Here is a 69,625-nt window from a genome sequence, read left to right on the forward strand (position 1 = left end):
TTTAAAAAATATTTTATTTATTTATCTGACAGAGAGACACAGCGAGAGAGGGAACACAAGCAGGGGGAGTGGGAGAGGGAGAAGCAGGCTTCCCGCTGAGCAGGAAGCCCGATGTGGGGCTTGATCCCAGGGCCCTGGGATCATGACCTGAGCCGAAGGCAGACGCTTAACGACTGAGCCACCCAGGCACCCCCTTTACTGTCATTTTAGAGGAGTTTAGGGACTTAATAGTGATAATGCGTGGATTGAATCCACCATGTTTAACATAAAATCATATTTTCTAATTGGTTATTGTTAGTATATAGAAACTAGTGATATCAAAGTCCTGCCATTCCATTCACTGAGCAGCGAGTGCTTAGGCTCAGTTCTCAACTAAGGACTGTCAACATTTTTGTCCTCACACCGACTTGGCACACAGCTTCTGATAAAATTATAAACCCAAGCAGAAGGTTGGCAATAGTTGTGTTCAGCTTGCATGTAAGGGTGGGACTGTCCTTTGTTTCAAGCTGAAAACCTGTCCCAGATCCTCCACCTCCTGGGACGCACTTATATCTCCATACACAGGAGTGAAATCTCTAACTGCTACCCTTACTTCTAGACTTATTTCAAAACCTAGGGGGTCTGTGAGATTTGCGCATATTCATAGGGGAGCTTTATCTGGCTTTAAAGCCTAGGTCTCTTTTCCCTTTTCAAAGGTTTAAAAATTATTTATTTATTTATTTGAGAGAGAGATTGGGGGGAGGGGCAAAGAGAGAGGGAGAGAGAGAATCTTAAGCAGACTCCACACTGAGCACAGAGCCCCATGTGGGGCTCGATCTCACAACCTTGAGATCATGACCTGATCTCTTGGAAACCAAGTGTTGGACACTTAACTGACTGAGCCAACCAGGTGCCCCTTCCCTTTTCAAATTTTATCTGTCATTGCTATTTGTCCCCTAGTGTGTGTGTGTGTGTGTGTGTAAACCCATCTCACTATTTTCTTTTTTTTTTTTTTTTTTTTTTTTTAAAGATTTTTTATTTATTTATTTGACAGAGAGAAACACAGCGAGAGAGGGAACACAAGCAGGGGGAGTGGGAGAGGGAGAAGCAGGCTTCCTGCAGAGCAGGGAGCCCGATGCGGGGCTCGATCCCAGGACCCTGGGATCATGACCTGAGCCGAAGGCAGACGCTTAACGACTGAGCCACCCAGGCGCCCCACCATCTCACTATTTTCATCAGAAGTAAAGTTAGAGGGGGCACCTGGGTGGCTCAGTTGGTTAAGCATCTGACTCTTGGTCTGGCTCAATTCTTGATCTCAGGGTCATGAGTTCAAGCCCCACTTTGGGCTCCATGCTGGGCATGGAGCCTACTTAAAAACAAAAAAACAAAAAAAAAACCAGACATCTAGTAAGAGTTTCTTGAATTGATGACAGACAACAGTTGTGACAGGATGTTAATTAGATTCTTCCTGTTGTCTTTGGAGTTTCAGCAAAGGCCTCAAAAGCAGAAAGCAACACAATAGATCCCAGGTACCCCTGCCCCCACCACCACCTCAAAGGGAGATGAGAAGAGATTGTGACCAAGTCTGCCAGCTTTACTAATGTTCTACAGTTTGTATAAGAGAAAGAGGATTGTGTTGGAGAGTTACCTATGGGTTCTGAGTTTTCTTTTCTGCCACTCTGGGGAGGGAGAGGGGTTGTCCCCTTTGCCTAAAGCCAGGTGAGTTGGAGGCTCCATTAGCACCTCTCAGAATGTTTGGCTTATATCTCCTGGTGTGGGGTATGGCAGTCCATAGGGAGTGATATCCTAACTCTCACCTGATGAAGTCCAAAAGCAAGATGCGGGCTGACTGGCTTCCCTGGGATGGCAAGTAAGGTATGTGGCATGGAGAATGAGCGGCCCTGCCCTTGCCAGCAGGGCAAGATGCATAAGTTGTCCTGTGGGCCAAGTGCACTTAGAGGGAAACCAACCTGGAATCATTTTAAAAGGATCCTGTCAGACTGGCTAAGGTCAACAACACAAGAAACAACAGGTGTTGGTGAGGATGTGGAGAAAGGGGAACCCTCTTGCACTGTTGGTGGGAATGTGAACTGGTGCAGCCACTGTGGAAAACAGCATGGAGTTTCCTCAGAAAGTAAAAAATAGAACTACCCTATGACCCAGCAATTGCACTACTAAGTATTTACCCTAAAGAATACAAAACACTAATTCAAAGGGATACATGCACCCCAATGTTTATAGCAGCATTGTGTATAATAGCCAAATTATGGAAACAGCCCAAATGTCCATTGGCTGATGAAGGGATAAAGAAGATGTGGTGTGCGTGTGTGTGTGTGTGTGTGTGTGTGTGTGTGTGTATACATATATATATATTACTCAGCCATAAAAGAATGAAATCTTGCCATTCGCAACGAGGTGGATGGAGTTAGACAGTATTATGCTAAGTGAAATAAGTCAGAGAAAGACAAATACCATATGATCTCATTCATATGTGGAATTTAAGAAACAAAACAAACAATCATAGGGAAAAAAAAGAGTGAGAGAAGCAAACCAAGAAACAGACTCTTGACAGACTATATAACAAACTGACGGTTACCAGAGGGGAGGTGGGTGATGTGATGGGGAAAATAGGTGATGGGGATTAAGGAGGGCACGTGTTGTGCTGAGCACCAGGTGTTGTATGTAAATGTTGAAGCACTAAATTGTACACCTGAAACTAATATTACACTGTATGTTACCTAACTGGAATTTAAATAAAAACTTAAAATCGATCAATCAATCAATCAATCCTTCCCATGATATGTGCCAGGAGAGGAAAGAGATGCAGGCGAGTGAGTTTTATGTGGGATGAAGCTCTATAGGGCCAGGGGCTGGGGGGAGAAAAGTAATAGGCAGTCAACCAGAGAAGAGGCATTACCTAGGTCCCAGCAGGAGAGTCAGAAAAAAGCCTACGAAGGTGACACAGGAGAGAAAGAGCCAACATTTGTGAATCCTCCATGCCCACAGGGAACGAACTTTGGAAGATGACAGTATCCTGCACCATCCAGGAAAGACTGCCCTTTCCCCCTAATCCCTTCTTTTCCTGCACCAAATGCTGGGGGAGGGCAGTTCAGAAATAGCAGCTGGCCAGTGAGAGAGGACAAATATACACTGAGGAGTAAAGGCAGGGATGTGGAGAAGCCTGGCACACCTCCCTTCAGCACAGTAAGTATCACGTCTGTAGCCGCCAAGAGCTGGGGAAGGGGAGAACCGTTAGCTTGAATGAGGTTTAGAGCTGTACTTGTTACCCTGGACAAGGTATTTTCACTACTGCAGTAAGACTACTCTTGTGACTGAAAAATACTTAACAAGTGAAGGGATCTGCAAGAGCTTTCATGCAGGGCATGGAAAAAACCATGCGGAAGGAAGATATGAAGGGGAAGCAGAAGTGTTTTCCAATTTTATCCCATGGAGGCCAAATCCCTTGATAAAAATAGTTATTCAGTATTAGAGAAGGATTAAAGAGGAGAGATTTTTTTTGTTAAGATTTTATTTATTTGACAGAGAGAGAGAGAGAGAGCAAAGCAAGGGAAGTGGCAGGCAGAGGGAGAGGGAGAAAGGGAGAAGCCCCACAGAGCAGGGAGCCCAACCCTGGGATCATGACCCGAGCCGAAGGCAGACACTTAACCAACTGAGCCAACCAGGCACCCCGAGTATGCAACTCTTGATCTCGGGGTTGTGAGTTTGAGCCCCACATTGGATATAGAGATTACTAAAAAGATAAATAAACGTTTAAAAATTTTATTTATTTTATTTTATTATTATTTTTTAAACATTTTATTTATTTATTTGACAGAGAGAGAGACAGCGAGAGAGAGAACACAAGCAGGGGGGAGTGGGAGAGGGAGAAGCAGGCTTCCCCCTGAGCAGGGAGCCCGATGCGGGGCTCGATCCCAGGACCCTGGGATCATGACCTGAGCCGAAGGCAGGCGCTTAACGACTGAGCCACCCAGGTGCCCCAACGTTTAAAAATTTAAAAAAAATATATTGACTCCAAGTATCTGTAAACACCTATTAACATTTTCTTCAGCATGGGTAACCAAAATTCATATATAGGCTAATAAAGGCAGGGCATAGCCCTCTGGCAGATTTTTTATTTTTATTTTATTTTATTTTATTTTATTTTATTTATTTTTTTTTTTTTTAAAGATTTTATTTATTTGACAGAGGGAGACACAGTGAGAGAGGGAACACAAGCAGGGGGAGTGGGAGAGGGAGAAGCAGGCCTCCCGCCGAGCAGGGAGCCTGATGTGGGGCTTGATCCCAGGACTCTGGGATCATGACCTGAGCCGAAGGCAGACGCTTAATGACTGAGCCACCCAGGTGCCCCGATTTTTATTTTATTTTTAAAGATTTTATTTTTAAGTAATCTCTACACCCAACGTGGGACTTGAACTCATGAAGTGTGATCAAGGGTTGCATGCTCTACCTGAGTCAGCCAGGTGCCACATATTTTAAATTATTTTTTCATCAAAGTAATTTAATGGGTTTTTAAATTTTATATAAGTTATATAAATAACCCAAAAGTCAGAAAATACAAATGAGAAGAAAACAAAACCACCAAAAAACACCTTCATAATAGTCACATTCAGGAGGTTATACTGTGGTAGCAAATTATCCTTCAAAATCTCAGTGTTTTACACAACGAAGCTTTATTTCATGCTCATGGTATATGTTCAGCTCAGGGTAGGGTGTGGTATTCTGCTCTACACAGTCACTCAGGGACCCAGGCTGACAGGCCGTACCATCTGGAACATGTGGCTTTCTCAGTTGCCACAGCAAGGGAGGAGAGAGCATGGAAATCTTACAGCTATTCTTTCCTGATTGGGCCCGGAAGTGCTTCCATTCACAGTCTATAGTGGTTAGAAATAGTAACATGGCCCCCTTTCTGAAAGAAGGAAGGGAGTATCCTTCTTTGTGCCCCAAATGAAAGGGAACACAGGTATCAATGCACCCTGCTAAGGTCTGCCAGATTCCCAGATCTCCTGATGTCACGAAGCCAGAGATGACTAAAATCATCTTCTCTGGACTATCTTATTTTATTTTATTTTTTAAGATTTATTTATTTATTTGAGAGAGAGAGAGCAGGGGGAGGGGCCGAGGGAGAGGGAGAAAGAGTCTTAGGCAGACTCTGGGGCTCTGAGCAGAGAGCCCCAGGCTGGGCTGGATTTCACCATCCTGAGCTAAAAAAGTCAGACGCTCAACCAACTGCACCACGCAGGCGCCCCTGGACTATTTTATATGGCAGCTCAACTTACATACACTGTCACCCTTCAGTTGTTACCTAACCAGGTTCAGTTTGCCCCATGCGCAGCAAGCCAATCACTGAGACTTGCAGATAGGTGGCAGAGAAAGGAATTTATTTGCAAGGCAGCCAAGTGTGGAGATGGGAGAACAAGTCTCAAAGCTCCCTTCCTGTGAGAAGGGGTCTTGAACATTTATGGGATTTTAGGGAGAGCATGGGTGAATGGGATTGGAAGCTAGAAAGAGTGACTAAAGGTCAAGGAATTGTTGATCTACGCAGGCGCAGTCCATCGTCATGCTTTTTCCTATGTCGCCCGTTCAAAGATGGGGTATTGACATGATCAGGGGGTGGAGATTTCAGTCTCCTCCATGTCAAAAGGTCACCTGTGGACATTTGCGCAAGCCCAGTAAGAAGGTCTTGACCCATCTGAACTGGGTGGCAGTGGGCCTCTTAGTTTCTGGAAAACAACTAAAGCAAGTATCATGTGACTTGTACCTCCGGGAGCTTTCATCTATAGAAGCTGTTATCCATCCTTATGATGTGCTCCATGGGCTGCCTCTGCTTGGAAGCAGACAATTAGAAAGTTTATTGTTTAAAAAAACGGACTCTAGGTTATATTTTGAGCAGGAGTTTTCCCCATTTTCACTCTGACAGGCCTTTTATGCTATTTAGCTGGTGTAATCAAATCTCTGAGTGGAGGTCTCTGTTGCATAGGACGCATTATGAAATGTTTTAAACTGTACAGAAACCTTACATATAACTCATATGTTCTGGTTAAGAGCCATCACTTTCTCAGTGATCAATATTTCCATCGATACTGGTATTTTGTTTTCTTTTCACAAAGAAATCCCATTAACAAAATCTCTTCACTGTTAAATTACACAACTAAAAGAAAACAGCAGAAGTGGACTAAGATGTGGATGATGAGCATTTGGCAAGTTTCATTCATTCCCTCACTGTTACTTCCCACTATACAGGTAATACCAATTCATGTTTGAACAAAATTGACTATCCATCCATGAAAAGTAATTTTAGATGTTAACTTAATAGATTGATTATGTAAGGATTCACACATAAAATTCCAGATAAACTAACTTTGGAAAACAGAATCATTCAAGTGTTAAAAAAATATATGGAATATACTAATAACCTTGACATGATGAAGACCTTAAGCCGTGAAACCCAAAAGTCAGGAATCAAAAATTCAAATGCCTGGGGTGCCTGAGTGGTTCAGTCCGTTCAGTTTCTGCCTTCTGCTCAGGTCATGATCCCAGGGTCCTGGGATCAAGTCCTGCCTTGGGCTCCTTGCTCAGCAGGGAGCCTGCCTCTCTCTCTGCCTGCTGCTCCCCCTGCTTGTGCTCTCTCTCTCTCTCTGGCAAATAAATAAATAAAATATTAAAAAAAAAAATTAAAGAAAAATATTTTTAAAAAAAGAAATAAAATATTTTAAAAAAGAATTTATTCTTACTGAGCTATGTTATAAGCAGATGCCATTATACAAACACGTGAAATTAGATATATTTTAAATTTAATATGGAAACATAAATTAAAAAATGGGAATTTCATGGTTTAAAATTTTTTTGTTCTGCCTGTGCTTTGGAATCAGAAACCTGATTTTCATACCAATTTCAGATTTTGTGTTTCTAGTTGATAGATGAAAACCGTCAAGGCACTGTTTTGTTTGGAAGAGTTTGGTTAGGGTCAACTTTTTTTTTCATGTTTTGACCACTGTTTTTCTTCTTTTACGTGTTAACATTTTCTTGACTTTTGCATTTAGTTTGCAGGCTGAAACTGGGGACTACTGCAGCAAAGCGTCCAGGAAAATGGGGGTTCTGAATCGCTCACAAAAACTCTCCAGGCCTCCTGTCATGATACGGACCCTTTGGCAGTGAGTGACTTTCCCCACGACCAGAAGTATTCTGGTTGAGAGAGCAAACAGATTACTCTGATGTCTGCTTTGGGTTTGACTCTTCGTCCCCCAACCCATCCCCATTCTGCATTATCCCATCCCCAATTTCTATTGCCAGAGTTCAGGCAAAATGGAAAGTAAAACGATGGCTGTGGCTTCTGTGGGGGCCGGGGAGTTGGTGGTCATTCTTGCCATACCTTCGCCATACCTAACGTTTTGGGGTTATTTGTATTCCCATAACTTATAACCATTTATTGTCCCTACGTAAATGAACAGGTTTGGGGGACAGGGACAGGGCTAAGATGCTCCCGCCACGTCCCCAGGCTTCGAGCATCCCCGAAAAGGCCAGTTTAGCTCCCGCTAATCCCTTCTCTTCCGCCAGGGCCTACCCGCGCGGAGCCCTCGGGGTCACGTGGCCGCCGGGGGAGGGGAAGTGGGCGGCTCACCCGCCGCCATCTTGCCGGTTTGGGGCGGAGCGTGCGGGGCGCAGGTCGCGCGCTCCGCTTCCCCGCCCCTCGCCCTGCCTGGCTCCGGCTTCTGCGCTCCTCCCCACTTCTGGCTTCTGTGGCCGCTCCCTGAGTGGAGGAGCGGGGAGCCCCGGAGGGCGGGGGGGTGTGTCGGACGCGTGCTCGCGCGTCCAACCGCCAGCCGCGGCCGCGCGCTTGGCCGGGCCCCAGGAGCGGCGCGGGGCCGAGGGGAGGGGGCGGCTCCGGCTGCGGGGGCGGCGCGTGGCGGCCGTGGCGGCCGAGACTGCAGCTGCAGCGGCGCGCTGGGGCCCCGCGTCCAGGGCGCCGCCGGGTCGGAGCTGCCGCCGTGGCCGCTGCTGCCAGAGCCATGTACCGCAGCGGCGCCCGCTCCTCCGTCTCTTCGCACCGGCCTAAAGAGAGCGGCGGGGGCGGCCCGCGAACCGGCCGCAGCTCCGGCTCCTCCTCAGGCCCGGCTCGCCGCACCTCGCCGCCGCCCTCCGGCTCCTCCTCGTCGCGGAACCCCGCTCGCCGGCCCCGCTCGCCCTCAGGGCACCGCGGCCGCCGGGCCTCGCCGTCCTCGCCGCGGGGTCGCCGCGGCTCCCCGTCCCCGCCCCGCGGCCGCCGGGCCTCACCGTCCCCGCCGCGGGGTCGTCGCGTTTCCCCCTCCCCGCCGCGGGCCCGTCGTGGCTCCCCGTCGCCGCCGCGGGGCCGACGACTCTTCCCGCCGGGCCCGGCCGGTTTCCGAGGCAGCAGCCGAGGGGAGTCCCGCGCCGACTTCGCCCGGGACGGCCGCGGAGACCATCCAGGCGACAGCGGCAGCCGGGTAATCCCACCCCTCGACCGGGACTCCCTCTATACCCTAGCCCCCTCACCCGGGCTTCCCGCTTCCAGAAACTCCCGCAGCACGGGCGCCCCGAGGCCTCCAGGCCAGAGTCCCAGGATCGAGGGCCCTCCACCCCCCACGGGCTCCCTCAGCGGCGCCCGAACCTGGAGGTTCCCTGTCAGCCCCGGGATCCTCTTTTGCACAATAACGGACTCGGGACCCGTACGGGCGCCTGGTCGGGAGGCAGTGCACCATTTCAGGAATAGGCTGTTTCTCTCACTCTGGGTGAGATGCGGAAAAGTTTGCCAGGGCGAGGGGAATGCCCTCCAAACCGTGTGCCTGGTACTTGTTCAGTAGTCGATGTTGCCTCAGAGTTCCGTGGTTTGGTATCCCCTTAGACCTGAGCTGCCCCTCGGATCTTAGAAAAGAAGCTGAAATGTCTTTGTGGCCAGTTAGGGTTGCCTAAACCCCATCAGCGTAGACACCTTGAGTGTAAACTGTTAGCAAATAGGAGCTGCTTCTCCGAAATGAGCTGTGCGTATCCAGTCATTGTAATAACTGCCACCACTTACTGAGTTATGTGGCAGGATTATGCCTAGCCCTTCACTTCACACATTCTCTTTGAACACTCACAACCTTTTGAGGAGAGGCAGTGAAAATTGTTCCTTATTGAATAGCTGAGGTATCCAGAGAGGTTTGAGCAACTTAATGTCACATAGCTAAGAAGTGGTGTAGCTGTGATTCAGTCCATATCTACGGTTTTGTTTCCCTGCTAAAGGGACAGAACATGAGGTTAAGAAGTTTAGTTTAGAGGTGCCTGGCTGGCTCAGTTGGTAGAGGGTGCGACTCTTGATCTCAGGGTTTTGAGTTCAAGCCCCAGGTTGGGTGGAGAGATTATTTAAAACAAAATCTTTCTTTCTTTCTGTGTTTCTGTGTGTCTGTCTGCCTGTCTGCCTGCCTTCCATCCTTCCTTCCTTCCTTCCTTCCATCCTCACTTCCCTCCATCCTTCCTTCCTTCCCTTTTTAGAAGTAGGCTCCATGCCCACTGTGGGGCTTGAATTCATGACTGAGATCAAGAGTCACATGCTCTACCAACTGAGCCATCCAGGTGCCCCCCCAAAATAAAATCTTAAAAAAAAAAAATTTAGATGTAATATTGACCTTTCACAGTAACCACCTCTGGCCTGGCGCTGGTGTTTTGGAATTGGTTTTTATTTTCAGTTCACCAATTTTTTTTTTTAAACCCCATGATAAAGTTTCTGTTTTCTCAGGTGGGATGGGTGGGGTGGCTTTCTAAAAGTATTGGAGTGAGAGTACTCTACGTACTCTGGTCATAGGTGAATTGACTTGTCACTATGTTGTAAGATTTTCATAGCTGAGCAGCTATAGCCTGAAGAAGCAAGCACTTCTACAGAGGAAGCAAAGAAAGTTGAATACTAGTTTCCATAACCTCCCTTTTCTCCAGTGCTCCAGGCTTTTCTGTCTCAGTAAATGACATCACCCATTGCTCAGCCAGAAACAGTGATCATCTCCCTTTTCCCAAGTCCAGGCTGTCAGTCACTTCATCCAACTTGTCAGCTCTACCTCCAGGATACATCCCCTAACTGTCCTCCTACCATCTCCCTAGTCTAAGTCCTATTACTTCCTGTCTGTTAGGATCCTTTACACTCTTGTTACCACCCAGTTTATTCTGTACCCAGCAATCAAGATAATTTTTTTAAATCTTCATTTTATACATTTGAGAAGTATTTATTAAACGTCTAGCATGTATTAGGCTCTGTTCTGGGCACTGGGGATACAACATGAACAGTCAAAAACCCCTGCCCTCGTAGAGCTTATATTCTGCGAGAGGGAGTCAGATAATAAGTAAGATAGAGAAGTAAATTATTTTGACATGTTAAATAGAATTAAGTACTAAGAACAAACAAAAACAGAGAAAGGAGTTAATACTTTTTAATAGGGTTAGCCAGGGATGGCCTGGGAAGGTGACTTTTAATAAAGACCTGAAGGAGATGAGAGTATGAGCAATGCAAGCATCTGGAGGAAGAACGTAGTCAGATCATATCACTGTTGTGCTGGAAATCTTCCTGTGGCTTCTTACTACACTAAGAATAAAATCCAAATTTCCTAACTGGCTTCTGCCTGTCTTCTGTCACTTTGCTGCAGTCACACTGGCTGCCTTTCTGTTACCCAAAACATGCTAAGCTCATTACAGAGCTTGTTCTTTTTGCCTGAAACATCCTTCCATCTGTTTGCAAGGCTGACATCTCATCATTTAAGCGTCAGGTTAAATAGTATCACCTCAGAAAAGCCTTCTTTAACCATTCTATCTGAAGTAGCTCCTTTTCCTTAATCTCTTCCATGTTATCATGTTTTAATGATTTTATAGCACTTACTGCTATCAGAAGTACTTAAAAAAAACCCATTTTTTGATTGCTTGCTTGCTTCACTAGAAATGTATACATTCTGAGAACAGACTCAGTTTACTCTTCTCGTCCCATGCCCAGTACTAGGAAATGAAAGACTAAAAGGTCTCTGGTGGGGAGGGTTGGAAGTATGGTCTTTCATCTAAGAAGATGACTTTTTATTTTTTTTATTTATTTTTTTTTTTTTTAAAGATTTTATTTATTTATTTGAGAGAGAGAGAGAGTGAGAGAGAGAGCGCAAGAGGGGGTAGGGTTAGAGGGAGAAGCAGACTCCCCGCCGAGCAGGGAGCCCGATGTGGGACTCGATCCCGGGACTCCGGGATCATGACCTGAGCCGAAGGCAGTCGCTTAACCAACTGAGCCACCCAGGCGCCCCAGAAGATGACTTTTTAAATGTGCTTTATTTTGGGGGTAGTAGCTTACCATAGCCATTTCTCTCCTTGTTGGGTGACAACTTTATAACTAAGGAGGAGTACATTTTTGGGCTGTCTTCACCCTATAGACTATTAACATTATCTTTTACTTTTGTAGAGGCGCTCTCCTGGTCTGCGTTCTGACTCTTCTTTGGAACAGAGCTTAAGGATCACTGTTGGTAATGACCATTTCTGTGTTGGCATACCAGAACGGCGGCGGCTTAGTGATCGACTGGGGTCACCAGTGGATAATCTGGAAGACGTGGACAGGTAGGCTTCATTTGAGGCAGGGCACACTATAATAGTGCTTGAAGGTAGAAAAGTTGCTCTTTTCTGAATAATGTATTTGAAAGAGTGGTGCCAGCACTGAAGTTATGCCCTCTGTCCAGTACAAGGTATAACATTGGAAAAGGCTTTCTAGTGGGGAGAGTATATTGATATAGACTCTGTTGCTGAAAGAATTATGTAGAAGAAAAGACTTTAGAATGTCATCCTGGTCCACCTGGAAAGCTGAAGGGACATAAACAGAGTTCCCCAGATTAAAAACAGTTGAGATGATAAGGATTCTAAAATACTGGAACTAGGATCCTTTCTACAAAGGAAAGTTCTGGACAAAATAGGAAATCTTGTTTTAGTGGTGTTATTTTTCAGCTTGATCAGGTTGAAATAGAGGTTCAGAAAGGGCTTAGATAAATTCGTGTCTAATATATGTATCTATATTAAATATATAAGCATTAATAGAAAGTTAAAGCTCTTTAAAAATGTTTAATTTCAGTTACTACTTTACAATTGTTGGAGTGCTGAGGAAGGACAAATACGCTCCACAGAGTGTTAAATATAGGTCCCAGGTGTTAGGAACTTAACTATATATGGGAAGAAATCACATTAGGTGTGTCTCACCTCACCAAAGTAAATAAGAATGGGAGTACAGGGAAAGCACTCTTTCTGAGAGCTGGGATCCATGTCTGTTACGGTCTCTGCCCAGCATACTGGGAGTTTTAATAAATGATTAGCAGTAGCAACAAATCAATGTGATGCTCTTAACAAACTGAGGCTGTCCATGCAGTGGTACTCTGAGCATAGGCAGACAGGTGGGGGACAGCTGGACAGGAAGTCTGAAGACCAGTGCTACCCTTTGGTAATATTTACTTCAAAGCTGCAGTGGCAATTTGATGTGGCAAAGCAAGGCAGGACAGTTCTATGTCATACAACATAAGTTTCTGAAGATAGGGCTTCAAGGTATGTGGCTATATCCCTTAATTGAGGCAAAAGCCCTTGCCCTTCTGGCTGCTTCTATTTTGGGAGATGGTTGAGTAGGTGGTGCATGGTGTGACTCTCTTCCTTCCTTGTTAAGGTTTTGAGGTAACTTTAGCATTTCCTCTTGTTAAGTCTAGGCTGTCACCTCCCCTTTCCATAAGCTTTGTTATGCACGTGTGCTTCAGAGAGCTAATTGTCTTTTTTTAAGTTGTAAAAATTAAAATTTTCCTTTTAGGGAGTTTGGGACAGTAGTTTTCTTTCCAGAATTAAGTGTTTCAGAGAGACAAGCTACCGGTGAGGCGCATGGCTGGTGCAGTCGGTAGAGCATGCATCTCTTGATCTCAGGGTTATGAGTTTGAGCCCCATGTTGGATGTAGAGATTACTTAAGGAAGAAAAATAGAAGGAGGTACTAGTCCATTATATAGATTTTTGTTCCCTGTACTTTTGCTCAATATGGTTTGTGTAGATAATTACTGTCTACTAAAACGTGGTCATAGAACCATTGGCGTTCTCAGGATGTCTCCTGATAGCGTGTCCAGTTTTCAGCTGGACCATTTCCAGGTCCAGGCATTTTTGTCCTTTCTATGTAGGTTTTTACATTTTTTTCCTGGGCGCACCTGGCTGGCTCAGTCAGTAGGGCATTCGACTCTTATTCTTGAGGTGGTAAGTTTGAGCCCCATGTTGGGTATAGATATTACTTAAAAATAAAATCTTTAAAAATAAATAAATAAATGTTTTCCTGGGACCCTGGTGTTCTTTCTCTTCCCTTATTGAATATATTAAATTTTATATCCAGTTTGGATTACAGCCAAATTGCCAGAGTTGTCCATGTTCTCACCTTGGCAGCTCTGTGTATATTAATGTTAACTTATTCTGGAAAGGGAACATGAAGAGGTTGAATGAAGACAGCTTCTGAAGATTTGTGGATGTGAGGTCAATTTCCCCTATTAACAGTACTCTGCACATTGTATGTTTCATTCATGGAATTCTTAACTCTTCCTTGCCCTGACATAGGTTGAAAGAGCAAGATTTTTTCCCTCCGATTTGCCTTAGGGAAAAGACAGAAGCACACAGTTTTCTTCCAGCATTTTGGGGAAGCAGCAGAGGAAAAGAATGGGATGTTTGGGCTCTGGAGGATCTTTTTTCCTTCTCTTTTCTTTTCTTTTTTTTATCATATACTTTTTTTTTTTTTTAAAGATTTTATTTATTTATTTGACAGAGAGACACAACGAGAGAGGGAACACAAGCAGGGGGAGTGGGAGAGGGAGAAGCAGGCTTCCCACAGAGCAGGGAGCCCGATGTGGGGCTCGATCCCAGGACCCTGAGATCATGACCTGAGCCGAAGGCAGACGCTTAACCGACTGCGCCACCCAGGTGCCCCTATCATATACATTTTTTAACAGCTTTATTGAGCCATAATTCACATACCATAAAATTCACCCATTTAAAGTATACAGGTCAGTGACTTTTAGTATATTCTCAGAGTTGTGAATCCACTACTATGATCAATTTTAGAACGGTTTTATTACTTGTACTCTTAGCTATTTATTAGTTAACCCCACCACCTGCCATAGCTTATCACTAATCTACTTTCTGTCCCTAATAGATTTGCCTATTCTGGACATTCTGTATGTGACTAGCATCTTTCACTTAGCATGATGTTTTTCAGGACTCACTCATGATGTAGTATATAATAGTACTTCATTCCTTTTTACTGCCAGTAATATTTCATTGTATGTGTTTTGTTTATCAATTTATCAGTGATGAATGGATGATAAATTTGGGTTGTTTCCACTATTTGGCTATTGTGGATAATGCTACTATGAACAATTGGTGTGTAAACTTTTATGTGGATATATATGATATGTTTTTTTAACTTATTTAATGCAATTCATAAATACAAAGTACAGAGAGGGAGCTCCCCTCTACTTGCTAGATGAGATGCTGCCCAATTCATGAATAGCTTAATAAAGCTAATTAAATCTTAAAAAAAAAAGTAGAATAGTACAGAGAGCCCCCGTGTACTCATCACCTACAACCAACAGTCAATTTTTTAAATAGATAGACCTTATTTTAGAAAAGAGTTGGATTTAACTAAAGCTTTCAGAGTGTGTCCCTGGACTGTTCTGAGCTACAGGGTATGGGGACCTTTTTAGGGTTTACTTTTACTGCAGCCAGTTCTTTCTCTTATCCTTTGGGAGATCTGGGAAAGGAGGACATGAGTTTCTAATAAGCAACTTAATTTCTGGCTGTGTTTACATGATAGCTCATTCTTTTAACTGTTAATGTGCCTTTTTCATTGTTTTTTTGCCTCCTTTTGCTGGAGATTACAAGTCTTGACCGAGACTCTCTGGGACACATTTCATTATTTCTGACTTCTTGATATTTAGGGCTGGATTAGATTTTGAGCTGGTATGTCATTTGGTGGTAATATGTAATAGTTTTAGTGTGGAGCTGAACATGGAAGTATGGATGAATTTGCCATTACCTGTGGAACCTGTGTTTTTTCCCCCCTACACTAATACAATCAGAGAGTTTTTTATGGTAGATGGTGGTATAGCAATGGAGCAACTCATGGACATTCGTCCCTGGAAATAGGTATGTTCATGGCTGACAGACCTATAGAGTAAAATGTTTTACTCTAGTTATGTTTGATTTCAGAGATCATCTTTGCTTCAATCCCATTTTTTTCCTATTTTATATTATATTGAAACCTCAAAATTCCCCAGACTCTTGGGGAAGAGGTGAGTTATAGGAACCTGGATTCCCATGGGTGGCATTCTTTTAGCGGAGGTGATAAAGTTTATCTTTAATAAAAGTCTTTCATAAAGTTATTTATAGCTGTTATCCAGGTCTAAAACTTTGAACAAAGGCAGGACTGGTGAATAAGAAAAGGCAACTCTTTGATGTTCTGCTAACTCAGTCCCAGAGAAAGCAACTAAAAAACAAACAAAATGAAAGAAAAGTTATTTCTTAGAAACTTTCAAAAAATAGAGGTAGGTACTAGAAACTGTAGCAAACACCAGTGTGAGTGGAATGTGAGTAACCTGTAAATTTTTCATTCAGATTATTTAAAAGTTGTATGCTCAAAGTGCTGTAGGATCTTTATTTCTATCTGTGATTAAATCAGAAATTTTCTTTTTGGGCAGTAGAAGCTCTGTGAACACAGTACCCAAAAAGATTAGGACTACTGTGTGTGGTATAGAGCTCTGAACTGAAAAAGGACAAGTGTCCCAGCCTATATTTTTATCTTCACGCCACAAAGGTCCAAGACCGTTTTATTTCTATGAAATGAAAATATATAGTGAGCCAAACCGCCACATACTTTTTCCCACACCCAGGATTAGCAGATGCTTGTGGATATCCAAGCAAAGTAGAAAAAGGGAATTAAATAGGCTGTGGAAGGAATTTTGTGGTTTTTAATATGTGAACTAGCAAAACAAAGCATTGGAGAACCTTCTAAAACTTGTGAGAAAATGCCAGTAAGGTAGCTCAGTAGTTTAAAAAAACTTCCCCCACAGTGAAACACTTCTTTTCCAAATGATATATAGAACTTCATCTCATAAACGGATAAAATTGGAGCTAGTACAGTTTTGGTGAGGTGGAAGGCCCAGAGCCATGCAGGCTCTGCTTTTTTTTCTTTTCTTTTTTTTAAAGATTTTATTTATTTATTAGAGAGCATGAGCAAGGGGAGGGGAAGAGGCCAAGGGTGAGAAGCAGACTCCCCGCTGAGCGTGGAGCCCAACGTGGGGCTCCATCCCAAGACCCTGAGCTGAAGTCAGATGCTTAACTGTCTGAGCCACCCAGGTGCTGCCAGGCTCTGCTTTCTTAGCATGTCTTTCTTTTAGGCAGCTCCTGAGCAGACTTCAGAATCTCTGTAGAACATAGCTTGAGGGCGCCTGGGTGGCTCAGTTGGTTAAGCATCTGCCTTCGGCTCAGGTCATGATCCCAGGGTCCTGGGATCAAGCCCCACGTCGGTCTCTCTCCTCAGCGGGAGCCTGCTTCTCTCTCTCCCTTATGTTCCCCCTGCTTGTACTCTCTCTCTCTGTCAAATAAATAAAATCTTAAAAAAAAAAAAAGGAGTTTAGGTTTAAAAAAAAAAGAACATAGCTTGAAAATCATTGATCTGGCCTGGTGTTTCTCAAATTTTAAAGTGCATACCTATCACCTGGAGATCCTGTTAAAATGCAGGTTCTGATTCAGGAGGCCTGTATGGAGCCTGAGAATCCACATTTCTAAAAAGTTCCTAGGTAATACAGTTGCTGCTGATTCAGATCACACTTTTGGTAGCAAAGAGCTAGAATTTAAGCTAGTGTGGAGTTGTTCAATCCAGGGCCTTTTGTAATCTGGTAGTGGTATTTTCACATCTCCCAAACCCTAGTGTGATATTCTGCATCTCCAAAGTCTAGTCAAAGAGATTAGCCTAAGAGCTCTGTCTAGACAGACTAGTAATATCTCTCCTTGGTTAGAGGCTGAAGCTGCTTGTGCCCTGGAGAAAGGGAAAAGAAATGTTCTATAGGTTTGTTCTTGGACTTCATGATTGTGTTTTGTCTTAAGTATTTTGTAGCCCCTTGGCTGAATGTCAGGCTCTTAGTCTTGTCTGGTCTTGCTGTTTCTAAGTCCATTGTATTCAGTGATGCTTGTCTCTTTCCTCAGGGATGACCTGACTGATGATTCTGTCTTCACTCGAAGTTCCCAATGCTCTCGAGGTCTTGAACGATATATTTCCCGGGAGGAGGGACCTCTTAGTCCGTTCTTAGGACAACTTGATGAGGACTACCGGACAAGAGAAACTTTCCTGCATCGTTCTGATTATAGTCCCCATATCAGTTGTCATGATGAGCTGTTGCGGGGAACAGAAAGGAATAGAGATAAACTCAAAGGTTCCTACTCCATACGACCCGAGGAAAGAAGTCGGGAGGGCAAACGGCCCCGTTACGATGACACAGAGAAGATACACAGCATGGGAGGTGATCACTCAGGTTTTACATCAGGGACCCGCAACTATCGACAGCGTAGACGAAGCCCAAGCCCTAGGTTTCTAGACCCTGAGTTTCGAGAGCTGGACCTTGCCAGGCGAAAACGAGAGGAAGAGGAGGAACGAAGTAGGAGCTTGAGTCAGGAGCTGGTTGGAGTTGATGGTGGTGACACTAGCTGTTCCATTCCTGGACTGTCGGGTGTCCTAACAGCATCGGAGCCAGGATATTCTTTACATCGGCCTGAGGAAGTATCTGTGATGCCCAAGAAGTCAATTCTGAAGAAACGGATTGAGGTGGACATGGAGCCTTCCATTCAGGTCTCTGCTTCATTTCTAGGATCTCTTGCTAGTCCCTCTGATATCTTGAAACTTGGTTACTTTTCTGGGGGTGTGTGTCCCTAACGGTATCTTTGTAATATATCCTGGACCAACCTTGTTATGCCTATGAGCTCTATCTTCCAGGATTCTCCAAAGGAAACTGTAGGCCTTACAGTGCAATCATACTTCGAAGCCCTCGAAGTAGAGGGCTTCTATTGTCATATATTAGGCTTTCTAAATAAACACTTTTGAGTATTTATTGTAAGTTTTTTCTCTAAATTGGGTAGCCCTGTAGGAATCTTTGAATGTGGATATCTTGGAAATTAAGCTTAAAGGGCAAAGAGAGGAGATGATCTGAATTTTTCTCATTTCTCTTTAGAGAGAAGACAAGATTCATGAGTGGTAGGTCACTAGACCAGAAATCAGGTGATTCTGATTCCGGTCCCACTGCCACCCCCTTGCTGTGCGATTTTTAGGCAAGTCACCCCACCATTCTGGGCCTTGTTATTTTTCCCTCATCTGTGAAAAGATGATCAGGCATGAGCACTAGTTTTTAGCTATTCTCTTAGGAGTCCAAGGTTTCTGAAGAAGTATCTAAGGGCACATAAAGAAGCAAAGGGAGGCTGATCAGTTAGGGTTTCACGGTTTCCTAATCCCACTTGAACCAAAGCAGCTCCACTTTTATGTCTTTTTTTCCTCCTTCGAGGGACCCATGGAAAAGCTAGAGCATCTCTAAAGTCCTTTTGAATTCATATTCCTTGGTAAGGACTACAACAAATGGGCAAAAGTGAGGATTCATGCCAGTCTGCCTTATTTCGTGTTTCCCCTTGCTTCAGCAGAAGCATCTGGAGAGATGGAGACCCAAATCTTGACCCTGCCTAAGGATACTGTACCTCCCTTTCATTCATACTTATCATTCCCCTATTAATTCAAGAAGAACCAAGTATTTAAGTATTTATCTCAATTACTAGTTTTCTGAGATTCTGCATAGAGGCTAAATCACTTGTGCTTGTCTTTGCAGCTTGATAGTTTTTCCAGCAGTACCAGCTCCAGCCAGGATCACCCTGTCTACTCTGGTCACCCATCTCTTCCACTAAGTGGTGCTATTGCTGCTTTTGCCTCAGAGATTGAAAACAAGGGAACTATGGTAGAAACTACCCTGAAGGAACCTCAGGGCAGCCTCTACCAATGGGGTCCTCTCCCTGGGATGCCCAAAGACAACAGTCCTCTCAGAGAGAAGTTTGGAAGTTTTCTCTGCCACAAGGAGAAACTGAATATGAAGGCTGAGGGGCCTGAGCGACACACAGACTTCTTGCTCCCTCATGAGAGGGCTAGCCAGGATGGCAGTGGTTTTTCCCGCATTTTGAGCATGTTGGCAGACTCCACCAGTACACAGGAAAAAAGGCGCCGTAGTTTCCCTGACATTGAGGATGAGGAGAAATTTCTCTATGGGGATGAAGAAGAGGATTTAAAGGCAGAATCTCCACCAAAGCCCCTTGGGGGCTCTGCGAGTGAAGTCTTGAGACAGAAGGCAAGCTCCCTGCCCTCTTCAGCTCCAGCTGTAAAACTAGAATCAATAGAAGAGACGAATCCAGAATATGCCAAGATTCATGACTTGCTCAAGACCATAGGGCTGGATATCGGGGTAGCAGAGATCAGTAAACTGGCCGCCCGCACCCAGGAACGACTTCATGGCAAGAAACCGTCACGTTCCTCTGCTGACCGCCGTTCATCGGTTGACCGGCACTTTTCAGCAGACCGCTGTTCCTCAGTTGACCACCATTTCTCAGCTGATCGGCACTCCTCAGATCCTCACAGACTGGAGAGCAGGGAGGCACACCATAGCAATACCCACTCCCCAGAGGTGTCCCATCCACATCCAGTCTCCCCTGTAGATCCTTACCTGCTCACAAAAAACAGCCCCCCATTCCTAAAGTCTGACCATTCAGTGGGTCATGTTGCAGGGTCAGAGGTAGTTGGCAGTGGTTTTCAGTCATCTGTGGCTGTCAGATGCATGTTACCGTCAGCCCCGTCTGCCCCAATTAGACTTCCACATCCTGCTTCATTATCTCAGTTTCATATGCCAAGGGCCTCTCAGTTTGCTGCAGCTCGGATACCTCCAAACTACCAGGGACCTGCCATTCCCTCTGCTTCCTTTGATGCCTACAGGCATTACATGGCATATGCAGCCTCAAGGTGGCCCATGTACCCCGCTTCTCAACCATCCAACCACTCTCTACCTGAACCACACAGGGTAATACCCGTTACCAAACAAGCTACTCGTAGCCGTCCCAATCTCCGTGTGATACCCACTGTGACTCCTGATGAGCCCAAACAGGAGGAGTCAGTGCTAAGCTCAATTCCTACTGCTCAAGTGCCTGTCCAGGTGTCCATCCCATCACTCATAAGATACAATCCGGAGAAGATCTCTGACGAGAAGAACCGTGCTTCCCAGAAGCAGAAGGTAAACACTAGCTTTGGGCATCCTGTACCTGAGCCTTCCTATTTTAACATAAATTGGTATTTGTCTTTTAGAGGGAGTAAGGTCCTTTTACTTTTAAGTTTTTGGAGGCTGCTGTCCTCGCTCTAAGTAATGTATATACCCCCTCTGTTTTTCTCATGTTTTCTCATTAGGACTAAACTAAATTCTGGCCCTAGGTCCCACTGTGAGTTCTTGACTTCTTTTTTCTTTTTAAAGTGTCTCTATCAGGGGACGCCTGGGTGGCTCCGTCATTAAGCGTCTGCCTTCGGCTCAGGTCATGATCCCAGGGTCCTGGGATCGAGCCTCACATCGGGCTCCCTGCTCCACGGGAAGCCTGCTTCTCCCTCTCCCACTCCCCCTGCTTGTGCTCTCTCTCTCTCACTGTCTCTCTCTCTGTCAAAAAAATAGAATCTTTAAAAAAAATATAAAGTGTCTCTATCAGAATTACTGGGCTTAGAACACTATGGGTAGGACTTGAGAGCCTTAAAGTTTTCAAATATGACCTCATCAGGGAATGAGGAACCAAAATTGGATTGGGTGAAGGAGAATCAGTAAACCTGTTTTCATCTTAGTGAGTTTTGGATCCTTTTCCTATAGTGATTATGAGGGTTAAAAGCTAATACCTGGTTGTTGCTTGGTAATTAAACCCAAGAAATAAGCTTTGCTTGTTCTGGTTTGTTTTAGAGTCCTGGAGTAACAATACTTTTTTTATGACACTTTAAAAAAAGTAGTTTTTATACTAGAAAGTTCATTGTGTTCTCTGGTATAGGAAGGGAGCAGTGGCTGGGGTAAAGATGTAATAATTCTAGATGTTTTAAAACAGTAGGTAAAAAATAGGGATGAGGAATACAGAATAGCAGAAATTCAAATGGAAAAATTAATGCGTTCTCTTAATTTTAAAGGTCCTTAGTAACTATAACTCACTTTGTTTAGGAACATAAAAATGTAATGTATAAATTTGGTTTGCTAATACAATAATGAAAACCTGAGGAGAAAAAAAGGGAAAAAATGGAGGGCCAATCATTTTTTTTCCGATTTAAAGGAAATTTAGCTAATTCTTGAGAAGACAGAAATTACTTCTTCTTAATTTTTCATTGTACTTAGATACTCTGAACTCCAGAAAGAGGGGGATAGGTTCAATACAGACAAAACCCGAGACTGCACAGACACTGTTTGTAGACTGAATGCTTTCCCTTTACTTCTTCTTCAAGAACCTAGCACTAATACACAGGTTTTCCACACTAGTCCATTATAGACAAGCTGTATTTGTTTTTTCCATCGAGTAGTAGTAATACAGTTGAAACACTGTGGGCTTTTGGCTATATGTACCTGGATTTGATTTTACTTGATTTGATTTGATTTATATACCTGGATTTTAAATTTAAAAAAAAAAGATTTATTTATTTATTTATTTATTTGAGAGAGAGCACGAGCGGGGAGGAGGGGCAGAGGGAGAGGGAGAAGCAGACTCCCGCTGAGCAGGGAGCCCGATGTGGGACTCGATCCCAAGACCCTGGGATCATGACCTGAGCTGAAGGCAGACACTTAGCCAGCTGAGCCACCCAGGTGCCCTGGATTTTAAATTTTCTTCCTATATGACCTTGGGTATGTTACTTGATCTTTCGCAACCTCAGTTTTCTTACTATAAAACAGAGATAATGTCATGAGGATTAAATAAGATGATGTATGTAATGCAACTAACACAGTGTATCCCCTGTAACACTTATTAGTTCCTTTCTTGATGGTTCCCTTTGAGCTCAGAACCACTGTCTAATAGTTGCTGTCAGTAACTTTAGGTTAACATTAATAGCATAGTGCTTCCTGGGGCGGCTGGGTGGCTCAGCCGGTTGAACGTCTGACTCTTGATTTCAGCCCACGTCATGGTCTCAGGGTAGTGGGATTGAGCCCCACGTTGGGATCCACGCTGGGTGTGGAGCCTGCTTGAGATTCTCTCCCTCTCCATCTGCCCCTGCTACCCCCCCCCACCAAGAAAAAAATAGTATAGTGCTTTCTGCATAAAAATAATACTTTTGGGGCAATGTAGCTCTGATAAGGATAATTTTATTCTGGAATTTGGGTCAGAATGAAATATCACCTTTGATATAAAGTCAGAACTTATGTGTGCAGACATTTGGATCCTTGGATTCTGATATCATCTAGCATGAAGGCTTATGGAAGAGAGCAATAGAAAAGTGAGGATGTGCTATGGTGAGCACTGTGAATTGTGTAAAACTGATGAATCACAGACCTGTACTGATGAATCACGGACCTGTAAATAATACATTATATGTTAAAAAAAAAAGAAGATAGTAGGAAGGGAAAAATAAAGGGGGGGAATCGGAGGGGGAGACAACCATGAGAGACCATGGACTCTGAGAAACAAACTGAGGGTTCTAGAGGGGAGGGGGGGATGGGTTAGCTTGGTGATGGGTATTAAAGAGGGCACATATTGAATGGAGCACTGGGTGTTATACACTTTGTTATATATCAAAAACTAATGATGTAATGTATATACGTTTGTTATATATCAGAAACTAATGATGTAATGTATGGTGATTAACATAATAAAATTTAAAAAAAATCATTACTAGATTAAATCTTCTTTCTTAGACTTTGGAAAAAAAAAAAAGAAAAAGGAGGATGTTGGAGGCTGAAGGATGTTGTACTTTGCAGGTTATTGAAGAGAGGGAAAAGCTAAAGAGTGACCGGGAAGCTCGCCAGAAGAAGATGTACTACCTCAGGACGGAATTGGAGCGGCTTCATAAACAACAAGGTATCAGACACTCCTGTGCGTGACTGCCTTTTTGTAGTAACTTGAGTAGGAGACCTACCCAAGGAGAGCTGTGAGGACTCTCAGACGGGTTCAGTGACTTCTGAAGCCTTACTTTTTAAAAAAATTTTGACTTAATTGGACTTAGAGAAAAGTTGCAATAAAAAGTTACAGTAATAGTGTAAAGAATTCTCAGGTATTCTCTATGATTATTAGCATTTTACCATGTTTGCTCTATCTTTTTTTCCCTCTCAATCTTTGTGTGTGGGGGGGGGGGGGTGTGTGTATGTGTGTGATTTTTCCTGAATTCTTCAAGAGTAAGTTTTAGATATGATCCTCCTTTACTCCTAAATACTTCATTGTGAAGATGAAGTGAACATACTCCTAACAATAAAGAATTCACTTGCATAACCATTGTATACTTATCAAAATTAAGAAATTAACCATAATGTAATACTAGTCTACTGATCTAATTTCTATTTCACTGGTTGTCCTATTAATGCCCTAAAATGCAAGATTATGGATTGCATTCAGTTGTCATGTTCTTTTACTCTCCTTTTTCTGTAATAGTTCCTGAATCTTTGTTTCATGACGTTGACATTTTAGAAGAAAAGAAGTCACATATTTGTAGAATGTCCTTTAATTTTGGTTTGTGTGGTGTTTCCTCACAGTTAAATTTAGGTTATGCATTTTTGACAGGAACATCACAGAAGTGATGCTGAGTTCGTATCAGGTGTTGATTTCAGTCCCATTACTGGTGATGTCAACTTTGATCATTTGGTTAAGGTGGTGTCTTCAAGGGTTTCTTCACTGGAAAGTTATTATTTTATCCTTTATAATTAGTAAGTAACTTTATAGGAGAGATATTTATAGGAATAAATATTCAGTTACTCCTCAAATTTCCTCTGACTAGTTTTAGCATTCATTGGTGATTCTTGCCTGAATCAGTTATTGTGATGGATGTTAAATAGTGATTTTCTAATTTCATCATTCCTTCTACTTTTATTAGTTGGCTTTCTCCTGTGATGAAGAGCTTCCTGCCCATCCCTCTTCTCCCATTCATTGATCCATGTATGTTGGTGTGAACCCATGGACTCTCCATTCAACAAGTTTTAATAATTTACTTTTGATCATTTTCATGCCCAAAGTGCCCCAGATTTCGCCAGTGAAAGCCCCTTTCAGTTGACTTCTGTGTCTTTTGATATGTCCCCATCATTTTTTGAGTACTTCCTTTTGGCACAAAAAAATGTTCATGATGTCTCTTTGATTCCATCTCTTCATTTGTGCTTTTAGGAATTCACATACACACTGAGGAAGGAACATAACAAGGCTTCTAAATATTATAGCTTGATGATAGCATGGCAGAACAGAGTGGGAGAAGATACAATTTCTTCTGTTTGGGTTTAGACTGTTTAGGGATGAGAAATTTAGTTACTAATCCGGTGAGGATTATTTCATGAGAACCTGCAGTTTAGAATAGGAGATAACATTAGGTGAACCTGAGGCAAAACCTAACACTCAATGCAGGTACCGGTGAAGGATCTTTTTTTTTTTTTTTTTTTTTTTTTCGTGAAGGATCCTTAAATCAGATAAAGTCAAATATGTGACCGAATGGTTTTTGCCTTCTGAATAATACTTTAGTTTTCTGAAGAAGACTGCCACTGGATTCATAGTTTGGGGTTTTTTTTAAAGATTGATTGATTTATTTTAGAGAAAGCGAGAGCATGCTGGGGAGGGGCAGAGGGAGAGAGAGAAGCCTAAGCAGACTCCAAGCTAAGCACGGAGCTCAATGCAGGGCTTGATCCCAGGACCCTGAGATCATGACCTGAACCAAAACCAAGAGCCGGACGCTTATCCAACTGAGTCACCCAGGTGCCCCTGGATTCATAGTTAACAACATAAGGACAAATGCATACAAACTTGTATATACCATTTTGGGGATTCATGGAGTTCTGAAGCCTGCCTGTAGATCCTTAGCTAATAACTCCTATATAAGAGATAATGTAATCAGTCATCCTTTACCTCCATAGAAACTTCACCTAGGGGTGCCTGAGTGGTTCAGTCAGTTAAGCGTCTGCCTTTGGCTTAGGTCATGATCCTGGAGTCTTGGGATGGAACCCTGAGTCAGGCTTCCTCCTCAGAGGAGAATCTGCTTCTCCCTCTCCCTTTGCCCCTCCCCCTGCTTATGCTCATTCTCTCTTATGAATAAAAATTAAAAAAAAAAAGAAGAAAGAAAAGAAACTTCACCTAAACTAGCCCATGTGGAAGGAGAGTCTTGCTTTTAGGAAGGAATGTTTGTTTGTTTGTTTTTTTAAAGATTCTATTTATTTAATTGACAGAGACACACACAGCGAGAGATGGAACGCAAGCAGGGGGAGTGGGAGAGGGAGAAGCAGGCTTTCCGCTGAGCAGGGAAACCCGATGCGGGGCTCGATCCCAGGACCCTGGGATCATGACCTGAGCCGAAGGCAGTCGCTTAACCAACTGAGCCACCCAGGCACCCCAGGAAGGAATGTTTTAAGGGAAAAGATTTTGTCACCATGAACTCTTGGGAGATTACTACTTACAATGGAAACATGACTTGTCTTAACTTACTTTCCTTGTGTTTCTTTCTTTTGACATTTAACTACTCAGGGGAAATGCTACGCAAGAAACGAAGGGAGAAAGATGGCCACAAAGACCCGCTCCTTGTGGAGGTGAGTCGGCTTCAGGATAACATTATGAAGGACATTGCAGAACTTCGACAAGAGGCAGAAGAGGCAGAAAAGAAGCAGTCTGAACTGGACAAAGTGGCTCAGATCTTGGGAATTAACATTTTGGATAAATCCCAAAAGTCTTCAAATGATAGTAAAGAGACTACAGAGAAGTCTGGGAAAGCAGAAAAATCTAAGAGCCCAGAAAAAGTGTCATCATCCTCAAATTCCTCTTCCAACAGCAAGGTAACAACTCAGCTTTTCTGTTTCTATTATATCTTTTATTTCCATGGACTCCTAAAGAAGCCTTTTAACTAAGCATTCCCTTAGTTTCCTTTTCCAACCTGTTCTTAAAATATTAGTTATTTTTGTAAAGCACAGATCAGATCATGGGACTCTACTTCAGAATTTTAGTAGTTCCCATTGCCCACAGAGTAGAATCCCAAATCCTGAGCATTCAGGGCTTTCTATGTTCTTGTTCTAGCCTTTCCTCCTTAACCCACTCCAGCATGGTTTTCTAATCTTCTTGTAACTTCTATATACCATTTTGTGCATTCACAGTTAGCAACAGGGTCACCGCCATGCTGCATAGCCAGTGAATACACTTCAGTTCTCAGATCAGTATTTGAAACCGGGAACCACTGTCTCCTAAAAATGCTTTACTCCCTTGGCTTCTCTCACATTTCTTTTCCTCCTAGTGTGCTGGCTGCTGCTACTTAGTCTCCTTTGCTGTGTGTTGTCTTATACCTAATCTTTAAATATTTTAGTTCTGCAGGACTCAGTCGTAGCCCAGTTCTCCAGAATTCTGCTCTCTCCCTAGGTCATTTTATCCAGGTCTATGCTGAAATACCATGCTGACAACTTCTGGTTTTATATTCTAGCTCAGATGAGTTTGGTGAGGTCCAAATTTGAGCGTCCAACAGTTTTACTCACTATTTCCACTTCATTGTTTCATAGACACTTTAACATCAACATATCCTGGGGCGTCTGGTTGGCTCAGTCTTTTGAGCGTCTGCCTTTGGCTCGGGTTATGATCTCAGGGTCCTGGGATTGAGCCCCATGTTGGGCTCCCTGCTCAGCGGGGAGCCTGCTTCTCCCTCTCCCTTTGCAGCTCCCCTTGCTTTTGCACGCGCTCTCTCTCTCTCTGTCAAATAAATAAATAAAATCTTTAAAAAAAAATAAAGTCAACACATCCTAAACTAAACTAATGATGTACGCATCCTCCCTCTTTCCTGCCTTCAGTGTTCTCCATCTCAGTGGCCCCACTGTCCAACAATTTTCATGCCAGTAACCTGAAAACCTTTCTTAGTGCTTCCCTCTCCCTAACTGCTCCATACTGAATCAATGACAGATTCTTCCAGTTCTCCCTCTGACGTAAACCTCGGTTTCATCCATCTCACCATCTTTATTGCCATCCAAGCCACCTACAATTCCTGCTTGTATGACTACACTCTTAATCCTTTCTCCACATATAGCCAGTGATTGCAGTACTCCCTTGCCTACGTCTTCAGCCTCATTTCATGCTTCTTTTCCCCCTTGCTCATTATAATTTCATTATTGGCCGTTTCTTCTTTCCTGCCATGATCCACAGCAGCAAAGTAGATACTTCATACTTTGCCTCCTCTGCACTTAACTCAGTGAACTCAGTTTTAAATTCAAATCTCATGTAAGTGCAAGATTGACAGATTCTCTTGGGGCCCCTGGGTGGCTCAGTTGGTTAAGCGTCTGCCTTCAGCTCAGGTTGTGATCCCAGGGCCCTGGGATCGAGCCCCTGCATTGGGCTCCCTGCTCCACGGGGTGTCTACTTCTCCCTCTCCCTCTGCCGCTCCCCCTGCTTGTGCTCTTCCTCTCTCTTTCAAATAAATAAATAAAATCTTAAAAAAACAAAACTTGATTAAGATCATGTCTGTTCTCATGCCCATCTCTTCCACTAAGTAAGAACTCCCTGAGAATAAGAGTAGAACTCATGTATCTTTGTTTCCAATGGCATCCACTTTGTCTGTTATATAGTAGATACTCACTTAGTGTTGGGGAGATAGAAAAGAGGATATTCTGTATTCTCTATCAACCAAGCTCTAATTTTTCCATTCTTCCTGGGAGAGTTCTCTTTTTCAGTCAGGTAGGACTATACTCTTTTTATACCAGGGCATTGAGTTCAGGGCCTTTGATGGGAAAAGAGCTTGAAAGTTCTGGCCTTAGTTGACTTATACATTATTTGGGGCCCATTTGTGCAGTAGCCCCATAATGACCGATCACCTTGATTTGAATGAGACTTCTTGTTCTCTGAGGCCAACATGGATATGTTACAATTCAGTATTAATTTCAGTAGTAAGGAATGTGTCTACAACCTCTTTCCTACCTGGTTGGTATTTCTTCTTTCTTTGCCTCTCTTTAAAATGCATAGTTGGTTTAAGGTTTTCTTTCTCTTTCTATTCATTTCATAAAAATAAACACACATACACACAATTCCACAATTCATCTACCTATAGGCAACTATCATTAATATCTTGGTATATATTATTCCAACTAATCTTCTGTTTATTAATTCATTAAGCAAATATTTATTGATCTCCAAGAAAGTGACAGGCACTATTTTAGATGGGGGGGGAAGTATAGTAGGGAACTGTATAGACAAGGTTCTAACTCTCATGAAATAGGAGAAGATAATAAACAAACAAGTACAGGTTAGGTAATGGCAAGTGTCTAAAAAAAACAGGATAAGGGATATAGAGTAGTTACAGAAAGTTATTCAGATAAGGTGACACTTGACATTCTATGCCTATTTACATATCTTTATTGATTATTCAAATGTATTTAGTTACTTGATTTTTTCAGTATATCATGAACATCTTTCCATGTTAATAGGTTTCTATAATATCATTTTTAATGACCTTATTTTTTTATTGTTACACGAATACCAACGTTTATTTAACCAGTCAAATCGCCTCCTGTTTGACGCAATAATTTACTTCAGATAAATGTCAAGGAGTGGAATTGCTAGGTCAAAGGGTATAAAGAATTTTGAGGTGTGTAATATGTATTCCTAGATTATCTTGCAGAAAGATGGTGCTAGTTAATACTTGCCAACCGTGTATACATGTGCCTATCCCTTATCTGCTGGGTATGATTTCTTTAGTGACTTTTGAACAAGACTCTAGTAGGGAAAGATTATCTTTGAAGTTCTAATTTCCCTTTCTCCAGCCTGTCTTCCTCTTCCCACCAGCCCATGTGCCCAGTTCTCTGATCTTTTCTTCTCATTCATACTTACCCTCCCTCTGTTCCAAATTATTTGTTTTCTATGCCTCCCTCCCCAACATTACCAAAATTCTCGCTTCCTAAGTACCTTGTTCCCAGCTTGCTGACACATGAATTCATATTAAAGTATTTATTGTTGATAACTCAGTCTGAAGAGTTGATAATGGGTTTTTTTTGAGTTGATATGTTTTAAAAGAGGATTCATGTTAACTCAAAGGTGTTAAATTCTAATGATGGTATTTTAGGCAGTTTGAAATATTTTACCCAGATTCTCTTAAGTCATCCCACGTAGATGACTGTCTGCTTTATCTATGCACAACAGCAGCCCTACTCTCCAGTTTTGCATACCAGCATGTGTCTATGATAAGTGGGTTCACTATTATGTGTTTTCTGCATTTGCTTAACCTGTCAATTACCTGTTCCATGTTGTTTTTTCTTTTTTCTTAGTTGTCATTATGATTTCTAAATTTAACTAATGTATTTAATTGCATAGGGAACACATTCAACATCTACCAAAGGCTGTATAGTAAAAAGACTCCAGTAAATCCTTGTTCTCTACTTCCCCTCTCCGGAGGCAGCCAGTGTTTCCATAATCTTGAGTATTTTTCTAAATATTTTAGGATATATAAGTAAATATATTGCCGTTATGATGTATTCTCCATGATCAGGTAGCACTATAGTTCTGTTTGAGCCTTGTAGACAAATTTCTCATGAGGTTTTCCCCAGTTTATATAGCTGTAGGCACTGAAAATATGGTCATGTGGCCCTGTATCGATTATTGCGGTAAGCTACCTGCTTTTTCTGAGGAAGACAGATCTAGAATTCCTTCTGAGTGCAGGTGTTTTCCCTCTAGGAATCAAAGGTAAACAGTGAGAATTCCCATACTAAGAGCCCCAAGCCTGCCGAGAGCCCCCAGCCAGCTGCTAAGCAGGCTGATGAGCCTGTTGCTGCCTATGAGTATTATGATGCTGGCAATCACTGGTGCAAAGACTGCAACACCATCTGTGGAACCATGTTTGACTTCTTCACTCATATGCACAATAAGAAGCACACACAGGTAGGTATCTTGCCCGCTATTATTTCCATTCTCGCCCTCCTTCCCCTCAAACTTCTACACCCCCATCTGCATTACAAAGCTGGAAAATGAAACATTCTCATATGGGCAGGAGCCCCAATCTGAAGAGCCAAGAGATACCAACAAAGGAGACACCATCCCCAGGACTCAGTCCAGGGGACCTGCCTGTAACTAAACACCATGACAAGTGTAAGTGAGGCTTCTGCCTCTTTTGATTCCTTGAGTACCTGATTATTTGTTTCATTTTATCCGTTGCTAGTACTTGCTCTAACATGTGTTTACCTTTTCCACAGGTGATTTCCGTTTAAACAGTTGGCAGAGGGGGTGGGGGTGGGTAGCTGGGGGTTTCTGGTCCCCCCTGGTGTGGGGGAGAAAAAGAGAAAAGTGGGTCATTGAGTTTTAGTGCTGTTGTGTGAGCGCCTCTGCCTCTTGCAAATAGACACTGGATCCCTACAACAGACCTTGGGCTTCAAAGACCCAGAGTGAGGCCAAGCAAGATGCTGTAAAGCGAACTGACAAGATAACTGTTCCTGCAAAAGGTATGATCCCCCCTGCCTCCTTTGTAGTTTCCTTACATTTAGCCAAATAAGAGTCCCCTGAACTAAGGTGCTAGGAAGCAGCATAGGGTGAGACATAACCATTTTGTTAACAAAGGTGTAAGAATGCCTTCTATGTGCAAAATAGATCCTGAAGAAATAAAGAGATCTATACGACAAAAATGATCTCCACCCATATGGCCAAAATTCTAACAACTGTTAAACATATACATACCCACTTTAAAATATAACTGAGGGATGCCTGGCTGACCCAGCCGGCAGAGCATGCAGCTCTTGATCTTGGGGTCATGAGTTCAAGCCCCATACTGGGCGTGGAGCCTACTTAAAAAAAAATTTTTTTTTAGTGTATATATAACTTTTTTTGTCACTGACTTATGTACCAAAATCTTATTTATTTGAAATCCAGGTAAAAGAACAATAAAAGGTATAGTAATTTAACTGCTTTTTCACCTGAGAACTATAAAATATTTTTGAATAGTTGTTATTGGGGGTAGGTTGAGAAGTAGAAAGTTTGTCTTTATACTTCTCAATTTCTTACCTTCGTTAAGTAGTCAGTGCTAATTTATAGAAGGTAGATTCCTGAGTATTTAATACCAGCATGAGAGATCCTCATACAAATGGTAATGAGCTATTTGGGAGTATAGTTTTTAAATTTCCTACAATACTTAGTGGTAGTTGGAGTTTGAGGAGCATCAACAACAGAACTGAGTCTGGCACAGGAAACTCCTGAATTAACTAGGTAATGTTCCCAAGAGGGGGAAGGGCTAGAGGTCCTGAGTTTCAAGTTTTAAATTGGAAAGACTGTGCCATTTAGATTCATCTAAATGCTACTTCTGACTTGAAAGTGGGTAAGGTCCTGTATACCGTTGACTTTTTTATTGCAAAGGGGAAGTGGGATTTCCTTTACTGACATCCTGGGTGGAAATGACTTATTTTCTTGACTTCTTCTTTCAGGTTCTGAGTTTCTGATTCCCATCACTGGATATTACTGCCAGCTCTGTGAGGAATTTTTGGGGGATCCAATTTCTGGAGAGCAACATGTGAAGGGTCACCAGCACAATGAGAAATACAAGGTTGGTCTTTGTAGTAGTTGTGGAGTTTTCCACTTTCTACAGTAATCCTTTTGACTTTGTCAAACAACTTCAGAGTCAGAAAAACTCATTAATACTTTAAATTCCATGTAATTACTAGGAAGGTCTCTTCAGTCCTATTAAGAGATGCTGACCTGGTAGAACCATCTGTATCCTTGAAGAAGATAACTCTACTTTAAGGGTTTCTACCAATTGAATTCCAACAGTAACAGGGCCAAGATTTTCTTTCTTACTGTATTTTGACCAGTTGTTGAGCCTTTATCTTTTCTCTTCCCAGAAATATGTGGTTGAAAACCCATTGTATGAGGAGCGGCGGAATCTGGACCGCCAAGCTGGCTTGGCTGTGGTCCTAGAGACAGAACGGCGACGACAGAGTGAGCTAAAGCGTAAACTTAGTGAGAAACCAAAGGAAGAAAAGAAAGAAAAAAAGGCAAAGGTCATGAAGGAAGTAAAAGAGGATGACAAAGTCTCTGAAGAACTAGAGGACCAACTCTCTGAGGGTGGGAACTCCCCTGAAAAGGCTGAAAGTAAAAGGAAGGGTAACATCAAACTCCAATTAAAGGAAGAGGTAAAGAAAGAATCACCGTCTTCCTCTTTCGGGAAATTCAGCTGGAAGAAGCCAGAGAAAGAAGAGGAAAAAAGTTCAATGGCCACAAGTATTCCCAAGGAAGAGGTGGTAGAAAACAGTAAGGACAAAGAGGATGGCAAGGCTGAGGCTGGGAAGGCAAAGCCCATCAAAATCAAGCTCTCTGGGAAAACGGTTGTTGCACATACTAGCCCGTGGATGCCTGTTGTGACAACTTCAACCCAGACTAAGATCCGACCCAACCTGCCGATCCCATCCACAGTACTCCGCAAGTCAGGTTCAGCCACAGTGAGCAAGCCAGCTCCTCTTAACACCTTTCTATCCATCAAGTCTTCTGGAACTACTGCTAAGCCTCTGCCAGTGGTTAAAGAGTCTTCAGCTGATCTCCTCTTGCCTCCTGACATCATCTCCAAAGCATTTGGAGGGGAAGAGGTGATTCTAAAAGGGTCTCCAGAGGAAAAAATGGTACTGGCTGAAAAGAATGAGCCATCCCATATACCTGAGCAAATGCTACCACCTCCTCCACCACCCCCTCCACCACCACCTCCGCCGCCCCCAGTTATACCTCATCTAGCTTCCCCATCTCCTGCTCAAGCAAATGCTGTCTTGGCACCGGTCAAATCAAACCCAGCTGTATCTCACACTCTCAGCCCTGGCTTCCTGGGTCCTAACATTTTGAATCCTGTGTTGCCAGTAGCCATCATGGCCTCAGCACAGCCAGCTGCCATTCCTTCTGATGAGACGGCTCCTGGGGTGAGTGAGAGTGACAGGGACCAGACCCTTTTCTCTGTGTTAGTGCGTCCTCCACCTCCCCTCTCAAGTGTGTTCAGTGAACAAGCCAAAAAATTGGAAAAGCGAAATTCATGCTTAGCCACAGCCAATGCTAAGGACCTGTATGATATATTCTACAGTAGTGGTGGAAAGGGGGCCCCTGAGACTAAGCTGAGTGGTGGTCTATTGGCCAATGGGGAAAACAGCAATCTCTCTAGAGTCGAAAGTTCAGATACCCCTTCCACTTCTACTTTGAACAACAGTGCATCCCAAGAGGAGTTGCCTCCAGATAGAAGTTTGAACTCTGCTCCTTTAGTCAGCAACCCTGAAAAGCCCATTGCAAAAACTCTGGTGTCTCTAGGGAAATGGTCAGTTGTAGAATGCACAGACTCAAAGAGCAGAGGTGGTAGCTACGGCTTCCTACAGCCTCTGACAAGGTTGTGCCAAAGCAGGCCTTATGAAACTGTTACCCCAAAGACAGACACTTTGGCCATGTGGACTTGTAGCTCCTTCCAGAGTGATGCTAATAAGGATATATCTCCAGGTGGAAAAATTGAACTTGAGCTGGGAGAGCCAGGGCCACCAGGTGTAGAGCCAGGCCCTCAGCTGTCAGATATACACTGCCATATCATGGAATCTCAGAATTTGGTAGAAACTCACCTTACGGAATCTGGTAACCAGGAAGAGGAAAGCCAAGAGCTCCACAAATCTAAGGGTTGTGGGGAAAGTGAGGTAGAGGCAAACGTTGAACTAAAAGAAAAGAGACCAAAGCTTTCTGAGGGGATGGTAGGAGAGGGAACAGGTATCCGTGTTGGGCCCAATAGCATAGAGGATTCTAATTTGAACCGTGGGAACAGATGTGCATGGGAGGGAGAAATAGAACAGCCCAAGTTACAAATGACTGACAAAAGGGCTGAACAGTCCAAGAAATTGATGACAGGAAGTGAAACTCAAAGTAAAATAGTGATTGACTTGAGTGCACAGGCTCTTTCTTCCACAAAAGCAAAAATAGACTCATTTCCGTCAGAAGCTAGGTCTTTACTCCAGAACCCACAAGATGTACCTGTGAAAATTTCTGCCCCAGAATTGCTTCTGCAGTCCCCAGCCAGATCAGATATGTGTTTAACAGATAGTGCACGGGAGCAAGGAGTTTCAGCTGGTAGTGAAGAGTGGCTAGAAAATTCAGCTCCAGAATCAGCTTCCAGAACTAGTTACAGAAGCCTCAAACTCAAGAGAGAAAGATCAAAAGACTTTCAAGGTAAAAGGATTTATGAGCTGGCTGTTTGGGATGAGAATAAGAAGTCAGAGACCTGGGAGAGCCCAGAGAAACCAGAAACAGAAGCCCTGGAGCTACAAGATGTCCATTCAGAATTAACTGTGACAATAGAAAGCAAGGCCTTAGAAGACTTTGAAGTTACAGACTTAAAAGTAGAAGAGCTTGCTGCCCTGGGGAGCCTGGGGGATATGGGTGTTGATTTCTGCAATACTCAGGTAGACCAAGCACATAGATCCCCAACTGCCCTGTCTCAGAAAGTACGTGAAGAAAATTCTATGTCACCTATAGGATGTAATCCCTCCACTCTCACTGACTTGGAACCAATCCCATCCTTTTCTGAGTTTCCATTAGATTCTCCCAAAACCCTGGTGCTTAACTTTGGAGCAGCGGGTGAACAAAACTCATCTAATCCCAGAAGTGGAAGGATCACTCCTAACATTTTAAAAACTGGACTTCCTATAGAAAATGTTGACCTTGGCTTGGGGAGCCTAGAGGGAACACACCAAGCACTTGACCTATTAGCAGGAGGAATGATGCCTGAGGAAGTAGAAGAAACTTCTCAATTAGAGAAACAAGATTCACTCCGATTGGAATCGGAAACAATTAACCCTGCAGGCCTTGGGCCGTCTCCTTGCCTTCCAGACCTTGTTGAATTTGTTACACGGACACCTGGAGTTCAAAAAGAGAAGTTATGTTCTCCTCTGTCTGAGCCAGGTGACCCTCCTGAGTGTAGTTCCCTGGAGATGGGCCCACTACAGCTAGAAATACCGAAAGTGTCCATAACACAGCTAGCAATTCCTCAAGTAGATGAGGACAGTGACCACCCTTTGAATTTGGTAAGATCTCTGGCTTCAGGGTCCCCTACAAGGGAGCAAGTAGTTGGAGGCAATATGGTCCCTCAGGAAATACCTGCACAAGAAGCTCCAGTTGCTGCCACCCAGGACCACACAGCATCCAGTGTTCATGACTAAGAATACACATCCAGAGCTACTTGTGGATGAATCAAATTGGCTTCTAGAAATCAGGTGCCCAGGTGATCCAGGACTAGTTGGCTATCTCATCTGGAACCTACACCAAGAAATGCAGTCAACATCTTACAGTAAATGTTCATGGAAGCCAAAAAGTTTACCTCTTTTCCGTTTTTTTTTTCTTAAGATACCAGACAAATCAATCATAACTTCTATACATATCTGTACAAAAGTATTTTCTGTTATTATTATTTTTTTTTCCAATTTACTTTCTCCTACATTGTCATTAAAATCAAATGTCTGTCTGGCTCACCACATAGTGTGCTTTGATTGTATTTTGGCTTTGACTCTACCATTTCTGGAATATGGGGGAGGAGGGAGACAGAGCTGACTTCTCCAATTGCTATGTTGTATTCCTACCCAATTTCCTGGGCAGCTGATGGATCTCTGGGAGAAACACCAGAAAGCCTGCTGAAATGGAAAACTACTAATGAAGGAAGGATTGTTCATCTCTTAGGCTTCCATTTGGATGGGCCTGCCTTAACATTGTTTGAAATGCAGCGTGAGTAGCTCTTTTGTTTACTGTTTACTTCCTTGTGCCATGTCAACCCCGTACTTCTTTATTCTGTTGCCTTTGCTTGGGATGGTCCTGCTAACCCACAAACCTGTTTGGAAATGGCCTCAATAAACATGGAAGAAAATCTAGCAGGTTCACTTTTGGAAGACGACAAATCGGTAAGGCTGATTCATGGCTGAATGCCAGGTGCAGATACGCTTTTTGGGTCACTTTTATTTTTGAAATGGCCTTTTGTTCATTGTATTGTGATCCAGTAACACTTTGTGTTAAATTGTTTAGCAGCCATTTCTGTTCTGAAGAGGTAGAAGAGCTGAAACTTGTTTTGGGATTGGACTCATTCTCTGTTCCACAATCCATATGTATTCCCTTCCTCTACCTCTCCCTTTCCCAAATTATTTCCACCATAGTGTGATGTTTTGGGTTGTACATTTTGTTCAAAAGATTAAAGAATTTATGAGTTGGCTTGGACAAGTTTAATTTTATTTTTAACGTGTTAATTCCTTGGAATAAATGCATTAACCTCATGTTTCTTTCTGGATTTTTGTTTTGAAACCACACACATTTGAACTCCACAGGAAAACTAGAAAAATGAACTCCTGCTGTCCTGTTGTCTATCTCCTCCCTCCCAGTTTCTTTTTCCCCACTTGTTGGGGCTACTTTCTTCATGTCAGATTGTGAAGTTATGTTATCTATGCCCCAGTGCTGCCCAGATGGGTAGTGAGTAGGCGACAGTGGTCTGGTTTTGGCATCTTCTTATTGTGAAGCTTTTCATACACCCTTATGTCGGCTCTCCCTATGCTACTCTGGAAGCTGAACTCCCCCAAGAATATTCATGTTCTTGCTGAGGGCGTCCTTAGGGATCAGAGAGCTTAGTCCTCAGATTTCCTAATCTCTGTCCCGGTTTCCTTTGTTGGCAGAAATTTATAACCTGGCTCAACAGAGGCTTCAGAGTCTTGTCTTCTCCCCACTCAAAAATAATGCAAAGTTGGTCTTTTTCCCTAAGAATTCTTTTTTCCCTGTTAATTTGGGTGCAGAGCTGCAGAATCCTATGTTGACTTTGGGGAGGCCATTTAGTTTTTCTAGAGCCTTGACTAATGTCTATTTAGAACATGTCCTGGCCTCTGTTGCTCATCATGTTGTGGAAAGAGACATACTTGGGAGAGTTCAGTCCGTGAATGTTCCTCAGCCATTTGCCTTGCTGTGATTTTGGACAAGTTACTTCACCTCACTGTGCCACAGGGATTTTTTTTTCCTTCTTTAAAATGAGGATCATTGTCTCCATCTCAGCCCCAAATATGTCCAGGATCATACCATCCTGAGTAGTCCTCCTAGGCCTGCTTTTTAGGCAGTTTTCTGGCCCGGAAACCATAGAGTGACTTAGAAGCTGCCCTTTAGACAAACGTAAACCCAGATGAGCTTCAGAAATATATTTGTTTTTCTGGAGAGCTACTCCCTCCCTATTTTAGCAGCCTATCTACAGGAATTCAGAGAACCTACAAGTTTAAAATGCCAGTTGTTACTGATAGTTCACCTCCCTTTGGGGAGAGATGGGTGGGTTTAGAGTGGGGAGGGGTTAGTCTTCTTCAGATCTCACTTGTACCCTTATTCCTTCTCTGAGGGAGTCAGAATCTTACTCTTTAGGTTAAGCGGGGGACTCTTGGGAAGGGTAGGGTAGGGAAGGGAAGAGAGGCAAAATCTAGGAAGTACAGAACTAATTTAAGTAGCTGGGGCTGGAGTACTTTGATCTATTACTCTTGTATTCTCTTGATAACTTCAGGCTTTTTCTAGAATAATGAATGCTTACTTGTAAGAAGCAATGGCATTCTGTATATCTGCCTTGAAATAGTAGAGGGAGAGCGTTTAGTCTGGGCTGAAAGTGTGATCCCTCTTTGATCAGTGGGATCTAGCTTTCCAGAGAAGCCCTGTGAAAGGAAAGGCAGAACTGTAACCCAGTTGCCAGCACCTAAAGGTAGGACCTGTTTCTTTTTATTCAGTACTATCACAGCACTGAATAAATGTTCACCTTTGGAGATAAAGGCAAGGAGGGGGCCCTAATCTTTACATGTAGCTTACGGTATCATCTATAACTACTTTAAAATTCTGCAAACATCAGAAAGTTTTTATTAGACTCCCTCAACTGTGAGAATACATCATCAGCAGTTAGGTTTAAATTTGGGCAAACACCTAATTTTGCCTAAGTTGTGTAAATAACCCCCCCCCCCCAGAAATCCCTTTGGCTTTGTGAATGGAGACCTCTTGCTTCATAAACCATCTATCTCCTATTCACAGCTAGCTTCAGGGCATATAAGACTCTTAACCTTTCTGGTAAGTATTCCCATTGTACCTAATACAGCTCCATCTCTCTAAAAAAAAATGTAAAAGTCAAAAGGTTATCTAATGGTTTGGTATCAAAGCATGCCAGGACATATGTTCATTTATCAGGCTGCCAGGTTCAAGGACTGAAGAAGAATGGTAAGGTGTTGAGGGGCGGGGAGGGTTGGACATATAGATACAGGCATCCAACAGGGACATTAAGTGTATTTGTTAAAAAGAAAAAGGTGGAGGCAGGTTTAGAGGAGACAGCCTACAAAGAAAGTGAGATGGGTTTTTAAAAATATATTCCTAGGGTGCCTGGCTGGCTCAGTTGGTAGAGCATGGGACTCTCGATACCGGGGTCATGAGTTCAAGCCCCACATTGGGCCTAGAGCTTACTTAAAAATATATATTCATAAACCTTGGTTCTCACATTAACAAAACATACCTACCAAGCCTGGGGCAAGAAAGAACCTAAGCAAGGTCATTTATTAACAATTTTGTGAGAACATGGACAGATGAAAAGAGTTTGTGATTGTGAACACATTTCTTTATATAGAGTTGAATTTTATTATAATGTTTGTGTAATTTTTAACCAAAAAAATTATGTATACACTCGCAGTATTCATTGATAAGCCAAGCAGTTGAACTGATAATGAAAATCTATCATTAAAAAAAAAACACTGCCATGCTGATTTGCCCATAACCCTTATACACTTTGAAAGGACCATGTATGTTTTCACTGTAACAATGTGGTTTTAATTTTACATTTATGTGTTTATTTGATCAATATATCCCTCTCCCCACAACTAGATTATAAACTCTCGAGAGCAGGAAGTCTCTTTGCTTACTGTTTTTTCATTGTATTCCCAGTGCACAGTTGCCTGACACACAGAGTGCTCAATAAAAATTTGTTAAAAGAATCAATGTGGTAATAGTAGCTATTTTTTATTGACTGTGAATACTCAGCAATTTAGTGGGTAAAAGCTGCAAGTTGCTGATTGTATTTGTTGGATACTTAGCACTCCAGAAGCCAACTATCCTGCTTCTGTCCTGGATCTTTGTATACAAAGCACTGTCTATGGCAGGGAGTGCATATCAAGGCTGTCATTGGCCTCCATTTCAGCAGCAGTCTGAAATAGTGGTGTCAGGCCAGGAGGGGGACACATTGCCCCTGAAGCTCCTGGAAGAAAAACTGAGGTTGGGAATGGGGGTAAACTGACCTTAGAGTTAGCAATCAAAGGCTTTGGGAACTTTGATATTTAGATGGCTACCTTTCTCCTTCCAGCCAGATTTTGTAGGCATGTTGAAATCAGTCAGTCAAACCCCAGACCTCTGATTTGGCCCAACATCCTCTTGTCACCTCATCAGAACCCTAAATCAAGCTGCCAGTTTGATTTCCGGAAGGAAACAAAAAAAAAAGCAAAAACAGTTGCTGTTGGTAGGAGGAGGAGAAATGCTTTCATTTTTTATTTTGTATTTTTTGTTTCAACATCCTGACCATAAAATGCATTTAAAATTAAATATTTCAAAAAAAAAAAAAAAAAGGGATGCCTGGGTGGCTCAGTTGGTTAAAATTAAATATTTCATGCACATATAAAATATGTACACACATGTAAAATATGTAATTTTATGTCAGTAAGGGTTATCTGGTGCTGTGGAATTATAGACCAGGGTTTATTTTTTTCCTTTTGTGTACTTTTGTATATTAAAAAATAGTGTGGGTTTTTTTTTTTTTAAGTGTGTGTCTCCTACTCAACGCATCTCTTGTCACTCTGCTCATCAGTTTTCTACCATTGCAAATAGGTCCTGCTGCTTTTCCCGCAAGACTCCCTAAATTCCTCTATTCCCATCAAGGCTGGGCAACATTCATTCAATCTCCATTCTTGAAGAATATTATTATTTTCTTTTTTTCTCTCTTCCTCTTCCCTATCTCTTGCCCCTACTTCTGTTCAGCTGGTTATACATTTCCAAGTGTACAAGCATTTGGACGTGAAATTCTATAAATCAAACTGCCTGTCTTCACAGAGCTTTACCTTTAATGCAGGTACACAAAAAGATATCACAAAGTCTTTGTTGCATGCAAGAGAGTAGAAGATTATTTGTTTCTAGATGTATAGATTAAAAACTTTACAGGCTTTTGTTCATTCCACTTGTGGAGGATCAGGAGAGAAAATATTTTGTAGAAAGCAATGGAAATGCATTTCCAAATGTTTAAGGGAAGTGAGTAAGCAGGGTGAAAGGAGAGGCAGAGTTACATGATAGAGGGTATAGAGAAGGATTGCAAAGAGGCAAAATCAACCATATTGAGGTATTATTTTTTTTCATCTTCTCTCTGATGCTCTGTCCCTGCTAAACTGCTATTCAGCTCTCCTATAGCCTACCTATACAACGATGACTATGAAGACATTTACTGACTCTTGCCTACCTCTCTCCCTTTCTTTTCAGGAGCAGTTGCTGAAGTCCAGATTTCCAGAAGGAAGGACTGCAGAAGACATCTTTGCCTCAGGGAGGCAGGGATAGAAGCCACAGAGACCAAAGAAATAATGAGCACCCTGGGGTCAGTAGGCAGTCACCTCCAGGGTCTGACTTCCGGAAGGTAGGTATGGCTGCCGGAACAGGGATGGGTTGTGGAGAAGGCCCTCAGCTGCCAGCAAATGGCGAGTTGGGTGAGCAAATGTTGTATATGTATGTCTGTATCTTTGTAGCAGTAGAAGAGGAACAAGATAAGGATAGGCATAGAGATGTATATTTTAAGCTTGCCACTCCTCATCTCAATTTTATCTCCTAACTTCCATCTCTCATTTTGTACCATGATACTTATGTTAAAGCTGTGGCTTTCAGATCTTCTCATCCTTCCTGGAGCCTGGGCCCCAGTGTTCCCAGCAAGTAGAACATCTACTATTTCAGTTTCATTACTGGTCCATATAAGAATCAAGGTAAAAATTGGCTATGTCCTTAGAGGAGTGGGGTATGAGTAGACAAAAGAGGTGGAAGGAAGGGGAGACAACCACAAAGGTGGTGTTTGAAAAATCCTGGGATTTCAGACTTCAGGACAGCTGTCTACCAGTTTCCATTCAGTCTTACTATCTCTCCTATACACATTGAAACATCTGGCACGCAGAAGCAGGCAAGCATCATTTCATACTACCAAGGAAACCCCTTCCTCTCTATCTAAAATACCAGCAGGTGTTTCATTTACTCCTTTTTGCATTTTGGGACTGTGGAGGATGAGAACAAAAATCAAATAAAATTTAGCTGACCTTTAAGTCCTTTAAACTCTGAGATTCATTTAAATCTGAGCTGCCCCTGATCCAGATTTATCCTTAAAACTGTTAGCCTACTTTTGTTCCTGATTTGTAAATCCAGGCATTTTTAGAGTCCCAGAGGTCTACCCAAATAAATCTATAGTTTGGGTAGGTTTTGGAACTACTCATAATACTACAAGTACAAAGAACTGCATAATACCCAACCAGAGCCATCAAAAGAGTAAGAAGTAAGGAGTTAAGGGTTAAGAAGTATCTCAGGGCCTCTGGCTGTTGAGGCTGAAATCAGTTAAGGACTACTCATTCCTAAGGCATCAACCCTGTGGATGAAGCAATGGAAAGCGTTCTGGGGCCAGGGCTGCCAACACTTTGTCACCACCGCTTTTGACTTTCTCTCCCTTGCTCTAGCCCAAGGTCTGTTTCTCATCAGCTACCACATTCCTCTGCTCAGGGACAATCAGGGCTGTTGGTCACAGTTTTCATTCCCAACTGCGACTCACCTACCCCCATTCTCCAGTGGTATCTGAGGTCCACCTCCAAGATGTGCTGATCTGAGGGATGGGCAGGGGGAAAGGGAACATTTCCAGAGTAATATTTTCCCTTTGAACTTCTTTTATTTAATATGCTAGAGTTCACATATATTATAAAAGTATTTAAGATCTTTTTTATTGAGGGGCACCTGGGTGGCTCAGTCGGTTGAGTGTCTGCCTTCAGCTCGGGTCATGATCCCGGGGTCCTGGGATTGAGCCCCGCATCGGGCTCCCTGCTCGGTGGAGAGCCTGCTTCTCCCTCTCCCTCTGCCTCCCCCACTTGTAATCTCTCTCTCTCTCTGTGTCAAATAAATAAAATCTTAAAAAAAAAAAAAAGATCTTTTTTATTGAAATATATTTCATATAACATTAAATTTCTTGTAACATAAGATTCACCATTTTAAAGTGTAAAATCCAGGGTACCTGGGTGGCTCAGTCAGTTAAGCGTCTGCCTTCAGCTCAGGTCATGATCCCAGGTTTCTGGGATCAAGTCCCACATGGGGCCTCCTGCTTAGCGGGGAGCCTGCTTCTCCCTCTCCCTCTGCCCCTCCCCTGCTCATGCTCTCTTTCTCTCGCTCTCTCAAATGAATAAAATCTTTTTTTTAAATAAGTGTAAAATCCAGTGATTTTTCGTATCTTCAAGATCGTGCAGCTATCACCACTATCTAATTCCAGAACATATCTACCACCCCCCCTAAAGAAGAACATACCCATTAGCAGACACTCCCAATTATTCCCTACCCCAAAGCTGCTGGCAGTCACCAATCTGCTTTCCATCTCTGTGGATTTACCTATTCTGGGAAATTCGTATAAATGGAATCATACAATGTGTGGTCTTTTGTGTCCGGCTTCTTTCGTTTAACGTGTTTTCAAGGTTCATTCATCATGTTGTACCATGTGTCAGTACTTCACTGTATTTTATAGTTGAATAATATTCTGCATGAATATACCACATTTTGTGTCTCTACTAGTTGAGGAATTTTGAGTTATTTCCACTTTTGGGCTATCATGAATAATGCTGCCGTGAATGTGAAAATTTGTATACAAGTGTTCCTGTGGACAGAAGTTTTTCAGTCCTCTTGGGTATATCCTGGGTCATATGGTAACTCTTTAACTTTTTAAAAGTAAAGTTTTATTTTAAAGTACAAGGTGCATATAAAAAACAAAAGTACACACATCACAATTGTTCAGCCCCAAGATTTTAACAGAATGACCACACCTGGGTAACCAGCACCCAAATCAAAAAATAAAATATGACCAACAACCCTGAAGCCCTTCTTGCGTCCTCTTCCAGTCACTACTTTCCCAAAATGTAATCACTTTTCTGACTGCTATCTCAGGTATTGTGGTTTTGTTTTTATTTTTGTTTTTTAAGGAGGTGAAATTCACGTAACAAAATAACCACTTTAAAATAAACAAGTGACATTTGGTATATTTACAATGTTGTGTAACCATTACCTCTGTCTAGTTCCAAAACCTTTTCATCACCCCAAAATAAAACCTTGTGTCTGTTAAGCGGTTAGTTCTCATTCCTACCTCCCTGCAGCCCCTGGCAATTACCAGTCTGCTTTCTGTCTCTATGATGTACCATATTCTGGTTATTTCACATAAATGGAGTCCTAGGATATGTGACCTTTTCTGTCTGGCTTCTTTCACTTAGCATAATGTTTTTGAGGTTAATCCATGTTGTAGCATGGCTGAATAATATTCCATTGTATGTGTATGCCGCAGTTTGTTTATCCATTCATTCATTGATGGACATTTGGGTTATCTCGACCTTTTAGCTATTGTGAATAGTACTGCTGTGAACATTCATGAATAAGTATGTGTTTGAGTACCTGTTTTCACTTCTTTTCAGAATATAACTAGAAGTGGAATTGCTAAGTCATATGATTATTTTATGTTTAACTTTTTGAGGAACTGCCAAACTTTTCCACAGCACCTTTATCATTTTACATCCCTTTCAGCAATGTACAATGGTTCCAATTTCTCCATATTCATAACACTTGTTAATTTCTTTTTTATATATATTATAGCCATCCTAGTGTTTCATTGTGGTTTTGATTTACCTTTCCTTGATAACTAATTATATTGAGCATCTTTTCATGTGCTTTTTGGCATTTTATATATCTTTTTAGAGAAATGTCTACTCAAGTCCTTTGCCCATTTTTTAATTGGGTTGTCTTTTTGTTCTACAATTGTAAGGACTCTATATATTCTGGATACTAGACCTTTTTTTTTTTTAAAGATTTTATTTATTTGACAGAGAGAGACACAGTGAGAGAGGGAACACAAGCAGGGGGAGTGGGAGAGGGAAAAGCAGGCTTCCCGCCGAGCAGGGAGCCCGATGCGGGGCTCGATCCCAGGACCTGGGATCACGACCTGAGCCGAAGGCAGACGCTTAATGACTGAGCCACCCAGGCGCCCCTGGATACTAGACCTTTATCAGATATATGATTTAAGGTATTTTCCCCATGCTATATGTTGTCTTTTCACTTTCTTCATAATATCGATGCACAAAAGATTTTAATTTTGATTAAGTCCAATTTATCCATTTTTTCTTTTATTACTTGTGGTTCTGGCATAATATTTAAGAAACTATTGCCAAATCTAAAACCATGAAGATTTATCCCTATGTTTTCTTCTAAGAATTTTTTAGTTTTAGCTCTTATGTTTAGGTTGTTGACCTGTTTTGAGTTAATTTTTGTATATAGTGTGAGGTAGGGGTCCAACTGCATTCTTTTGTATGTGGAAGTACAGTTGTTCCAGGGCATTTGTTAAAGAGACTGTTTTTTCTACATTGAATGGTCTAGGCATTCTTGTTGGAAATTGATTGGCTATTGATGTATGGATTTATTTCTGGACTCTCAGTTCTATTCCATTGGCTTATATGTCATCCTAATGCCAGTACTCTATTTTGATCACTGTAGTTTTGTAGTAAGTTTTGAAATTGAGAAGTGTGAGACTTCCAACTTTGTTCTTCTTTAAGATTGTTCTGCTGTTTGGGCCCCCTTGCATTTCATATGAATTTGAAGATTGGCTTTTCATTTCTGCAAAAAGGGTCATTGGAATTTTGATAGGGATTGTTTTAGATCTGTAGATCACTTTGGATAGCATTACCATTTTGACAATATTAGATCTTCCAATCCATGAACATAGATGCCTTTTTGTTTATTAGGTCTTTAATATCTTTCAGCAGTATTTTGTAGTTTTATGTATGTCTTTCACGTCCTGGCTAAATTTATTCCTGGGGCGCCTGGGTGGCTCAGCTGGCTAAGTGTCTGCCTTCAGCTCAGGTTGTGATCCCAGGGTCCTGGGATCAAGCCCCACATCGGGCTCCCTGCTCCCCGGGAAGCCTGCTTCTCCCTCTCCCACTCCCCTGCTTGTGTTCCCTCTCTTGCTGTGTCTCTCTCTGTCAAATAAATTAAAAAAAAAAAAATCTTAAAAAAAATAAATTTATTCCTATGTGTTTTATTCTTTTGTATGCTATTGTAAATGGAATTGATTCTTAATTTCCTATTGCAGGTGTATAGAAACACAATTTACTTTAATGAGTTGATCTTATATCCTGAAACTTTGTTGATCTTGTTAATTTCTTCTAGTTTTGTGTGTGTGTGGATTCTTTATATATATAATATATATTTTGTATATTATAAGATCATGTCATTTGAGAATAGAGATAGTTTCACCTCCCCCTTTCCAATTTGGATACCTTTTATTTCTTTTTCTTCCCTAATCGCTTTAGCTAGAACTTCCAGTACAGTGTTTAAAAGCAGTGGTAAAGGGGCGCCTGGGTGGCTCAGTGGTTAAGGGTCTGCCTTCGGCTCAGGTCATGATCCCAGAGTCCTGGGATCGAGCCCCACATCGAGCCCCACATCGGGCTCCCTGCTCAGCAGGAAGCCTTCTTCTCCCTCTCCCACTCCCCCTGCTTGTGTTCCCTCTCTCTCTGTCAAATGAGTAAATAAAATCTTAAAAAAAAAAAAGCAGTGGTAAAAGTGACATCCTTGTCTGGTTCCTACTTAATCATACAGTTTTTCATAGTATTATAATGCTTTCTTATTTCTGTAAGGTCAGTAGTAATGTCCTTTCATTTCTGATTTTAGTTACTTGCATCTTCTTTTTTTCTAAGTAAATTTAGCTAAAGTTTTTTTTTTTTAATTTAGCTAAAGTTTTGCCAATTTTGTCAGTCTTTTCAAAGTACCAACTCTTGGTTGCATTGATTCTATTGTTCATCTCCGCTGTAATCTTTATTTCTTTCCTCCTACTATCTTTTAGTTTAGTTGGCTCTTTTTTTTTCTAGTTCCTCAAGGTGTAAAGTTAGGTTATTGATTTGAGATCTTTTTTTTTTAAAATGTTCATAGCTGTAATTTCCCTCTTAGCACTGTTTTCACTGCATCCCATGTGTTTTGATATGTTGTATTTTTATTTTCATCCATCTCAAAGTATTTTATCATTTTCTTGTGAGTTCTTCTTCGACCCATTGGTTATTTAATTTTTTTTTTTTTAAAGATTTTATTTATTTATTCATGAGAGACAGAGAGAGAGAGAGACAGAGGCAGAGGGAGAAGCAGGCTCCCCGCAGAGCAGGGAGCCCGATGCGGGACTCGATCCCAGGACCCTGGGATCATGACCTGAGCCGAAGGCAGATGCTTAACCGACTGAGCCACCCAGGCGTCCCGACCCATTGGTTATTTAAGAGTGTGTTGTTCAATTTCCACATTTTGAGAATTTTCCAGTTTTCCTTCTGTTGTTGATTTTTAGCATGATTCTGTTGTGGTTGGAGAAGATACTTTGTATGATTTCAGTCTTTTTTTTTTTTTAAGATTTTTTTTTTTTAATTTATTTATTTGACAGAGAGATAGGAGAGAGGGAACACAAGCAGGGGGAGTGGGAGAGGAAGAAACAGGCTTCCCGCTGAGCAGAGAGCCCGATGTGGGGCTCGATACCAGGACCCTGGGATCATGACCTGAGCCAAAGGCAGACGCTTAACGACTGAGCCACCCAGGCGCCCCTGATTTCAGTCTTTTTAAATGTATTGAGTTTTGTTTTGTGGACTAACATATGATCTATTCTGGAGAATGTTTTATGTGCACTTGAAAAGAATGTGTATTCTGGTTTTTTTTTTTTTTCTTAAGATTTTATTTATTTGTCAGAGAGAGAGAGAGTGTGCACAAGCAGGGGGAGTGGCAGGCAGAGGGAGAAGCAGGCTCCCTGTGGAGCAAGGACCTGATGTGGGACTCGATCCCAGGACCCTGGGATCATGACCTGAGCCGAAGGCAGACACTTAACCAACTGAGGCACCCAGGAGTCCAGTGCGTATTCTGTTTCTGGATGAAGTATTCTGTATATGTCTGTTAGGTCTACTTAGTTCAGTGTTGTTCAAGTCCTCTCTTTCCTTATTGAACTTCTGTCTAGATGTTCTGTTCTTTATTGAAGTGAAGTATTGGAATCTCCAACTACTATTGTAGAACTCTCTCTCCCTTCATTTCAGTTCATCTCCATCCTTATGGTGTTTGTTACAATTGTGTGCTGATTAACATAGATTTTTGTGTGTGTTCTGATTAACATAGATTTACAGTTATTGTTTTATGCATTTGCCTTTTAAATCATATAGGAAACTAATGGGGAGTTACAAACCAAATATACAATAATACTGGCTTTTATATTTACCTACATGGTTACTTTTACTGGATTTCTTTCTTTATACAGTTTGAGTTATTGTCTAGTGTCCTTTCATTTCAGCCTAAAGGATTCCCTTTTGTTTTTCATGTAGGACAGGTCTACTAGTGATGAACTCCTCAGCTTTTGTTTCTCTAGAAAGGTCTTAATTTCCCTTTTGTTTGAAGGATAGTTTTGTGGATATAGAATCTTGGTTGAGAGTCTTCTTTTTATTTCTCCTACTCAGAATAATTTCAATAGTCCTATCTTCAAGTTCACTCATTTTTTTCTTTTGCCAGCTTGAATCTGCTGTTGAATCCCTGTAATGAGTTTTCTGTTTCAGCTACTATACTTTTTAGCTCTAGAATTTTTATTTGGTTCTTATATTATAATAATAAATGTATATTAATATAATAATATAAATAATGTGTATCTCTTTATGGATATTCTTTATTCATTTCTTCATTCTCCTAGTTTCCTTTAGATTTTTTGTCTATTGTTTTCTTTAGCTCTTTGAACATATTTAAGACATTTGATTTAAAATATTTGCCAAATGGGGTGCCTGGCTGGCTTAGTGATTAGAACATGCAACTCTTGATCTTGGGGTTGTGAGTTTGAGCCCCATGTTGGGTGTAGAGATTACTTTAAAAAAAATTTTAAAAATCTTAAAAAAATATAAAGTATTTGCCTTGTAAGTCCAGTGTTTGGGCTTCTTTGGTGATGGTTTCTATAAACTTCTTTTTTTTTTTTTTCCTGTGAATGAACCATACTTTCTTTATTCTTTTTATACCTTGTGATTTTTTTTTTTGTTTAAAACTGAACATTTTGAATATTACAGTGTGTCCATCTGGGAATCATCCCCTTCCCAGGGTTTGTTGTTTTTGATTATTGAAGGCTGTTGTCATCCATTTGTTCATTGACTTTTCTAAACTATTTTTGCTAAGACTGCATTTCTTGTTGTGTGTGATCACTGAAACTCTGTTCCATTATCTCAGCAGTCAGTCAGTGTCCTGGCAGAGATTTCCTTAAATGGCTGGAGTAAAAACACCACCACCACCTCTCCAGGTTTTTGTAGGTTGGCTCTGAGCTGGGGCACTACTTCAATGCTAAGCCAATTTGCCTGAAACTCTGCCTTAGCCTTCACCTCCTGATTGCATGGAACCCAAAGATCAGCCAAAGGTGCAAACCTAGGGTCCTCTCAGGTCTTTTCTGAACATGCATCTATCCCTGGGCATGCACTTTGTATGATGGATTTCCCCAATCACACAGTAGCCCTTCAGAGTCCTTATTTCCCCGTGTAGCTTCCTCCTCTGTCTCCTACTTGTCAGGCTTTTAGATCCATCTGCTGCTTGTTCAATTCTCTGTCTCTTGCTCTAGGCAGTCACCAGCAGCTTGGAAAGCTGCTCCAGGCTGAGGGGGCAAAACAAAGGTCAGACTCAGCATGGGTCCCGAAGGGAACCACCAGACAGGGCAAAATTGACAGCTACAGTCTTTTGAGAATAGGGTGCATCTCTCCTCCCCTGGCACTAGCAAGCCACACCAGGAATATGGACTACTATCCCACAGTCACCACCGAACTGGGGAATAGGGGGATGGTAGACAGGTAAACAAAAATGCCGCAACATTTTGTTACTGAAATTTAACAGCTTCTTTTTTCATTAAGCACACCACTGGTTGGACTCCACTCTAAGTTTTATTAGATTCCAGAGTTTTGAAAAAGTTGCTTCTATCTGTTTTTGCCAGCTTAATGATAGCTTCAGTGAAGGACTGATTCTTGTAACTCTCTACTCTGCCATTTCTGTGAAATCACAATATATTTAACTTTTTGAGGAACTGTCAAACTGTTCTCCACAGCAACTGCATCACTTTACCCTCCTACCAGAAATGTGAGGGTTTCATTTTCTCCACATCTTTTCCAACACTTGTTATTTTCTTTTTCCTTTTTGATTACAGCCATCCTAGTGGATGTAAAAATGGTATGTCCTTATGGTTTTGATTTACACTTCTTTAATGACTAATGATGTCAAGCATTTTTTCATGTGCTTATTGGCCATTTGTGTATCTTCTTTGGAAAACTATCCAAATTCTTTGCCTGTTATTTAATTGGATAACTTGTCTAAGATCCATTTTTTATATATCATTTTCTAGTCTTTTTTCTTACATGGTTATCCTAAAAATCATGCATTAAGAAAATATGTATATAAAGCAATTTACAGTGTCAGAACTTTATACAACATGATGCAATTCTTAAATACAAGAAGAAGCACAAGAACTGTATAAAGATGCACATTATATTAATTAGGACTCTTGGTTGTGACAGAAACCTAACTCAAACAACCTTAAGAAAAAATGGATAGGGGATAATTTATTACTTGATACTGGGAAACTGGGGCAGAGTTAGATCCTGGAGGCCAGAGATGTCATTAGGACCCTCCCTTCCCCTTCCTCTCAGCTGTGCTTGGCCTCATTTTCTCTTCACTCAGGGGCAAGATAGCCTCTGCAGTCTCATGCTGCTATGGCCTTATAAGGTTTCTATCTAGAAAATGGAAGTGTATTTTGCCTAATAACACCAAAAAGTCTCATGGAAAAGTCTCAGGGAAGAGGATGAGTGTGATTTGGGCCACACTTCTATCCCTGAACAATTACTGTGGACAGGTGGATAAAGTACTCAGACCAGGCCCTGGTCAGAAGCTCACCGTGGAAAGACAAGATCTACCCTACTGAACAATCTAGAATGGGGGGAGATGAGGTTCTTCAAAGGAAATCCTTCTAAGTAGAAAAGTGAGTGTCCCCTATACAGCTGCAAAGATTCAGTGCCACCTTGGTTTTATAGCCTTCCTCTTTGTGGCTTTTTATCACAAAGTTCTTGTCCCCACAAGATACTGGTAATTGCTGCCCTGTTTTTGGTGGTGGGGGTTGGTAGTAATAAATGTAGTATGAATAAAGATGTTATAGCTCTGCCTCTTCCAAAAGCTCCAGAGAAGAAGAGAAAAAGCCCAGTCATTTTGGAGCTGGGAAGAGCCTGGAACTTGACTCCTGATTCTGTGATTTTGAGTTTCATAGAGGAACTGAGAAACTCCTCTATAAAAAGGTAAGCTTTTGCATTTTTCTGAATTCGTAAGATTAAACTGTTTTAGTTTCCTTAACATAGTCTCGTGACCTGGAACGACTATGCTTGTATATTATAAAAAATGAGATGAGGAACTTGCCAATAGTTCACATCACAGAGCATTGTCACCATCTGTCAGACCTATAAGCAAGCTGACCACCAAGTTTCACTCCTCTTGTTTTCTTCTCGGTTTCCAGCATATGGATATATTTTTCATGCTGCAAATTATTTGGATGTAGTTATTTTTATGTATTTTTAGATGAAATACACATTTCCAAATGATATTTGCAAAACCAGGCCCATCTTTGTATGGAAAACCACTATTGAAAGCTGTTGTTGATTTCTTCATGAGCATAAGTTGAAGGCAACCATGGTGAGAGATCAGAGGGTCATTTCCTGCAGCCTTGATTCTGAATTAGCCCAGCTGATGCCACTGAATCACAAAATGTAGCCCAGTCAATAACCCCAAGCAGCTAACCACAAGTAGCTATATACAGAATGCTCTCAACAGGTCCATGTAATGGCAGTAAGTGGATGCTGGAAAACAAGAAAAAAGGTCAAACAGACTTGCTAGTGTGTTTTTAAGAAAACATTTCAGTCTGGTTTTGTCTTGTGTGTATGTTTCTATTTTTTTTTTTTTTTTTAAGTAACATAAATGGCAGAAAGTAAAGCTTTCTAGTTAGAGGAGAAACTCAGAAGATGGAATGAGAAAGCACACAGGTTATGTATGGGTAATAAAGGTTAAGTAACATGGTGATCAAAGAAAGGTAAGACTAATTTTTCATTAACATACCAGAACTGAGTGAAACCTTTCAAGAGTCATTGAGGAACAAAGTTTTTGATAATGCCTTAAAAGTTATAAGCATATGCCCATATACTTGGACAAGTCTACAAAGATATAAAATAAGTGGACTTTAAAGTTGTAATCAAAACTCAGTGCTAACCTGAAACATTATAGCAGTCATATTTGTAAGGTGCTTTACAGTTTACTTAACACTTTCCCACATTCTCTCATTTGCCATATATTTAATGATACACATAATTGTGCCACATGCTAATTAAGCTTAATTAGTAAGTTCTTGTGAATGACTGCAATTAGTGGGACTGGTTTGCTGCCAAAGCAGATTTTCAGTTCTCTTTTTATTAGTTATCTAGTATTTGTAATCAGGATCAGTTTAAATCATATTCTGGTTTGCCTCATACATGCTGATCCTTATGGGTATGAAGAAACAAACTCCTAAATTCTTACTCCTAGCCACCTAAGCTTCCCTTGCCCCAGGGCTTGTGTTGTAATGAAACTCTTAACTCCTACCAGTCCCCTCCTAACTCCACATCTCTTCATTAGCCCTCATCTACTCACATTTGAGGGAGACTTGTGTATAACATTTAATATTCTTTCACCAATAAATATTTATTGAGCACTCTGTATCAGAGATTAAGCAAGGCATTGGAAGCATACACAGCGTTTGGCAAAGCATTCCTGGTCCCTGCCCTCATGGAGCTCACAGACTAACAAAGCCTAAATTTGGGGGTGGGGCGGGGGGGCAGGAAGTTGGCAAACCTATTTTATTCTCCCACTAAGCTACAAATGTAGCCTTTATTTCCTCATTTGGTTGAGCTCTCAAGTAGGGAAAACACAGGTGTTGTTGATTGTACCCCCTTGGCCCTCCAGCACAGGATGCTACGGGAGAGAATGCCTGGGGCCAATAGTCTGGTATTGAGTAGGTGAGGGGGACCTGAAGTTAGGCAGGAATTAGTGAGATGAAGATATTGAGGAAGCAAGTTCCCAGAAGGGAGATAGCATTTGCAAAGGCCCTGAGGCAGGAAAGGATTTCACAGGTTTATGAAGCTCATTTAGTGTGGCTGGAGGGAGAAACAGGAGAAATGGCTAGAACTGGAAAGGTGAGGTCCTTAGAGCCAAGTTAAAAACTTTACCTTGAGGGCACTGAGAAGCCATGGAAAAGCTTTAGTGACATTCCCTTGTCTCTTGCAACCCATTATTTACCTGGAGAGGTCCTCTTACCTTTAGGCACAGAGGTGCTGTGCAGACAAGGTGCTATTCAGACTCAAACACATGGGCAGCTTAGCAGAAACCATGCTTAGAAGCAGGGAGTGGAAAGAGTATGAGCTTGAGAGTCTTGGGTCTGTATGATTTGAAGAAATCTCTTAACTTCTCCAAGCCACTCTCCTTTATTTATTTATTTATTTTTAAGATTTTATTTATTTATTTGACAGAGAGATAGCGAGAGCAGGAACACAAGCAGGGGGAGTGGGAGAGGGAGAAGCAGGCTTCCCACTGAGCAGGGAGCCCGATGCGGAGCTCGATCCCAGGACCCTGGGACCATGACCTGAGCCGAAGGCAGACGCTTAACGACTGAGCCACCCAGGCGCCCCCAAGCCACTCTCCTTTTATGTACAATTGATGATGTAGCATTTTTTTAAATTTATTTATTTATTTAAGAGAGTGAGTGAGAGAGAGAGAGAGAGAGCACACAAGCAGGGGCAGACAGAGAGGGAGAAGCAGACTCCCCTGCTGAGCTGGGATCATGACCTGAGCCAAAGGCAGACACTTAACCGACTGAGCCACCCAGGCGCCCCGATAATGTAGCATTTAAACCCCTCACCAGGTTCTTGTAGGATCAGAAATAACAAGTAAAGTGCCTGGGACTGGTATTCCATAGGTGGTAGCTGTCACTATTTTAACAGTGCTCTCTTGCTAACAAATTTGAAACTCTTTTTTGGTAATAGAATCACAAAATCATATACTGCCAATTGTGAGGAAAACTCAAATATCTGTCTGTGTATGATGCTGGCATCCCTTCTGCAACACTGGTGATCAGTTGGTTTGTTCTCCAATGTTATTTATAACATCCAGAGATAGGAAGCTCACTACTATCTGAAGCAACCACCCCATGTTTGGGCTCTGTAAGAAGGTTCTTTTCTTGGACAGAATCCCAATCTGCTTCTCTGTGACCTCTATCCTGGGGTCTCAGTAGTGCCCCTAATGCCTCATCCATGTGACAGCCTTCAGGTGTTTGGGGCCATAATCTTCACCACCACTCATCTTGAGTTGAAAAGCTTGTTTCTTCAGCTTCATAACAATAAAAGGGTCAATTCATCAAAAACTACCAACAGTCTGGGGCGCCTGGGTGGCTCAGTTGGTTGAGCGTCTGCCTTTGGCTCAGGTCATGATCCCGGGGTCCTGGGATCGAGCCCCGCATCGGGCTCCCTGCTCCACAGGAAGCCTGCTTCTCCCTCTCCCACTCCACCTGCTTGTGTTCCCTCTCTCGCTGTGTCTCTCTGTGTCAAATGAATAAATAAAATCTTAAAAAAAAAAAACAGACTCCACACTGACAGCTGATTAGGTAATTCCTACACTCAACTGGACTTAACCATTTGTGGTATTTGTTAAACTATCACGTTACAGGCTTTAGTCACACAAGTATTCAAAACAGCCACTGTCAGTAACTACAAGTACATTCCTACAAGAAGTGTTCATTTTCCCTGTTAGCATTCTTTACAAAGCCTCTTTTAGAGACAGAATAATAGAAGCCAGGCAAGGAAGAAGAGTGGAATACTGTGATTTGCTGTACTTGCAAATGAATGGCCAATATTTGAAAAGGAGGAGCCTCAACTAGTCTTTTCTAAGCACTGAACTAGAAGAGACAAGGCATACTGTGTTTGTCATGGCCATACAACACAGGAAGGCCGCCGAAGACGGGAGCAGTATAGCACTTGCCCCACTGACTCAGTGCAAGTTGTGTGAAGGCAGCGTGGCGCTCACACTCGGACACTTGTTTCTTTGTGTGGGGCCCTGTGCTGGATGCACTGGTAAAGATGACCTCTCTAGGAGGCTGAGGTATGTGGCCAAGGTGATCCCACACAGAAAGAGCTACAGAGCCTCAGTGAAAGATTATTTGATATGCCCCAGAAATTGTAAGGATAGTTCTGTGGGCAAATGAAGCCAACCTTCCTAAAGGAGAATAAATGCAGTGTCTATAAATGACTACAATGAAGTCCTCCCAACCTCCTGAAGTAAGACCTTCTCCATGAGAGCCATAGAGAACAAAAAACGGTGAACCTCAAGCCACCTTCTGTGAGAAACGAATGAGAGAGGCAGAAACACAAAAGTAAAATATCGGTGGAGACTAATATTTTTCAAGTTTGTTAAAGAAGCCCATCAAGAAACAGTTATAAAACTAAGGTTCTTGAAATAGTTCCCAAAACAAGAAACAGATAATGAGAAAGTATAGAAAAGTTTGTTTCATGGTGTGCAGCCTTCCACCTTTAGAAGTCAACAAGGAGGATAAAACAAGTGTTAAAAGGAGAAAGTACTGATGGAGACAAGTGAGGCAACAGGAGTGTTGAGTGGAAATTCAGACACCAGTCCTATCCCATTACCCAGTGAGGGAACTGAAGTCCAGAGAGGGTCTCGGACTCCTGAGACACAAATAGGACTCCTTTCACCTAGCAGGGCTCACCCACTGCAGCTGAAGGCTAAGTTCAGCACACACACACCCTTGAGCTGTTTCTGAGCTGACTTGACAAAGACACTCCAGAAAACTCTTCATTTCACCACCTAATACTTCATCGAGGGATTCTGTTCTCTGCTGGGGCACTGGCGCATAGTCATCAGCTCTCTTTCCTGCCCCTCATTCCCTGAGCTACCTTTTTTAAAAAATAAGTTCTCTTCAGGCATTATCATTATTATTATTGTTGAGAAATTATTCACATATCATAAAGTTCACCCTTCTAAGGTATACAATTCATTAATTTTTAGTATATTCATGAGGTTGTACAACTATCATCACTATCTAATTCCAGACCATTTTCATCTCCCCATAAAGAGACCTAATACCCCCTTAGCAGATATGCCCAATTGCCCCTCCTCCACACCCCTAGGAACCACCAATCCACTTTTCTGTCTTTATGGATTTCCCTATTCTGGACATTTCATATAAATGGAATCATACAATATGTGGTGTTATGTGTCTGGCTTCTTTCACTTAGCATGTTTTTATGGCTCATCCAGGTTGTAGTGTGCATCAGTACTTCATTCCTTTTTATGGCTGAATCCTCTTCTATCACAGATATGCCACATTCTCCATCTGTTTCATCAGTTGATGGACTTTTGGCTGTTGTGAATAGCAGTACTATGAACATTCATGTACAAATTTTCGTGTGGACATAGGCGTTCATTTCTCTTGGGTATATACCCAGAATTGCAATTGCTGGATCATACAGTAACTCTCTTTAACCTTTTGAGGAGTTACCAGAATGTTTTTCAAAGGGCTGTACTGTTTTACATTCTCATCAACAGCATATGAGGAATCCAATTTTGACACATCCTAACACCTGTTATTATCTTTTTTTATTATAGCCATTCTAATAGGTCTATAATGGTATCTCATTGTGATCCTGATTTTCCTTTCCCTAATGACTAATGATGTTGAGCATTTTTTCATGTGCTTGTTGGCCATGTGTATATCTTCTTTAGAAAAATGTCTATTCAAATTCTTTGACTGTTTTTAAATTGGGTTGTCTTTTTATTATTGAGGTGTAAGAGCTCTTTATATAGATACTCTGATTACTGGATCCTTACCAGATACTATATTTGCAAATATTTTCTCCCTTTCTCTGTGGGTTTTCTTGAAGTGTCCTTTGAAGCACTCTTGGGCTACTTGTAACAAATATTAAAACACCTTAAAACTAAATTAGGATTATGTAATTGGTGTCTGAATGATACATTTAAATTTAATAAGCATTGTAATTTCACAAGAAAACTATTGTATCCAGACCACATTTTGAGGCTTCCAAAGAGTCTTGAGTTCATTATGGGATCTATCATAATGATAGCTATCGCTTTTATAGCAGCTATGTGCCAATCACTGTTTGGGCACTTTGCACGTACTAACTTACTCAGTTTCCACAACAATCCTATGAGGTAGAGATTAATCATCATACTCATTGTACAAATAAAATGGATGCAGAGGGAGGTTAAGTAATTTGTCTGAAGCCAGAGAGTAAGTGGCAGAGATGCGCTCCAGATTCCGACGCTCTTAACCACCTGAGACTGTCAAGGCGGAATTAAGCCATTTCAAAGAATGCCTGACCCCTCGCTTTGAGGAAATTACAGTGTTTTCATGACGTCTGTACTCTGGACAGTTTTCCCTTTGTACCAAGCCAGAAACTAGTGCCACCCTTCCAGTCGTCTTCATTGCTCTCTTCCTTTCCCGTCGGGCTTCAGGTCCCTCTCTCATCTCCACCGGTCGGAGGCTTTAGTTTTTGGAAAGACCTGCGAGGTCGCCTGCGTCTCCCAGGTGCAGTTGTTCTAAATTTCTGACGGCCAATAGGCGCCGAGGAGCTGCGGTTTCTGCCCAATGAGGCTCACAGCGGAGCCATGGGCGGAGCCAGCGAAGGGGGCGGGAACGGAGCCCCCCTCGGTGGTTACTACTGTGTGTGGCGCCGGCTGCCCTGTGCGGAGCCATGAGCTGGACCTGCCCGCGTTGCCAGCAGCCCGTTTTCTTCGGTGAGGCCCGGGCTGAGGAGGGGGAGATGGGGCGAGTGTGAGCCGGGGCGTTCGAGAAGCTGACGACGGTGTGGCCTCAGACCCCCTTTCCACCTCTGGGGCGCAGGGCACTTGGGCGGGTTGGAGCTGACCCCCCACCCCCCCCCGGGGACACTCCCTATCGTCTCTAGGAAAAAGGCGGGGAGGGGGTTGAGGGGGGACAGGGGGCGCCCGCTGCGTGGCCTGGCTCTCCACAGTCCGGTTCCACCTTGTCCCCCACAGCGGAGAAGGTGAGCTCCCTGGGCCAGAACTGGCACCGCTTCTGCCTGAAATGTGAGCGCTGCCACAGTGTCCTGTCCCCAGGAGGGCATGCAGAGGTGAGGCCTGGCCAGGGCGCACAGCCCTGTGTCTGTCACTGTCCCCTAAGCACCAGCCCCCAGTTTCGGCTCAGGAGGCTCACTAAAGGCAACCTCCGCAGTCAAATACCAAGACCACTTACCCGGAGGGCCCCACACCAGCCAGGATTTGGGACACCTGAGTTGTGCTGGTGGGGGGTGGACCCCATGCCTTTTGGTGGGAGGGGAGGGAAGCAGCAGTTTTCTGACCTGCTCTTGCCCTTTCTCCTGACCACAGTGGCAATTCTGACATGCCAGTTCACCCTCCACCCCTCCCAACCCCACCAGCCAAGGCCAATGGACAGACACACCTGGCAGTCTGTGTTGAGGGAAGGCCTGTGGGACACAGGAGAGCTCCCCACGTCCCCCCCACTCCCCGCTTCTTTAGCCCTGAGCAGCTCTCTTTCCTCTGCTTGTGTCTAGCACAATGGGAGGCCGTATTGCCACAAGCCATGCTATGGGGCTCTCTTTGGACCCAGGGGTAAGTACCAACCTAGAAGAGGCCAGGGGACAGCAGGACCCTCTTTGTGGCTGGGAGCTGGAGGTTCAAGCCTGACAGCCCCTGTTTTCTCTGCAGGGGTGAACATTGGTGGTGTGGGCTCCTACCTCTACAACCCTCCCACTCCCACCCCAGCCAGCACCACTCCCCTCAGCCCCAGCAGTTTCAGCCCCCCCAGGCCCAGGACTGGCCTCCCCCAGGGCAAGAAAAGTAAGTGAAGTTGGGCCCCAGCTACTCCTCATCCCCAGGTGGAACAGGGTAGACCAGGTGGCAGTCTGCCACCCTAGTCCTCTGCTTCACATTCCTACAACTTTGTGGCAAAGTCTTCTCTTATTCATGGCCCTTTTTGGGGGGTTCTCTCATGTCAGCTGCTGGCTGCTGAGTTAAGAGGTAAATTGGGAACCAAGGTGGTTTGGAGAGAGCGAGTGGCCTCGTGCAGTCACAGCAAGTCAGAGGCAAAGCTGGCCCGGAATTCAGGCCTCTCCCAGGCCAAGGCCATGGAAGAATGACCTAGGAGTAAGAGGTCATTGAGACAGGGCCAGCCCCTCATATTCTTCCACTTCTCCCCTCTCCCTGTTCCTTCCTCCCATCCCCTAGAGTGGTCAATGACACCATGCTCCCCAACACCTGACACCCATACAGGCCCGCTCCTGTATCAGCTCAGGTTTCCTGAGGATTGAGTTGCTGACAGGGTTGAGCTGGTGGGTACCTGATCCCCTAGGAGGAGAAGGAAGCAGGTGGTCCCTTCTGCAGAAAGGGATGGGGCAGGAGGTGGGGGTCATAGGAGACTCAGCTCTGCCCAAGAAAGACTCCTGGCCAGCTGGGTGGGGGGCTCTGGGATGAGCATGGCTTTTGGAAGAAGCCATGTACAGGCTGGTGCTGATGGGCCCTGCTTAGGCCTGGCCCCCGCCTCAGCCCTAGCCAGGGCCTCTTCCCCTTAAAGGCCCTCCCCACATGAAGACATTCACTGGGGAGACTTCACTGTGCCCTGGCTGTGAGGAACCTGTCTATTTTGGTAAGTGACAATGGAAAGCTTGGGGAGGGGGGCAGAGGATGGGCATCAAAGTGTAGGGAGGTGGTGCAAAGCAGGTAGGTCTCCTTGCCCTGCTCCTGGAATTACCAGTTCTCTCCACCACCAGCTGAGAAGGTGATGTCTTTGGGCAGAAATTGGCACCGACCCTGTCTGAGGTGCCAGCGCTGCCGGAAGACCCTGACTGCTGGGAGTCATGCTGAGGTGAACAGGGCAGGGATGGGTGCTTATGTTGGGAGGAGGGAGGCTGGAGGTGGGAAGAGAGTCAAGCTGAGATGGCTCTCTTTCTCTCTATGTCCCAGCATGACGGCGTCCCCTACTGCCACATCCCCTGCTACGGCTACCTGTTTGGCCCCAAAGGTGGGCGGCCCCACCCCAGACAGTGGGCCTAAAGTATGGCATGTGGGTCTGTGGGGATGTGTGGACAAAAACTGGGGTGGTCACACACACCCCAGGTCCCTCCCAATTCCCTTCATCCCTCAGCCCCACACCTCCCAGCCCCAAGGCCCTTGGTGATGGGGCTCTCTCCCTCAGGTGTGAACATTGGTGATGTGGGCTGCTACATCTATGACCCCGTGGAGATAAGATCCAAATGAGATGCTCACAGGAGAGGTCACTCTAACTCAGGCCTCATACCATCCCCTCCATGATCCAATGAGAGCTACAGAATTCTCCAGTCCCACGGGGGGAAGATGGTCTTCCAGTGGCCTGGGCCTAGGCTCCATGGTAGACCAGGGAGTCTAGACTTTGCCGATTCCTCCCTTTCCTGTTCCGATCTGGCTAGGGGACATAGGCCACCACATTTTAAAGGGTAGCCTCCTGGCCTTCCCAGTCCCTTTCCCTAGCAAATTCTTTAACTTCAAGTACTTAAAAAACGTGTTTATTCTGGCTTCTCCAATAAAATGTTGGCTCCCATGCCTTCAACTCTTCTTTGGGCATGAGGCCTAAACAATGGGTTGGAGGATGGGAGGTGTGGGGTGGAGGATGCATTACCCTGCAAAGTGCATGGTAGGTACAGGGCCAGCCATGGGAACAAAGAGCTCTATTCTCCTGGTACCCTAGTCCTGGGCAGCTCCCAGTACCACACAGTGGACAGCATGCCCACCAGCCTTTTGGTGCCAGAAGTCATCATAGGGCAGTCCCTTCTTTAGCACAGTCTCTAGAAGAAGCACGTTAGGGTGCCTGGGTGGCTCAGTCGTTAGGCGTATGCCTTCGGCTCGGGTCATGATCCCAGGGTCCTGGGATCGAGCCCCGCATCAGGCTCCCTGCTCGGCGGGAAGCCTGCTTCTCCCTCTGCCACTCCCCCTGCTTGTGTTCCCTCTCTTGCTGTCTCTCTCTCTGTCAAATAAATAAATAAAATCTTAAAAAAAAAAAAAGAAAGAAAGAAACGTTATTCGGCATCTCGTTTGAGCATGACAACAGATCCTGTGGTGAGGTCTGCTAAGAGGCTTGATTATCCAATTGAGAGATGAACAGACTGAAGCCTTGAGAGGCAAAGCCACATGCCTAAGGTCTCACAGCAAATCAGTGGCAAAGTTGGGATCAGATCCCAGGGTCAGACTGGCTTCCTATCCAGGGCTCATTCCACAACTCACTGCTGCCCAAACCCATGGGGCACCTTCATTTATGGAACTCCCCCAGCCATGAAAAGGGTACCAGAATTATTCAGGAGCCCACTGCATTCAGTCACCCAGTTGCTGGAGGCCAAACAGTCAAGGCTGAATGAGCACAGAGAGGGGGCACTGGCGGCAACTCCAACCCTGGGGAGGGGGCTTGATGCCCCTAGCCCCAGCCACAGGGCCTGCCCTTCTGGTCTTCCAGCCCCTGCTGCAGAACTTCTGTGGAGGGCCTGCCCCTGATACCACTCAGTCCTGGACCTGCTTCATGGGTATCTCTTCCTCCTGAAGGCTGGATGGGGCACTGGGGAGGAAGGAGTCATGAGCAATGGTGGGGTTTAGCCCCTGGGCCTCCCACCCGAGCCTGCCCCATCAGGGCTGGCCTACACCTCTCCCCAGCTGCTGGTATACAAACAAGGGTACTCCCACAGGTGACTCCCACACATGCTTATATACATCCCTGATGTATAGGCATACCTGAGTGTGCACACATCCACCTCTTCCTGGACAATCTTCGATATCCATGTACACACACACATACGGACTCATGCATACTTTTACAAACCTCAAGTCATACACCCACGCACACTTGCATAGAAGCACCAGATACACAACACGCAGACACGTCTTCTCTGAATCCTACCTAAGGCGTCAGGTACTTGAGCACTCATTCCCACATGCATGTGCTCACACAGACACAGTTCTGTGCACACACCTCCTCTCCACGTCCTGGATGGTCTCCGGCAGCTGTGCTTGCCTCGTCTCTGGTAGCAGGAGGGCAGTGCAGGCAGCCAGCAGGGCGATCCCCCCATAAGCGAGCTTGGGCAGTGACAGCCATACTCCATCCAGCAAGGCCGCCAGTGGGGCCAAAGAGCCCCCCAGCCGGCCCACCAGTGAAGTCAGCCCCATCCCTGTCTGTCTGTTCGGAGAGAGGATGGGGGAAGGGGTTGGTGTTCACACCTACTTAGGGTCATGCCTCACAAGGGCTCCCATCCTGGGCTGGCAAGTCCTGATATCCCCTTCTCCCCAGATGGCTAAGAAAGCTGAGGCTTCTTTCAGGTGGTCTTCCCACCTGTCCCCAGGCCGGGGACCCCCAAGCCAGCATTCACCAGAGAATGGGACTCCCATTCTGACAGAACCAATCTGGTACTGCTGAAGGAAAAGAAAAGTCGTCACAAAAGGGGTGGGGAAAGGGTAGTGTGGAAGGAAGAGGGTCCCGGCTCCTAGAGACCCTGCCATGTTGGTAGAGGAGGAGCAAGGCTTTCGAAACATACCCAGCTGCCTACAGTCTTCTCCCCACCTGCCAATTAGCTAGCTGAAAGGGCACCAGGGGGCGCCTGGGTGGCTAAGTCGGTTAAGCATGGCCACTCTGGATTTTGGCTCAGGTCACTATCTAGGGGGTGTGGGATGAAACCCCACCTCAGCTCCGTGGGAGTCTGCTTGAGATTCTCTCCCTTTCCCTCTCCCTCCCCCTCTGCCCCTCTCCTCACTCGTGTTCTCTCTCTCTCTCAAATGAATAGAATCTTTTAAAAAGTAAAAAAAGGGCCCCAGGCCTCAGGTCCAGAGACTACCCCTTAGGGCAGTTCTGCCTGGGCTGTGGTGAATGGGAAGGGAAGGGAAGGGCAGATGGCGCTTTTTGTGACTTTTGTTTTAAAGGAGGCCCAGAGAAGTGTGACCTCACTCAGGGTCACTTAGTAAAGATAAATGCTCTGCCTTCTCCCAGATTTAAGCATGCACAGATGGCTCTGATTAGCTCTGTATTCTGGGTCTGGTGTGAGGACTGGGTGGGAGGAACTAGGCTGCAGAGTGTGTGTGAGTGTGTGTGTGTGTGTGTGTGTGTAGGGTGTTGGTAAAAAGATGTGACTACAAGCCCTCCCCGGGGTGGGTTGCCTGGGACCCAGGCTCCCCTCACCTGAGCACAGTAGGGTACAACTCCGACGTGAACAGGTAGGCAGTGGTGAAGGCAGCTTCAGAAAAACCTTTTCCTGTCACCGCCAGGGCGGTGCTCCAGGCCCCCATCTCTGGAAGAAAAGGGGTACAGGCAGTGAGCGGGCCTTGTGGGAGACCCAGAGCTCCCAGGATGGGAGGTTCCCCTAGTGGAGGGCTTTGAGTAGGGGCTTCCGGGAAAGGGCGGGCGTTCTTGGGCAGGAGGCGGGGCCTCCGGGGAGTGGGCGGGGCTCACCGGAGGTCACCAGCAGACTGATCCCCAAAGCAAGGGCGGTGCCCAGCAGCGCTCCTGCTTGCGTGAGACGGCGTCCCGCGTGGTGCACAAACAGGTAGACCAGCAGCTTGGACGGCAGCTCCACAGCCCCGAACAGCAGCTGTGTTTGGTACACGTTCAGCCCCAGCCCCGACACGTCCAGGCTCAGGCCATAATAGGAGAAATTCACTCCAAACCTGAAGGGGGTCGTGATGCCACTCAGGGGCCTTCCTTTTCACCCCCCACTCCTTGTCCTCTCTTTTTAGGGAGCCTTGGCCTTTTAGAAGGACCACCTCCCCCACCTCCAGAGCCCACTGCCCACCGCCTTCCCTGTCCCCATAACCCCCCGGGAGTGTGCGGCTCCTGCCAATGGCGAAAGCGTCTTTACCTAATCTGCACAGCAAGCCTGTGAGGTAGGAACTAAAAGCGTCCTGTTTTGCAGAAGGGACTCTGAGGCTCGGTGTTAAGTGACCTGTCCAAGGTCTCACAGAAAGGAAGTGGCAGAGCCTGCATTTGAGCCCTGCCTCTGATGCCTGCTCCATCTTGTGACTTTCCAGAGCTCCATGCCCCCAGGGGCAGGTCCTCCTGCCCTGCACAGTTACAGTTCACTTGTCCATCTTCCTCTCACACTCAGCACCATCCTGGAGTCCGCTGCCTTTCGGTCCACCCATCCCCACCTGCTAGGCCCAGGCCAGGCCCTCTCCTCACCACATCACCATGCAGCATAGTGAGATGTGTCGGAGCCGTGGGGTCCGGAACAGATCTAGGTACGAGGGTCTTTGAACCACTCGCTCCCGAGTGGCCACTTTGTTCAGGGCCTGGCAGGAGAGAAGGAGAGTTTGTGACGTCAGTTGGCTTAGGCACACGGCTTAGCTAGGCACGTTGATCTCCCTGGGTCTCTATGCCACCTCCTTCTTGGGGATGCACTTGCAAGCTGAGTAGGGTGGGCCCTGAATCAAGGATGTGGCCCACCGGAGCCAGGTAGGACATCTTGAAGAGTTTGGAACTCTCCACTGGGGGCCGGGAGCTTTCCCTGCACATACAGTGGGCCCCAGGAAGGGGGAGCTTGACGTAGGCCTCACACACTCATGTGCACACACACACATACACCCCCCCCCACATGCACTTGCCTGCACTCACACACACATTCTCCCTCACCTCCCGGCTCAGGCTGTCTTCACCCATGGGACGCCCATTGAGCCTGGCACAGCGGAGCAGGTACCTGTGGGCCTCCTCCACACGGCCCCGGGTCAGAAGCCAGCGTGCAGACTCAGGCACCCACCTGGGGGACAGCAGGAGGGCCTTCAGGCAGAGTCAGCACCCGCAGCCACATCTCCCTCCTGCGCATACCACAGTCTGTCATCCTCCAGGCCCTTGCTCATGCAGTCCCTCAACATGACCCAAACCCTCCTCCCCTGATGAACTTTGACTCATCCTTTAAGGCCCAGCTTAAAAGCCACCTCCTCCCACACTGCCTTGCCCAGGCCTAGGTCCACCACAGCCGAGAATTCCCTTCTCTATTCAACTGGATTGCTATCATTCCCGAGACCTCAGCCCCCAGCATCAGCCACCCACTTCTCCCACAGGTGACAGGAGGGCATAGGATGGAGGAGAGACAGACATACAGAAATCCCCAAAGGGCATCAAAAGCCAGTTCATTTTGGGGAGGTGATGAAATGCCCACCCTGCCTGGCTTCCTACCCTCCTGCTTGGGCTCCCTACCCCTGTGCTGGCCCTGTCTCTCCATCCCTGTCTCTCTTGTCCCTGCTTCAACCATCTCTATCTGTCCCTCTGAATCCGCCTTTCAGTCCTGGTCTCTGTCACTTTCTACCTCTCACTGATTCTGTCTCTGTCTCTCCACAGTCTCTCTATATGTTGTCCTGTGTTTCTCTGCTTCTCATGTCCGGTGCCATCTTCTTTGTATTGGTTGGTCTCTCGTTCTCTCTTTTTCCGTTTCTCGGTCGCTGACGTTCTCTTTCTCTTCATCTCTCAGTCACTCTGTATTCGAATCTCAGCCTCTGATTAATTCTGTCTCTGACTTCCTCTATCACCCACTCCCGAGCTGCCCACAGTCCTCACCAGAGGCTGAGGATGCCTGGGGCACAAGGCAGAGTGACAGCCAGCAGAAGCCATCGCCAGTCCCGTATCAGGTACCCGACCAGTGCCAACAGCATCACGCCCACTGTCCAGAAGGTGCCGCTCAGGACACCTGCCACGGTGCGGTGCCCCACGTCCAGCCATTCCATTTCTGGGCCCAGGGCAGGAACCAGAGACAGGAAGAAAGTTAGCAAGAACCAGATGGGCTCAGTCTCAGCCTTGACAACTGCCTCCCTCCAGTCTTCTAGGCCCTGCCCGTCCTTTGCCTGCCTCACCCAGTGGCATCACGATGATGGTGAAGCCAGCCAGGGCTGCGCCAGTGAGGGTGCGGGTGATGACAAACATGACGTAGCTGACTGAGGCTGCAGATGCCAGGCCTAGCACCAGGGAGCTCACGTAGGCCACCAGCAGCAGACGGCGCCGCCCAAACCTGCACGGGGGTCATGCAGGGGCAGCTCCCTGTAGAGGGGAGGTCCTGCGACAGAGGTAGACCAAGCCCTACCCCAACTAGTGGGAGAGGGCTCCCCACCCACTCCCTCGTTGCCCCCCCCACTGCACCCCACCTGTCAGACAGGTATCCGAAGGCCACGGCTCCCACCAGCACACCAGCAAAGAAGAAAGTGGAAGTGGCTTTGTTCAGGCCTTTCTGTTCGCACACAAGGTCCCACTGCAGGGACAAACAGGGAGGGGCCTCCCATGGGCACAGGCCCTCTCCAGTTAGCACCGACCCTTCCTCTCCAGACTCTGGGGCCTTCTGAGGTCAGTGGTTCCATCCTGGTACCTCCACGTCAGATAATAAACCCTCAACTATTTACACCCCACCTTGAGGGGTAAGAGACTTTGCCCCTCCCCAGTCCTGCAGCCTCAGCTTCTTTCCACGGAGGGCCTTCACTTTGACAACAGGTCTGCTCCTCTCCAGACAGGCTGCCCCCATCTACGTTCACCTCTAGAAGGATTATATAAATCCCAGACCTGGGGCCAAAAAGAATAAGACAAAGAAGGCCTGTGTCGTTTCTCCTCCTACTACTATAGAAAACCCTTCTCAACTCTCTCTCCGCCAGCTCCCTGGAGCCGTCTTAGCCCTTCCCTCCCTTAACACCTCCCAATTGATAATAGCAGCTCCCGGGTATGGGCTCCTTACTGCAGGCCAGGAACGAAGCTCACTGCTTTAAATTCATAGATCCCATCTACAGATAGGTAAACTGAGACTCTAAGAAGTAAGGCAATGTGTCTCATGCCCACATAGTCATCACCCAAGGCAGTGGCAGGCGCATCCCACTCATGTGCCCCCAGGCTTGCACTCAGGTACCTCGGTTGCGATGGTGGAGGAGAACTCAGAGCGGTCGTAGTCCCAGCCCTGAGGGCAGGGCGCTGTGGAGGGCTCACCCTCCAGCTGCCCAGGGCTCTGACCCGCTCCCCAAAACGTGGTGTTGGGGAGGGCCTGGGAGTGGGTGAAATAGAGGCAGGAGCTGAGGGTGCCATCAGGCTCCTGGGGCAGGTGGGCCTCCAGCCATGCGTGCTGGTGGCTGAAGTTGGCCGGAGCACCGGGTAGCGCACAGCGGTGGGCAGGTACAGCCGCTAGGAAGACGGGCAGGAGGAAGTTCATGGGCAGCAGCACCCGGGGCAGGGCCAGCAGGGCCACGTTCCACAGCTGGAAGGGCCCAAAGCTGCCCACCTGGTCTAGCAGCTCCTCAAATCTCATGCCGCCCACCCACCAGCGGTTCTCAGTGTGGCCTTCCTCTGTAGGGCTCAGGGCAGCACTTGGACCCTTGGACTCTGGAGGCGGGAGCAGTTAGACTGAAGAGCAGAGAGCCTGCAGGCAGAATCCAGCCCTGGGGGCTGGGCCAGGACTGGGCCCTCCCTGATCACCAGGTCTTCAGGGATCCCTGCCTGTAGGGTCCAGAGCCTGGGGGAGGGGCCGCCATCCATTCAGAAGTCACTGACTCTGTGGCTCTGGGACTTACAGATCGGTGCTCAGGGACCAAGTGGGCTAGTCTCGGGTTGCCATGTTGGGGTAGCTGGGTGTGTGGGAAGGGAGCGCCTAGACTCCAAGACTTCCTAAGAGGAGGAGTCCTCTGGGGCATGGTGACAACTCTCCTGGGATGCCCTTTGTTCTATGGAAGATTTAAGTCAGCCTTACCTAATGAAGGCACAGCTTGCCTGGGCCCCCAGGATTCCAGACTGAGGGCCAGGGGGCGCCTGGGGGGGCTCAGTTGGTTAAGCATCCAACAGGTGATTTCGGCTCAGGTCATCATCTCATGGATCATTCAGCAGGGCGTCTGCTTCTCTCCCTCTGCCCCTCCCCTCACTCACTCTCTCTCTCTCCATCTCAAATAAATAAATAAATCTTTTTTTAAAAAGGGTGGGGGGTGGCACCTGGGTGGCTCACTGCCTTTGGCTCTGGTTGTGATCCCAGGACCCTGGTATTGGGCCCCGGGTCTGCCTCCCGGCTCAGTGGGGAGCCTGCTTGCTTCTCCCTCTCCCTCTGCCTGCCATTCCCCCTGCTTGTGCGCTCTATCTTAAATACATACATACATACATACATACATACTGAAGGCCAGGCCCTGACCAGGTGAAGAGTTCTTTCTGCTGAGCCACAAAGCCGCCATATACCCTTAGGCCCCCAGCTGGAGCCTTATGCCCTGGCCTGAGACACACCTGGAACTGCCTGGGCAGCCTGGTCCATCTGGGTGATCCCAGACCCATCACTCTCCCACTTCCCATACACATAGTCCCTCCTGCCTGCCCCCCTGCCCCTATTTTCGGAGCTTCCCCTTGGGGGATTGGGTGGGTAGGGAAAGAGAGGGCTCGCCATGGTCCCGCCATGGGTACCTGCAATGCCGAAGACTCAGGGTTTGTCTGATCTTCTACATTCAGTTCTTATTCACGGAGTCTGCAGCAAAAGCACGGCAGAGGCCAGCAATATCAGGTTTATTCTGATCTGCTTCTCCGAACTCTGGGTTCGCAGAGCTGGGAGGACGTCAGATTTTTTTCTAAGGGCTCCAGATTTCTAAGCAAATAGACTCCCCCCAAAAAGTGTGAAAACCCCTAGTCTAATCTAGCCCTCACTTTGAACAGCTAAGGAAATGGGGGTGGGGGGTGCTTGCTGGGGCCACACAGTGGCACAGCTGGAGAGAGGACCAGGACCCCTGCCTCTGGCCCAGGCCTTTGGCCCAAGCTGCTGGGCTCCCTGAGAAAGCTCCAGAAGGGAACTAACTCAGTGACACGGTGTGTGGTCAGGGTGGTGCTAATAGCACGGGAGCGAGGGCAGCGGCAGGAGGCGATCATAGTAAGATAACCCAAGCCTTCTGCAGAGCACCCAGATGGCTCCACACAGCCCCTGCTCTCAGGGAGCGCACAGTCCAGCGGGAGGGTTCAAACCAGGTGAACAAACCTCCTGGCCTCCGGTGTCACCCCTCTCAGCCCACTCTCTACACACCTGCCACAGTGGACATTTTATTTTATTTTATAACATTTTATTTATTTATTTATTTATTTGACAGAGAGAGACATAGTGAGAGCAGGAACACAAGCAGGGGGAGTGGGAGAGGGAGAAGCAGGCCTCCCGCTGAGCAGGGAGCCCGATGCGGGGCTCGATCCCAGGACCCTGGGATCATGACCTGAGCCGAAGGCGGACGCTTAACGACTGAGCCACCCAGGCGCCCCCACAGTGGACAATTTAAAACCCAAAGCTGACAGGACAATGGCTTGGGGCAAAGCCCCCCCTGCTGGAGGGTGAAAGCCCAGCTCCTTCCTTTGGCCCACACGATTCTCCCAAAGCTTGGCGCCCCCCTCAGCCTCCTCCTGGCCCTTCCACGGCATCCCTACTTCCCTCCAGTTCCCCAAACACACCAGCCTGTCGGCACCTCACACCTTGGTGCGGTCCCCTGGACAGCCTTGGCCTCTCCCTCTTGTTCACCTGATGGCTGCCCAAGCTGCCCTGGAGACCAGTTCAGGAGGGACACAACCCCTGCCCCTCTTGCTCTCACCGACGTGTGACCTCTACACTGTTGGTTCCTCCCTCATTTAATACCACATAATCATATCATTTATGTAAAAATATAAAATACCAGGGCACCTGGCTGTCTCCGTTGGTAGAGCATTCGACTCTTGATCTCAGGGTCAGGAGTTCAAGCCCCATGTTGGGCGTAGAACCTACTTAAAATACAAATAAGTAAATATAAATAAATACGAATAAACAAGTAAAATACCACATTCCTTTGCAGCTTAGAGAACTAAGTTTTGCGGACATCTTACCTCTGTGGTCCATCCAGCGGCTCCATGGGGAGCACTCTGAAGTTTTCACAGCCAAAGAAACCGCCAATGAGGCCAAGTCTGGGCATTGGCTGTGGTGCATTTTTGGGGGTTTTTTTTCCCCCACAATGGGAATTTCTCTCCTACCGTAACATGAGAAAGAGCTGATAGTCAGATAGTGGTTATCTCTCCCC

General features: G+C 44.7%; 3 protein-coding genes across 8 annotated transcripts; 2 read left to right on the plus strand and 1 right to left on the minus strand.

Annotated features, from left to right (window-relative positions):
- The first annotated feature begins 7,862 nt into the window (after positions 1-7,862).
- Positions 7,863-50,814, plus strand: ZNF318 (zinc finger protein 318). 3 transcript variants are annotated; one of them, XM_078055303.1, is made up of 10 exons: positions 7,863-8,462; positions 11,420-11,571; positions 17,216-17,855; positions 18,877-20,319; positions 23,011-23,110; positions 25,742-26,046; positions 29,909-30,112; positions 30,570-30,669; positions 31,642-31,760; positions 32,056-36,480. In XM_078055303.1, the coding sequence occupies exons 1-10, from the start codon at positions 8,007-8,009 to the stop codon at positions 35,380-35,382; spliced, it is 6,846 nt and encodes a 2,281-aa protein (XP_077911429.1). In that variant the 5' UTR covers positions 7,863-8,006; the 3' UTR covers positions 35,383-36,480. The 3 variants fall into 3 exon arrangements, 2 of the variants coding, with proteins under 2 accessions (XP_077911429.1, XP_077911430.1); XR_013441258.1 differs by lacking the exons at positions 30,570-30,669; positions 31,642-31,760; positions 32,056-36,480 and adding exons at positions 40,718-40,868; positions 50,697-50,814; XM_078055304.1 differs by lacking the exons at positions 30,570-30,669; positions 31,642-31,760; positions 32,056-36,480 and adding an exon at positions 40,718-42,897.
- A 5,498-nt stretch (positions 50,815-56,312) lies between these two features.
- On the plus strand, positions 56,313-60,179 carry CRIP3 (cysteine rich protein 3). 3 transcript variants are annotated; one of them, XM_036124027.2, is made up of 8 exons: positions 56,313-57,361; positions 57,623-57,717; positions 58,159-58,216; positions 58,313-58,444; positions 59,178-59,249; positions 59,374-59,468; positions 59,567-59,624; positions 59,799-60,179. In XM_036124027.2, exons 1-8 carry the CDS (start codon positions 57,319-57,321, stop codon positions 59,858-59,860), a joined length of 615 nt encoding a protein of 204 aa, XP_035979920.1. In that variant the 5' UTR covers positions 56,313-57,318; the 3' UTR covers positions 59,861-60,179. The 3 variants fall into 3 exon arrangements, with proteins under 3 accessions (XP_035979920.1, XP_077911431.1, XP_035979923.1); XM_078055305.1 differs by lacking the exon at positions 59,567-59,624; XM_036124030.2 differs by lacking the exons at positions 56,313-57,361; positions 57,623-57,717; positions 58,159-58,216 and having other exon boundaries at positions 58,397-58,444; positions 59,150-59,249.
- Positions 60,180-60,239: 60 nt separating this feature from the next.
- SLC22A7 (solute carrier family 22 member 7) lies at positions 60,240-66,932 on the minus strand. Of its 2 annotated transcripts, none has more exons than XM_036124026.2 (10): positions 66,487-66,932; positions 65,741-65,844; positions 65,453-65,607; positions 65,160-65,328; positions 64,239-64,362; positions 63,789-63,898; positions 63,063-63,277; positions 62,793-62,901; positions 61,596-61,799; positions 60,240-60,624 (listed from the first exon to the last, which is right to left on the minus strand). In XM_036124026.2, exons 1-10 carry the CDS (start codon positions 66,877-66,879, stop codon positions 60,606-60,608), a joined length of 1,602 nt encoding a protein of 533 aa, XP_035979919.1. In that variant the 5' UTR covers positions 66,880-66,932; the 3' UTR covers positions 60,240-60,605. The 2 variants fall into 2 exon arrangements, with proteins under 2 accessions (XP_035979919.1, XP_035979918.1); XM_036124025.2 differs by having other exon boundaries at positions 60,240-61,184.
- Positions 66,933-69,625: the final 2,693 nt, after the last annotated feature.

Source organism: Halichoerus grypus, chromosome 9 (assembly GCF_964656455.1).
Source record: "Halichoerus grypus chromosome 9, mHalGry1.hap1.1, whole genome shotgun sequence".
NCBI classification, from domain to species: domain Eukaryota; kingdom Metazoa; phylum Chordata; class Mammalia; order Carnivora; family Phocidae; genus Halichoerus; species Halichoerus grypus.

Coding starts and splice junctions, on each gene's coding strand:
- ZNF318 (XM_078055303.1), top strand. CDS start 8,007: ATGTACCGCAGCGGCGCCCGCTCCTCCGTCTCTTCGCACCGGCCTAAA. Junction 11,572..17,215: donor AATCTGGAAGACGTGGACAG/GTAGGCTTCATT, acceptor CTCTTTCCTCAG/GGATGACCTGACTGATGATT. Junction 17,856..18,876: donor ACATGGAGCCTTCCATTCAG/GTCTCTGCTTCA, acceptor TTGTCTTTGCAG/CTTGATAGTTTTTCCAGCAG.
- CRIP3 (XM_036124027.2), top strand. CDS start 57,319: ATGAGCTGGACCTGCCCGCGTTGCCAGCAGCCCGTTTTCTTCG. Junction 58,445..59,177: donor CCTCCCCCAGGGCAAGAAAA/GTAAGTGAAGTT, acceptor TTCCCCTTAAAG/GCCCTCCCCACATGAAGACA. Junction 59,625..59,798: donor CTACCTGTTTGGCCCCAAAG/GTGGGCGGCCCC, acceptor TCTCTCCCTCAG/GTGTGAACATTGGTGATGTG.
- SLC22A7 (XM_036124025.2), bottom strand. CDS start 66,879: ATGAGATTTGAGGAGCTGCTAGACCAGGTGGGCAGCTTTGGGCCCTTC. Junction 65,329..65,452: donor CATCATCGTGATGCCACTGG/GTGAGGCAGGCA, acceptor CCCTGGGCCCAG/AAATGGAATGGCTGGACGTG. Junction 61,185..61,595: donor ATCCAGGACGTGGAGAGGAG/GTGTGTGCACAG, acceptor CTTCCTCCCCAG/TGCCCCATCCAGCCTTCAGG.